Genomic DNA, 72,089 nt, shown 5'->3' with positions numbered 1-72,089 from the left:
CAAAGGCTGAACTGCAGTGCCGACTACAGGAGTTACAGCGTTTTTATTTGCAAAAACCACAAGGTTAGTTACGAAGCCTTGTTTACACAATTTGTTCCTGACACAGTACAGCATCAGTGCAGTGACCACCTTCCTATCTATGGGTTCTAGAACAGAGAGCACAGCATGCCCCGCCTGGCCAAAGCGCCAGATATGCAGCCCAGCACAAGCTGTGGCGTCGACCTGGAAGGCCTTGAGGAACTTAATTCAGAAAGTCAACCTATCAATACTTTCCATGCTGCATGAAAGTCTTACTTGAGACTTTAGAAAAACATTTAGTTTTTCAAGAGGCAATTATGCAGGTATCACTCTCCAGGCATGAGATGGCGACCATTCAGGTGGGGAACATAACATGCCACTTTTTCAGGTCTCTTGTGCTTGCTGTGCATGGCATCCATTCTAGCTTGATGACACATAATCATTTTCTTTCCCTCACTGATACTTATAGATCTCGTGTCCACTTGCTTATTGCCTGCTTGGTTGAAGATACCCTCCAAAAGTGGCCTGTGTGCATGACTGAAAAGGCCAAAGTTTTCCTTGCTTGCATGGATAGTGCTGTGGGATGCTTGCCACATGACATGTATTTTTATGCCATTAAGTCTGTATATCCTTATGCTATAAGCAAAGTACTACAATATCACAACAAAACCATAATCTCATCATTCCATACTGTCATGCATCCTGCTGTTGCTAATCTCTCAACAGAATTGTTAGACGTATCAGATCTGGCATTATCTTACCCACAAATGGTCCTAGAATTATTTTCCGTTTCTAAATGCTTCTTCTTTCCAGAGATCAGAATGGAAGAAGGAAGTAAGCAACAGTTCCACAGAATGCGACAAGAGGTCATGGACATGTCAAGATTGGAGACAGTGGGTTTGGAAGTGCTATATGTATTTAGTGCTGAATACATTAGAGGTAAAATAAAGAAGAACTCAGCGTGGCCACCTGTAACGTTTACCACAAATTGCAGCACAGTAATCCGGCAAGCATACCTCCCTGGAGTCTGGGTCAAAACAGGTCAATGGAAGTATTCAGACTTTTCCGAGGTCCAACTCGAATTCAGGGGGAACAGACTTGAATTTGAGCCTGACCTCAGTGATATCATAACTGACAAGGCTATCATAGAAAACAGGAACAAATGGACGTTCGAATATAACTGAGGCATATTACAGGAAATATCATCAAAGGCTCTGGCACATCAACAGCGAGCGGGGATTACAGAGATTAATTCTTGCACTGCTTAGTGGTGATCTCGATAATACTGAAGAGAAGGTTCAACCTTTTGTGACAGGAAACCTCAATACAGATGACTTGATAACAGTCCTGGTGCCCGGACCCATACTACCTAATTATGGACATCAAGGGCACTGGAGCCCAGGAGATCTATCTCCCACCTAGAAGTCACACGCTCAATGCAGCCACTATCGCCGCGAGAAAACCAAGCTCTGTTACAGTGTCCACCATAGGTGGCGGTATTGCCGTTGGAACCAATTTCCTGCTCATCTATACAACATTGATGGGAAACCGTTTGACCGCTATATTCATGATAATCATGGTGTGGTTGAAGGGGCAAGTGCACTGCAACCATGGGGACCCTTGACGGACCTTAGTCCATCACCAGAGCAGGTTAACTTAGTGATAAAGTGCACTTTGGCCATATTATTCCACATGATCCGTAAACCTCAACAAAGCTCAGGGACCCAGATAAGCCGCAGGTTCGGTGTTCTTTATGCTACAGTGAGACCTGGTGTTCAGCCACCTCCTGTTGAGATTGACCCAACACTAGATCCAAAAGCAACCGCTGTATGGCTTACAGAAAAGGAACTTGATGTACCAATACTTGGTGCTCTCCTAAACACAGGCATTTTGTCCTTGAGTCCGACTGCCAAGGCATTCATCTCTCAAATGAAGCTTATTTCTGGCTTCGCTGAGATGACGTCTTACCTCACCATCAAATCATTTCTTCATGAGGGGTTTACTCATGCATCAATGCTTCCAGGTGTAGGGGCTGAATTACGAGCCTTCTTGAAAGCTAAGAAGGAACTTCGTGACCAACATGGAGATGATAAGTTTCCATACCTAAAATGTCTTCGCCTTCCGAACTACGAGAAGATGCCTCCTGTTAATTACCCTAACTTGTGCAAAGTGGTGAGAGAAGTGTTGATGGGACATTTAGAGATTACAGAACAACAAAGGAGTCCATGTCTCAGTTAACTGACCAAGAGATAGAAGCTGCTCTAGCACAACCACCCGTGAAGAAGAAGGTGATGCGCAAGGAAGACGCCGAAGGGTTGAAAGAAGCATTTGGTATTACTGACGAAGATATCATGAGTGCCATGGGAGGCCCTGCACCACCTCCTCAAGCAGGCTTCAAGGACTTGGTGAAGCTCCTTACTGAGGCACTTCGTAAGGCTGAGAGGAGAGCAGCACAGCGTGACGAGTAATCATAAGCCGTCTGTAGTTGTGAGCAAGAATTGCACCACTATAGGAATAAAACCAATAAAAAACAACAACAAACAAAACAGTCCTGGTGCCCAAGGAGAAAGAGCTCGAAGTTAAAGGCAGGTACTTCTCTAAGCAATCCTGTAGCATCAGACTTTATCAGGTTTTGGCTGAATTAAACCTCAAGAAGTACATCATGCCATTACTACATATGCACTCCATGACAACATCTGCAACTCAACTATCACATATCTTTGACAAGATATCCACTCAAATTACTAGAAGAGAGGTGTTCGTAATAAACTTAGATTATGAATCATGGTGCAACGCCTTTAGGCCTGAGTTCACGCCTCTCTGTGAAGAGTTGGATAGGACGTTCCTCTCAGGATGGTTCTATCAGGTTGGATCCTGGCTGCCCGCGCTGACAACCTTCATCATGCAGGATAGATTCAACCCTCCTGCTCAAGATCAGGATGGTTTTCCAATCGAGGATGGAGAGGCCTGCCTCCAAGGTTCATTGACAATGGGCGAGGGCCTGCACCAGAAGCTCTGGACAATAATAACAGCTTGCTTGGAGCTCTTGTCCCTGGAAGAGCTTGGGCTAAAGGGCGACATCCTAGGCCAAGGAGACAACCAAACTATCATTGTCTCAGTTCCACCATATGCAATCAAGGATGAAGCAAAGGACCTCCTGTTGAGCAAACTGATATTCAAGGCACATGAGGCTAGATTGACATTAAACCTGATGAGTGTTGGGTGAGTGATGTCATTTATGAGTATGGGAAACGCCTCTACTTCAATGGAGTTCCTGTACCAAACTTTCTAAAAATATTCTCTAGACTGACTGACAGCACTGGGGAGATTTACTCTAACATTTACTCAAGGCTTACTTGCCTTAGTTCTAGTTGCCTTTCCGCATCACAAGTGGATTATACACCTTGGCCATCCGTCATAGCTGGAATTTTGGTTTACGTAATGGAAATATTTGTTTTGTTTCCAAGCCAAATTTGCTCTGATCCCCATATAGTATCTGCTCTTGCAGTAGTTGGACCTGTCCTGGGAGGTTTGTCATCTCCAGCAACATTACCATCAGTTATGTTTAGAGGACTTGCTGACCCGCTAACATTTCAGCTGTCACTCCTAAAGACCACTATAACTACAGGAATTGCACCTCTGTGCATCCATCAAGTCACAAAACTCACTGTGCCTGCTCAACCAAGTGCACTGGCTCTTTGCTCAGATCCAACTTGTTTGAACATAGTTCCAATACGAAGACCTGAGGGTATTTTGAAGATTTGGATAGAAGAATCACTATCAGAAATGACTGGATCATCATGCATTCTAAACCTAATGAAGATGGACATCTCCTCCAGAGGAGAAGTTCTTGCAATTGATTTATTCCAGATGGAGCCAAAATATCCAAGACTCATGAGCTATTTATTTACCAAGAGTAATGTTGCCTATGGATTGTCTATGCTTGACAAATTCCAAAAGTCTAGCACCATTGTTAGCCTAAGTCAAAGCATGTCTATGCGGTGCATAACAGAAGAGAGCAGACGATTCAAGAAGCTTGTGCAGAGTATCTTAATGACTAACAAACAAGGATTAAACATTCTGGACTACCTGACCCCATGTACTATGGACGGTGCAAGCTGGTTAAGAGTAGCAACCTGGGGTTGCCATTTACACGGAGTTACTATGCCCTTTATTGCAGAGCAGTTTAAACTGAGGTTAGCCATGTCAGATGAAGAGATTTCTCTATCTATTATATTTCGACCTGATACTACACTTCCACCACGAGAATGGATGAACAGAGGGAAGCGACCCCTTTATATTGGGCTGCGCACCTTCATCAAAATCAACAGGGGAGCAATTACCGGCCTGCCTGAAGGAAAGATCGGAAAGATGGCTGAGGACCTCATTTCAACCTGTGACTGGATCAGATTAAGAGGGAAAGTTGGTGAGCATTTAGCAGAGTTGTTAACCATACATCTGGCTGAGAAAGGGGTCACAATGCCTGAGCTTCCGGTGGTCATTGGAGGTACCTTGACCCATCGGCTACCAACCGTATCAGACGATCGAGCTGGCCTAGCAGGAAGCTTGAATGTCATCTCAACCCCCATAGGATTTACTACAAACTATATGACAGACTTCGCGAAGTCACAGAAGGACTTCACAATCCACTTTCAAGCAGCATTTATTCATGGCCTTAATCTTTTGTCATCACAACTCCACTATGGTACTTTACCCTTGCAGACCTACTACTTAACCCTTTCGTGTGATAACTGCACACAAGAAATTCAAGAGGACCATTTCGCTCGTTAGGACACCAGCATATCGTGGCATTGCCATGGACCATGTTGTCACACAAACCAGCCTTGGCTTAATCGGCTGGTATGGAGACCCCGCAGTGGCTGCAAGCTTTAAGCTTGGGGTAGAGATGTTTCTATCTTTATATCAAGAATCCTACAACCTCAACACCATCCTGGATTCGGGTCAGCTGCCTAGGCCCCTCAAGAGGTTCTCTCTCAGTCATCTGTCTCCGCTTCCTGGACACTTGATAATTGTGTCTTTTTGGCACACTGGAAATTCACGAAGGAGCATGGCCATATCAGTATCTGGATATCTTAAGCCTGCATCTTATATTCCATCTTTATCACCTACGTTAAGGTGGACATGTGATGTACTGTTTTCTTTGTCGGATGCTAATCAAATATTTGACTTAGCAGGCAAAGCTGGGGTATTGAACAACCTCCTGCCTATTGGTGTATCACTCAGGAGCACACTAGTTGCTAATCTTCTGCTAGCCGGATTAACTTACAAGTCTCCTGGTATCACACACATTATGAGGAGAATGAAGATTGACAAAATTGAGCAAGATGTGGTCATGTACCCTGATGCTGACTCATTAATTGGCATGTTAAGCCCTTCGTCACACCAAGGAGATGGGCCAGCAAGAAGAAAGAAACTATCTCTTATATGCCCGGACATAACTGCCAGATTCATTCAGCTGTTCATGCTATACCTTTGTCACAACACTGGCACTTGTCACAGTTACTTAAAGCGTTTATAGCTATAAACTCTGTGGAGGTAATGGTGGTATCTCCCTGTACTCCCCCGGAGGTAATAGTTGATCTTTGCCATGTGACAGAGATCATAATAAATGCTCAAGGTGATCCAATAATTCTCGAGAAGGCTGAGCTTGCCAACTTGTGTGGTGCTGTCTCAGTAAGGTTAATGGTCCAATTGTTGCTTTCTACCTTATGCTCAGCTAAGTACTATTATGACCATTCAGAAACTGTTCCTGGTGCCCTTGTGTATGGGCCTTTGGATAATATATTTGAAGTGCAGGGTCCATGTGGGGGATTTCATACCATGTGCCTCAAACAGGGTGGTAAGGCGCTCGACCTTAGTGGGGCATGCTGCAAGCCTTATGACATAGTTAATTTGTGCCCAGCTGTGGGCCCTGTTTCCGAGTTCCTGTTTAGATTAGTTGTGAAAAGTGCATGTGATTGCTTAGATGCTATCCAAGAATTTCCCTTATGGTCTACAGGCTCAAGGAGAGATGAAACAGAATGGTCACGTGAAATCGGTCACAATGTTGGGCTCGTTGAGCTTGTGAACAATCTTCATCAATTCTTAGAGCTTATCCGCAAAGCAATTAAAGTGCCTTGTAGGCCTGTTTGCCCGTATTATATGAGATAGTATTCCGAACGTGGGTATACTACTTCACTCTTCGCACCAGGTTTAAAAATCGTTGCTACGTCAGTAGCATCCACTATCATACTGGTCTACGATAAACATGTGGATATATCCCGTCTCGCCCGAGTTCTCTGAGCGCCGCTTGCTGTGATTTAAGGAAAAAAAAAAAAAGATTCATTAGGTAATCCTCATCCATTGATTTTTAGAGAGAGTGGAAGGGAAAAAGGGAGGGAAGGAGGGAGAGAAGGAGAGAGAGAGAGAGAAACACTAATGTGAGAGACACATTGGTTGGTTGCCTCCTATATGCCTCTCACCTGAGGCTGGGAATCAAATTTAAGTTAAGGTTATTTGGTTGTTCATTGTATTATTCTCCCTATTTGTCTTCATTGATGAAAAATTTCACTAAGGAAAAAGACCTATTTGAGACTGTTCTTTTCAACTTTAATATGCAAACAAATTACATGAGGAGTTTGTTAAAATGAAGATTCTGTTTCAAAAGGTCTGGGTGAAACCCAAGATTCTGCATTTCTAAGAAGCTTTTAGGCGATATTAATGCAGCTAAGGAACATGCTTTGTTTAGCAAGAAGTTAATGGGGGGGGGTTGGGGGGAGACACACCAAGCTCCCAAACAGGAAAAAAAGAAAGTTATTAACTGGGAAAGAAATTAAAAACCAGCCAGTGTGGTTCAGTCGTTGAGCATTGACCCAAGAACCAGGAGGTCTCAGGGCATATGCCCAGGTTGTGGGCTGGATCCCCAATAGGGGACATGCAGGAGGCAGCTGATGTATGATTCTCTCTCATCATTGGTGTTTCTATCTCTTCCTCATCTTAGCTCTCTCTCTGGAATAAAAAAAATTAATTTGACAAGAGGTTTCTCATGGGTAAAATTAATACAAAGAGATAGTGATGATATCTTTAAAATATTGAGGGAAAATAATTTTGAACCTAAAATGCAATACTAAGCCATATAGAAGACATTTTCAAATATTTAAGGAATCATTTTATCATCTATTCAGCAGTTTTAAAAGAACTAGAAGATTAACTCATCAGGAAAAAGATTACACACAAAAAAAGAAAGAAGAACAGAAATAAAAGAGAATAGGCAGCATAGTGCAGACAGTAAGAATAACAGTTCAGGCAGAGCCGAAATCTGGATCCATCTATTAGTTGTTTGACCTTAGGAAAATCAAATAACATTTCTTTGTCTTAGTTTGTAAGTTCTACCCCACAATGGGAATAATAATAGTATCTACTTCACAGGGCTACTGGGAGGATTAAAAAGTTAATATCAAACTTCATCTGCCACATAGTAAGCACTATATAAGTGTTTGCTACTACTATAATTATTGTGATTATTGTTACAAGAAACAATAGTGAGCAGTGAAATTTATTGCTAAATCTATAGAAGCGTTCATTGTAAAGACCTTAAAAATAATCTTAGGCTAAAATTCTAGATTATATAAACTAGTGAGGGAATATATAAAGAAGTGGGGGAAGTGACAACTTGCTATGAATTAAAGTATGTGTTTTCCAAAATTATTGGTAATCATTAGGAGAATGAGTTTCTAATTTATAATCAGGGTATGTTTTTACTGATGTTTACAGAGAGAGGAAGGGAGCGGGAGAGAGAGAGTAAGAGAAACTTCAATGTGAGAGAGAAACAGCATTGTGAGAGAGAAACATCTATCAGTTGCCTTGTGTACCCACCTTGACCAGGGATCAAACCAACAACCTGGGTATGTTCCCTAACCAGGAATCAAACCCTTGAACTTTCAGTTATAGGATGATGCTCCAACCACTGAGCAACACCAGTCAGGGTGAGTTTCTAATTTCTAAAGATTAAAGGAATAAACAAAAGTAGAACAAAGAAAATGCTGTTAATCCAGCAAAGGTAAGTGAAAAAGAATGAAATTCACATGAACATATGATATTTTGAGTTTTTTTTAAAATTGATTTTAGAGAGACATTGAGAGACAGAGAGGGAGAGGGAGAGAAACATTGACTTGTAGTTCCACTTATTTATGCATCCATTGGTTGATCACTGTATGTGCCCTGACCAGGTATTGAACCCACAACCGTAAGATGATGCTCTAATCAACTGACCTACCTGGCCAGGACCAAGAATATATAATATTTTAAATAGTGAAATAAGAAGCAGGATTAAATCCAAAATGTTCTATAATAAATTAGTTAGATGGATCTTTTTGAGACAGAGGCTAATTGATTTAAAAAATTAGCTCTGAGAGATGATAGAAACTGAGGGAGGAAAAATGGCGGCCGAATAAGATCCCCTCACCCCCCCAGCCCAAAGCCCTGTCAGAAATAAGACAATTCAGTGATTAAGATTGACAGCAGGCAGACAGGCAAAGCTGGCAGATTGGTCCTGCCTGCTTGTAGCCAAGGCTGTGGAGATAGACACAAACAGAGGAGCGGTGGGTCGCTTGGAACTTCAACACAGTGCTGACTACCTAACAGAAAACTGAGAAGTGGCAGACAGAACAGAAGAGTGGGGTCTTAAACCAGCCCCCATGGGGCACTAAAACGCAGCTGAAGCAAACACCACTTCACTTTTTTATTTAAAAAAAGAAAAAAAGAAAAATATTTTTCTTTTTTGTTTTATCTTTTATTTTTTGTATTAACTTTTCTTCATTTTATTTTTAAATTTTTACGTATTTTATTGTTATTTTATCTTTTCTTTTTCCCCACCCTTTTCTACTTCATCTCTCCCTTTTTCATTTTCTCCTGTTCCCATTTTAGTTTTTCTCTTTTCCTTCCTTTCTTTTTACCGCCTGTTAAAAGTTGATCATCTTTATCTGCTTTATTGACGTGTTATTATTATAGTCTCTGTTGACTTACTCATATATCTAATTTCCTCTCCCCTGCTCAAATAAACTCACAAAATTTTTTTACAGGTTTGAATGTTTTTACAGGCACATGTTGTAAAACAAAATTTATATGTATGAAGACCATGAGGTAAATGTTAAAAGTAGTTATCTCTGGGTGATGAGCTTACTGGTGTTGTCATTTTTTAACCTTTTAATCTCTATTTTCTGAATTTCCATTAATAAATATGTATTACTTTTGTAATAAGAAAATTCCCTTGAAAAGTAAATCCATAGAGCATGGATCTCAGAGAAAAGGCGGGGGAAGTAATCAACTAAGAGCCTTGTATACATATATGTAGGGCGCCGCTATAGGGTTAAGCCTCGTACTGATCTGTTGGCAAAGCCACAAACAAGTCCCAGCTTACAGGGCACAGTCCTCTTAGCATAATTAGGCTTGACCTTATGACGCTCCCTAGATCTTATCTGGGTAGCTAATGGCCTGAGGGAGATGCAGCAAGTGCTGCCAAAACAAGTGAAACTCACAAGAACAGTGTAACTATGATGGCCACTACCTTGTTTACCTTTGGCTATAAAATAAAGGCTCCACTTGCCTCTGGATCTCTCTCTGTGGCCTCAGCCAGGCACAGGAAGATCCACCTAGACCAGTGATGGTGAACCTTTTGAGCTCCGCGTGCCAGCATTTTGAAAAACCCTAACTTAACTCTGATGCCATGTCACATATAGAAATTTTTTGATATTTGCAACCATAGTAAAACAAAGATTTATATTTTTTATATTTATTTTATATATTTAAATGCCATTTAACAAAGAAAAATCAACCAAAAAAATGAGTTCACATGTCACCTCTGACACACGTGTCATAGGTTCGCTATCACTGACCTAGACCCAGCTTATTCTCTTTGTCTGTCATTTCTTCATCCATTCGCCACCCTTACTCAGGCTTTCGAACCCTTGGCTGAGCTGGCTCGGCACACATATATGTATGGCCCATGGCCACAGACATTGGGGCAGTGAGGGCCTGGGGGGAAGGAGGGACTGGAGGGGGTCAATGGGGGAAATCAGGGGACATCCATAATACTTTCAATGATAAAGAATTAATAAAAAAATTTTTAAAAAAAGAATGGCTATCATCAACAAATCAACAAAGGACAAGTGCTGGAGAGGATGCGGAGAAAAAGGAACCCTCCTTCACTGCTGGTGGGAATGCAGACTGGTGCAACCACTATGGAAGACAGTATGGCATTTCCTCAAAAAACCAAAAGTGGAACTGCCATTTGACCCAGTGATCCCACTTCTAGGAGTATATCCCAAGAAACCAGAAACACCAATCAGAAAGGATATATGCACCCCTGTGTTCATAGCAGCACAATTCACCATAGCTAAGATCTGGAAACAGCCTAAGTGCCCACCAGCAGATGAATGGATTAGAAAATGGTGGTACATCTACACGATGGAATACTATGCTGCTGTAAAAAAGAAGGAACTCTTACCATTTGCAACAGCATGGATGGAACTGGAGAGCATTATGCTAAGTGGAATAAGCCAGTCAATGAAAGAAAAATACATGATCTCATTCATTTATGGATAATAAAGACCATTATAAACTGATGTACAAAAATAGATACAGAGGCAGAGCAGCATGGAACAGACTGTCAAACGATGGCAGGAAGGCCAGGGAGGGTTGGGGGTGCGGTTTAAGAGACCAACCGAAGGACTTGTATGCATGCATATAAGCATAACCAATGGAAACAAGACACAGGGGGTGGGGTGAGGTGGGGTGTCAATGGGGAAAAAAGGAGACATATGTACTACTATTTGTAATACTTCCAACAATAAAATAAGATAGACTCCCTCCAAGGGAAATGGACCAATATCCGATTGCAACAGCACTGAGAATCCTTGGCGCCTTTCCCAGGACTGTGAGAAACGCCTGCAAAAAGCTCACCACCGGGTTTCTATTTCTCCTAAAAGCCCTAACTATCCATAAATGCCTTCTCCTGGGAGTTTTCTCTGTCCTTTTGCCCCGTCGGCAACGTGCTTTCTCTCGTCTTCAGAGCAGCTTCCAAAAGGAGGCCTGGGACACACGGGCCGGACGGGCCGCGGCGGCCACGGCCTCCGTTTCCCCGGGCGGACCCCGCCCCAGGGCTTCACAGGGAGCAGCTCACCACTCGGCTGGGCCCGCTTAGCCCCCCTCTGCTTGTCACCACCGAACGTCAGTCCCTTCAGCATGATAAGGTCGGGCCTCGAGTGACGCCTAACTGACCCCAACACCACCTTTCCTTGTCCACGAGGCCTTTGTCCCCGTCGCCGCAGCCCAGGGGCGCAGGCCCTGCCGAGCCTCGCGTGGCGGCCTCCTCCCCAGTGACCAGGCCCCTCTAAAGCCATCGTGCCCTTCGGCCTCCACCAACGGCTGGCGTGGAAACTGCAGAAATGGGCCCCGCTCCTGGTGTTCCCCGGGGAAGCTCGGCGTCCTGGGGTTGGAGGCTGTGGGACCGGCAGGAGACATGAGGAGAGACCCCTAGGGGTACAGCCACTACCTTTCCCAGGATGGGCTTCTCCCGAGGGGACCAGCGCAGGCGGCAGGGACACCAGCAGCGGCCAGAGAGCGGAGGAAGCGCGCAAGCAGCGTCCGCTGCTTCTCCACTGAAAGTTCTGGACGTTGGTTGGCTGGGCATGCGCAGAGCGCGCCTTGGCCCCCTTGGTTGGCTGGGCATGCGCAGAGCGCGCCTCGGCCCCCATTGGTTGGCTGGGCATGTATGCATAGCTGGAGGGACCCAAGACACTTGGTTAGGTTCGTACACAGAATTAAGGAGCCCCTTTCTCCAGCTTCCTCCTCTCCTGGATCTATACCTCCACCCACCACACGCTATGTTTCTCAAGGGCTCTTTTCTTGGTTTCTCTGGTCAGATGGGGTTTTTCTCTGAGTTTTAGCTGCCATATGCCATGCATAGGGTTTGCTTCTGGGGAAAAGCTGCAACACAACACCAATGCCTCCTCACATTTTCTTTGGAACATAGGATCTACTCCCCCAAGACTTTTAGGCCATAAAAATGGGTTTCCTGTTGTAGTTTTTGCCTTCTGTGCTGTCCTTAAATGGTGGCATGATAGGGACCTGCCTTCAAGTCAAAAATGCAAGCACAGGAGGAATTCACACCTGTAGTTTTGACCCCTCTTCACAATCTATCTGCTTTTGTTTACTTTTGAGACTTCTGGTAGTTGCTCTTTGCATTTTATCCATAGTGTTTGGTTGTGAGCAGTAGACAAAAGGTTGTAGTAAGCCTATTTCATCTTGGATGGAATTGGAAGTCATCAGAGGAGAAATCATATCTGGTTTTACCCTTGATCTACATAGTAGCTAGCACATGCAGGCACTTAATAAATATTTGTGAAATAAACCTGAATGAACTGAAAAAAAATGCCAGACACTCAAAATGACAACAAAAACAAAAACATTCTGCCAGTTTAACAAGAAAGGCATCTTTAGTAGGAGAGTAAGAGATTCTAACATCAAAAATAGGTTTTTCAAATACATTAAGAAAAAGGAAACAAATTCTAAAATGAGTAAGATCCTTAATAATTATGCTGCAGAAACATATAAAGAATCAACAGTATAACTAAAAAAAGGTTCTACTCCTACAGAATAAATATTTGAAAAGTAGAAGTTTTGAAGAGCGAGGACCTTGACTAGGATAGGTTTTTGGGTACAATTTTGGAGGAAGTTGAAGAAGAAAAAAACAGATACTTGAGTAACATAGGGATCAGAAGCAGGCAAGGCTGTAACTTTCTCCCCATTGTCCTTTCCCTCTTTTTTAATACTGGGCCTGGCTGCTTTCTTCTTCACTCTAGAGATCGCCTCATCTTTATTTTTCTTTGAACTTCTTTCCCTGGACACCTCTTTCTCTCTTATTTAATTTTTAAAATGCTTATTTTTATAATATCAATTTTACAATTTAAAATGAAGATTAAATTCAAAATGTATCTTTCTCTGAATAACTCATTTTAAGGACCCAATTTCTTGATAGGAACACATCTTATCAATAGCTCTGTGAAATTATTTGAAAACAAAAGCCTACCTGTGAAAATTAGGGATAATTGTAGTGACCCAGGTATTTAAGGGTTACAGTGACTATATCTTGTAAGGAATCCTCTTATCAGATGTCTGGATAGCTAGCATAATGAAAAGAATGAAGGCTTTAAAATCAGAAATATGCTAGTTGTAAGATCTTGGTAAATTATAATATTTCATTATCTTTTAATGGGCATAGTAACATCCATTTTTCTTACCTTGTGCTCACAGCTAGAGAAAGCAGAATCAGATTTTAAAATAGCTAACCAAATCTAAATTTACTGGAAATTGTGGCATGATTTTGTATACAGTGGGGCCTTGACTTACGAGTGTCCCGACTAACGAGTTTTTTGAGATACCAGCTGTCTCTCGGCCGATTTTTTGCATTGAGTTGACAGAGTAATTTGAGTTAATGAGCTCCTTAATGAGCTCGGTCTCGGAACGAATTAAACTCGTAAGTCAAGGCCCCACTGTACTAAAAAAAGACTTCATAGTGGTTTATATTCCAGTATCTTACATTTATGATTACATCAGTTTTTAAAATTTTTATGCTATATTTATTTCAATAGCCTCCTTGAAATCCTTTTTGGAATTGTGGAATCTTGCAATTATGGAAATAAAGTGAGATTTTTATATAGATCATAGCAAAAGCCATGGTATTCAACTAATAATTTTTATTATAAGTATGCACCATTATCATCATATGTAAGCTTTGCTTTTATTTTTTTGAAAATACATTTTTATTGATTTCAGAGAGAGGAAAGGAGAGGAGAGATAGAAACGTCAATGATGAGAGAATCATTGATTGGCTGCCTCCTGCACGCCCCCTACTGGGGATGGAGCCCCCAACTCAGGCATGTGCCCTTGACTGGAATGGAACCTGGGATCCTTCAGTCCGCAGGCGGACACTCTATCCACTGAGTCAAACCAGCTAGGGCTGTAAGCTTTGCTTTTAAAGTTGTGAAAAATTCTGCTGGATTTAGAGGTTCTATTTTCACCTTGTTTTATTAGAATGTCTCTTTGATTGCATATATTAATAAGGGATAGTGTGCTATTGTAAAAAGAGTTGGGCAAACTCTGTGCTTTTAATTTGTTATATAATGTTGAGTAAATTTCTTGTCACTTCACCTCCCTAAATCTTAATTCCAAACCTATACAATGGTGTGGGGAGGGAGGATGCCACACCAAGGCCTTTATCAGTTTTATCAATGCTTCCATTCTCTGATAGACCTACTGAAGAAACAGGGTGAGATAATATCAAAACACACTGCTTGGGAACTTCATATCTTATATAAATATTATGTAGGTACAAATGTATACCCCTTAATAGAAACAGTTCTTGTCTTTCCCTGCTGTGTGTTCTGGAACTGTATACTGTATTTAACCTCTAAATTTTAAAGGTTATCCTTTTGGAGCAAAGTTGTGGAATAGTGACATCTAGTGACTCCACCACATGTCATTCAGCAAAAATTTATGGACAGTTCTTAATCCTCTAAATTTGGATGCTTCACTTAGCTAAATATTCTAAAATCATTCTTCATACCCATACCTCCCATACACCCCTAGATTTTAGAAATAGCAATTAAAGTTAACAGTAGCATTAACAACCGGACACAAAATAATTGATATTTTCCTCAAAAAAACATAATGCATATAGAGGTAGTATAAACTATTCTAAGTGAGACTAAAACTTTTTTCCTTCCATTGAAAGTGACAGAACTGGAATATGAATTCAGTTTGTTTCAATATATACTACATGCCCTTAGACACTGTACATCATCGACACATAATAGACATTTAACATATACTTATTAATGAATGTCAGGTAAAGCTGGGGAACTGGATATAGGGCTTAAAAAATGTCCTCTCACCCTAACCGGTTTGGCTCAGGGGATAGAGCGTCGGCCTGCGCACTGAAAGGTCCCAGGTCCGATTCCGGTCAAGGGCATGTACCTTGGTTGCAGGCACATCCCCAGTAGTAGGTGTGCAGGAGGCAGCTGATCAATGTTTCTCTCTCATTGATGTTTCTACCTCTCTGTCCCTCTCCCTTCCTCTCTGTAAAAAATCAATAAAATATATATATTTTAAAAAATGTCCTCTCACCCTGGCCGGGTGCTCAGAGGTTAGAGCGTTGGCCCTCAGACTGAAGAGTCATGGGTGCAATTCAATTCAGTCAAGGGCACGTACCTTGGTTGCAGGCTGGATCCCTGGCCCTGGTTGGGGCTCGTGTGGGAGGCAAGCGATGGATGTGTCTTTCATGGATGCTTTTATCTCTCTCCCTCTCTCTCCCCCTCCCTTACACGCTCTCTAAAAATCATTGGTAGACACAGTAGCAACAAAGATGAGCTCCTCTGATTAAGTCTTTGCTGCCCACAGTTGGTGCAGAGAGAACTTCATACCCTGAGTGTCTGAGCAGGAAGGCACTCTGGGGGCCTCCGAGCATCTGTTTCCTGTACAGGTTTAGGAACTGAGGCCCAGAGAGGGGAAGGGCGGTGTCCAACGTCACACAGCACGTTTATGGTAGTCAGAACTCGAGCCCATGTCCCTGACAACAAGCCCGAGCTCTGCGCACTGCCCAGCGCAGTCCACGGGTTGGTTCAGTCGGTAAGGATTTAGCACAGGAGGAGGATGCTCACATGCACAGGAAACTGATACAGGCCAGCTGAGGTCCGCACTCTCATAAGAGGGCTCCTACCTCGCCGTGGGAGCCCTCATCAGAAAGCAGTCAATTGTGGGCTAAATCAGGGCCTGCTTCCTAGAGGAAGTGGTGATAACTGAAGCAGGCCCTGAAGACTCGGCAGGAAGGAGATGGGAGAGGGTATCCGAATAAACAGCACCCACGCTGGGATTCAGGGGCCGGGTTTGTGAGCTGTCCCAGGTCGCTGCGTGCAAACGGCAAGGTAAAGGGAGGGCGAGAGACAGGCCCAGGGGGAGCTGGGGCCTCGCGGAAAGAGGACTAGAGGTGGGAAGAGCAGCTGCCCCGCCTCGCTCTCCCGCAGAAGCCTCGGAGCCCCTGGGGCTGCCACCAACACTAAGCCGAAGGGGATGGGCACGGTCCCTGCCCCAGCCCCTTGCTGTCTGAAGGCTCCGCTAGGTGCACCTTGGCGTAAACAGCCACTGGTGACAGCCCTGGAAGGCGGCAGGGCGGGCCCGGGGTCTGGCTGTCAGGGAACCAGCCGGAGGGGTCACCATGCTCCGGATGGGAACACTGAGGCGCAGTCTGGCAGAAGCCAGGCGGGGGCACAGCCAAGGCTAATGGAGACGGTGAAGCTTTGAGGGTAGGGGCTGGAGCCGTGGTGGGGATGGAAACTCAGGGTCCATGCCTGTCCCAGCCCTGACCTCGCCCCGGGACAGCGCTGTTTCCCATCCGCCTCTGTCCCCTCCGGGTCCCAGGGCCGGGTTGAGACCTGGCTGCTGGCGTCCCTGGTGGAGCAGGGAGTTCCCACAGACCTATTTCCTAGCCCCTCCGCTCCGCGTGGGAAACCTGGTTACCCTCTCCTCACCTCGCTCAGTCCCATGGGGGGTTTATGCTGGCTGCCCTCCCTCTGTCCCGGGGCAATAAACCAAGGCGGGGTAGGGCTGCCACCATCTCTATGTCCTGGCTACAGCAGTCTTTATAATGCTCCTTGAAAAAGCCAAGGGCCTGGAAAGGAAGAGAGTGGAGGAAAATGGACCGTACCTACAACTCCTTTAGCGCCCCGCCGCCGGGAGCCTCCCCTGCGCCCAGCAATCGCGGCACACGCTGCGGGAGGCCGGAGGGTGAAAGGCTCGCTGGCCCCGGGGAGGGCGGAGGGGCGGGGCCTGGTGGCGGTGGGCGGGGCCTGGTGGCGGTGGGCGGGGCCTGAATGGGGCTGGTGGCGGCGGAGCCTTTACTGGTAAGTGGCGTTGTAGCTGCTCCCACTGTGGACACGAGATTTCCCGTATTCACCCGGACCGCCAGGTGTTTATTTCGGTCTATTCAACCCTTTTCAAATCTCGACGTCTCTTCTGAATCTTAACCTATTGGCTTGTAAAAATCCAGGCACATAGTTGACCTTACAGAACCCTGTGGCCAAATCGTAGCGCCCCCCCCCCCCCCCCCCACACACACACCGCCCTCTGCTGCACGTACCAGGAGTAACTTGTCACAAGTCAGATCTTGTTTTCCTTAAGTCAGCTTAAATACCATAAAATAGCAGTCTCTGGGGTCAATCCTGTCTGGGCCGAAAGTTCAGCACTGATAGTTTAGTTTTGAAAAATATATTTGTATTGATTTCAGAGAAGAAGGGAGAAGGAGAGAGAGATAGAAATATCAATGCTGAGGGAGAATAATTGATAGAATGCTTCCTGCATGTCTCACACCCAGGATAGAGCCTGCAACCTATCCTGGTTGCAGAATGGAACAGTGACCTCCTGGTTCATGGGTCGATGCTCACCTGCTGAGCCATGCTGGTCTGTCTTCCTGTTTATTTTCACAGCCAGATGTTATATGGGCGCCTCTTTCTGGCTCTAGTGCTCTGGGCTGGGGAGTCTGGCTTGGAGGCCTTTATGGGGAATCCCTATAGCTGAGATATTCCTCCAGAAGTTCAGCTGCCACCTATGGGTGTGGGGCCAGCCCTTTTTGCACCTCTGACCTTCCTACCAGTCTTGATGTGGTTTCTTTTCTAGATCCTTGGTTTTAAGACTCCTCTTTAGCTAGTCTTTAGTTGGTTATTCAGGTTGATTGCTCTATATTTCAGTTATAATTCCAGTTTGGTCCTGGGAGGAGGTAAGTGTTATATTCACCTACTCTACCACCATCTTTGATCTTTGAGAACACGTTTGAATCATTCATTGACTTGGATTACAGCTATTTGAACATATCCTACTTCCTTGTAAGATTCTTGAAAACAAGAATGTCTTATTTACATCTGTATTCCCAAGTTTCAAGCACCCACTAGAATTCAAGTTCCATTAAAAACAGAGCCCTTGTTCATCACGGTATTCCCCAGTAGCTAGCATAAAGCCTGGCATATAGCAAACATGCTTTTAAGTGTATTTGAATGAGTGAATGAATGAATTTTAAAACATAAGCTCCACGATGGCAAGGATTTTTATTTTATTTATTGCAAAATGAATATTAGAACAGGTGAATAAAAATTTTTGGAAGGCTTAACATTCATCATATACAATAAAAATTCATCAATATATATATCTTCACAAAACTCAAATGTATGCATTTATGTTAACTTTGGCCCAACTAATTCAATGGAGAATATATCTTTATGAAAATAACACATTCTTCAGAACTGCAAGGGTAAAATTTAAAAGAATCTGAATAAAATGGGTATTTACACTAAGAGTAGTCTCAGTTTTCTTTCTTGTACTTTCCTGTGTTCTAAATTTTCTGTAATTGAAATGTTATTTTATAATCAGAAAAAATAATCAAATATTATTTTTAAAGAATGTAATGGATGAGATTGTTTGCAAATGTATGGCTCAGGAAATTTTGAGCACACCCAAGTTCAATCAAGGTTATTTAACATTAATGCCAAAGAGAAAAACACTGAAATGTGAAAGCAGAATAAAGGTCTGAAACCTAATAATTCTATCTAAAAAAAATACTTTTCAGAGGTGATGTGAATGACACTGACTATAGGCATAGAAAGGGCACTGAAGAACAAGAATTTTCAATGTTTGTTTAGCTCCATCCTTGGAAGTATGACACCCCTGCTCTGAAGTGAACTGTGTCCTCCGCATCTCCCTGCTAATTCATATTTTGATGGTATTTAGAGTTGGGGCCTATGGGGGAATAATTAGGTTTAGATGACGACCTAAGGGTAGGGCCCTGATGATGAAATTAGTACCCTTGTAAGAAGAAACACAAGAGCATTTAGTATATGGTGTTACCACCAAGATGCACCTAACCAATGAAGTTCAATTTGAAAGATCCATCTGAACTTTGGTATAAATTCAGTCCAAATTGAAAACATACACAGTAAGGGAATACAGTAACCAAAGTCACAGAGTAATCAGAATCAGGTTGACATAAAAATGAAGCCTGTTATGACTTTATAGTATGTTAGCTGAATACAAATTAAGCTAGTTTTGAATGGAGGTGAACATCATGGGAGAAGGGGCACGGAGAGGCTGTACACAGATCACTTTGGTGGAATCAGAATATTCATAATCCACTCATTTAATACATTTATACATTTTATATATAATTCAAGGTTAGATAGAATTTTGAATTCTAGGTTAAATGGTTTGGATGGGCTATGACAAGAAGTAATAAATTATTTATGTATACAAACAACATGACAAAAGTTGCAAACAGTATTTTAGCATGATTATCCTAGCAACTAGGAGTTGACCAACAGTAATAAAGGCACTTATGGGTGATACACAAAAGCAGAGATAGTTGAGTAAGTAGGATACAGTGTGACCCATGCAGATGAATTTTTCCTCTACTATCCTCTCTGCTGGCATGTCCCAATGTCTGAAATTCCAGCCACAGAAGTCACTCTTTTAGTTAAAGAGTGAAAGCCCCTGTTAAAATGCAAGAATATGTGACCAAGTGATGGTACCTGCCAGCACAATGGCACCTCTGGCTCCCCAATCTGATCTTTCCTTCCTGGTAGGAATGTGAATGCTTCTCTGCCTCCTCACAGCTGGTGTGGTTGTCACCAATAGAATGTAGGGGAGACGTGTGTCCACCCTCCTGCCACTTCCTTAAAAACAAATTGCTTGCCTTGGACTTCCTTTTTCCCTTCGTCCTGAGGGCTAGAAAGGAGACCCATCTTTAACCTGTGTCCTGAGCAGAGCAGAGCCTCCAGACAGAGGGTGGGTCTGAGTGACCTCATGAGCAGAGGAACCCTGTCAGCATCAATCAGCCAGTCAGTTTCATGACACACAAATACATTTCTACTTGGTATTTGTTTGTTTGTTTGTTTCTTCATTATAGCAACTTATGAGGTTGGCACAGATTTGAAAATGAGTTACCTCTCACCTGAGAACAGGAAGAGCCTGAAACAAATAAGAAAGGGCTGGACAGGGCGCTCTTTAGGGGGAGGCAAACCCAGAGGCGCCACTGAAAGGGGGACTCTGTGTAGCCAGCTAGGAGTCAGGACAGGGGCTTCTGTTGTCTAGAAAGCGCAAGAGGAAGAACCAATGAAGATGCTTTGTGTACTTTAATATTTTGGCAGGACGAATCTGTTCTAATAAAAGGGGGAGAAGTGGAGGTGAGGCAGATTAACAGGGAAAGAGAGTAGAAAACAAACAAGAAAAGATGAGCAAAAAAAAAAAAAAAAAAAAAAAAAAAGAGCCAACTCAACACACAAGAAGCTAGGTGGCCACGCATCACGAAGCTGTGACTAACAGTGAGTCGGAGAAAGCAGTGAGTCGGAGAAAGCTAACAGTGAGTCGGAGAGAACAGGATTCCAAACCTGGTCTTTCCCAGGTGAATTTTAAATTGTGGTAGCACATTCAAGTGTATATGCCCCTGTACAAATTGAGATATATGATGAAGGGGTGTTTTTAAAAAATAATAAGGTAGAGAGATCAGGTTGGAGATGCAGAACATCACCATCCACATGGAAAGGGTAATGGCTAAAAATGCTGTTTAAAGAAATAGTCACACTTTTGGTTCTATTCATTTTAAGCTTACACATTACATATTTCAGGATTCATCTTGATAAAAGTAGCCTCTGTTAGCAGCTTTCTAATCCTCATATTCAGCATTCTTTCCTTTCACCTCTAAAGGTGTATAGAAGTCTCCCCTTGAACTTCCTCATCTCTGTTTTGATGGTCAGCTTTCTGGAGAAGCCTGGGGCCCAGCAAGCCAATCAGTAGGCTTCCAATTGGGGCTGTGATGAGGATGGCCAGAAACGCCACGGTCAGCACGTCCATTCCATATTCTTCTGACTGTTTATCTCCATGTGATCTTGCTGTGTCCAAAGCTACAGATCCTATTGCAGCCTATAAAAGTTTAAAGGTAAATTTGGAAACACAATAAGATAAACACATAGACAGAAGGTCAATTATTTTTAAACAAATTGCTTATTCTTTTAAAAAAATAATGAATCTTTTTTTAAAAAAATATTTTTTATTGATTTCTGAGAGGAAGGGAGGGGTAGAGAGAGATAGAAACATCAATGATGAGAGAATCATTGTTTGGCTGCCTCTTGCATGCCCCCTACTGGGGATCGAGCCCACAACCCGGATGTGCCCTTGATCAGAGTTGAACCCAGGACCCTTCAGGCCACAGGCTGACACACTATCCACTGAGCCAACCCAGCTAGGAAAATTGCTTATTCTTTTGCTCAACTAAGAAAGTTCAGTAAGTCTTCTTTCAAAGTATACTGAAGTTGGTTCTGATTGTTTGAAAACTGCCCCTGCCTTTGCATGGGGAAAGAATGATGATTCATCTATACCTCTCTGCATAAGGTAAGGTTACAAAAAATATCAGGCAAATATATTTCAAAACACAAGGTGAACACAGACTCATGATTTAGCTAATTATAACATGATTCTTTATACTAAATTTCTTCTGACTAAAGAGGAAAGTTACTGGGTATCTCAATTTTTCATCTTTAGGAATTTGGAATTAAGAAAGAACAAGATGAAAAAAATATGTAGTGATACTTACTGGAAGATGATGAAGTTTTAAATGAAAAAAAAATGTATTGTTTTAGAATCAAAACTAATTTTTAAACATCATGAAACTTGAAAGTGGTAGTACCTTCAATACTAGGTATTTGGTTAACTCTTTGGCTCAGGGTTGGTGAAATGTTTCATTTAAAGTTTATCTACTGAAAAATCTTATAAAACTTCTTGTTTTCCTCCTAGAGGCAAAATACAGTATTAGTGCATATGGGAAAACCATATATCAGTCTATCTGGTTTTCCCCTTATTCCACTGAACACGTTAGCCTCTAGGACAGTGAAGCAGAAGAGGAAATATTAGTGTGCATGAGACACAATGGCAGAGACTGCTAATTGACCACAAATATCTGAATGTCCCTTTTTTCTTCCTTATTATATAATTCCTGAGTTTTAGCTGGTCTCATTGCTGTCCATACAGACCCTTTTTTTCAGCCTTCATTGCAGCAAGATGAAGCTCTGTATCTAAGGCCACTGAGGAGTGAGTGGAAGGGATAAATGCTACTTCCGGTTGTTCCCTGAAAACAAATAGACACTCGTAGCTTATTCTTTCTCCCCCTTTCCCACTGGGTGAGAAATTATGGAAGCGGGACTCATTGAAAGGCACATGCTGAGGACAGTGGTCACCCTGCCAGCTCTGGGATGCCCTTGCAGGACTGCTGGTGAGAAAGAAAAAAGCTATCTAATGTAGTCCCTGTATTGAGGCTTCTTTGTTATTGCAGGTTACCTGGTACCATAACTAGTTCAGTGTTTCATGAATTCTTGGAAAGGACTGCACACATGATGACATATATCCAACTCTTGAACAACACGGGTTTGAACTCCGCAGGTCCACTTATACGTGAATTTTTTTCAATAAATATACAGTCAGCCCTCCATAGGTCTAGGTTTTGCAGCTGTGAATTCAATTAACCATGACTGAAAACAGCTTCCAGGGGTGGCACCCACGCCCGCAGAGTCCGCCCGAGAGTGTGGACCAAATCAGGGCTCTCCGAAGCCCAGACTTAAGGGAGGACAGGGTGGTGTGGGAGGCAGGTATGGGGGCGTTAGGGGGGGCCTTCAAGACACTTCCCCTGGGCGGAGGCAGGATTTCTCCTGCCCAGTTTGGATCCTTATCGAAAGCCCCACATGAGACTAGCAGTGAATCAGGATCGCCTACACCGAGCACCCCCACATGGCAGGCATTATCGGCTTACACTATAGGCGACCCCTGTGAAAGGGTCGTTCGACCCCCAAAGGGGTCTCGACCCACAGGTTGAGAACCGCTGCCATAGGGTCTTAAAGCAGAAAAGTGAACGGATCTGGAATTATCCAGCCGAAGAGGATGGCACAGAAAGCAAACCAACATTTGATGGTGCAGGACTCAGAAGGTGACCAGCAGTGTTCTGTTCTAAGAAGAAGTGAAAAATGAATCTTCAACTACAAAAGAGTTACATAAGCATCTTTTCCCGAATTGCATAAGCCTGGCCCCAGGGACTATAACACAAAGCTGAGAGAGAAAGCTTGTCGAGCTTGCCCATGGCTGCACTGCTCTGCGGGTCTCCCCTGAGGAGTTTGCAGTTTTATGCCCTCTGTAGTTCAGTTCTACAATGTCCCTCTCAGAGCATGCGCCACACTTGTCTGGAGCCGTCTGCCTCGCTAAACTAAAAGACCCACCAGGGCAGGAACTGAAGTTGGCTTTGGACAGTGCCCTTTGATACGCAGAAGATTTGAATTTTGACATAGTCCTGGTTATCTATTTTTCTTTTGTTCCTATATTTTTGATGTCATATCCATATCTTTGATGTCATATCCATATCTTTGATGTCATATTCAAGAAATCATCTCCAAATGCAATGTCATGAAGATTTTCCACTGTGTTTTTCCCCCCCAAAAGTGTTCTTGTTTTAGCTCTGATGTTTAGATCTTATCTGTTTTATGTTAATTTTATATATGATATTTTTTTTTAAAAAAAGGATCAACTTCTTTTGCATGTGGGGAAAAAAAAAAGAGCATTTTCCACTTGCAGTTGGGAATCTGCAGATGCAGAGGGCTGAGTGTATGCATTATTCTACCCCACTTTATATAGGGTGTCCCAAAATTCACGCAAGATTTGCAATTCAATTCAATTCAATTCAATTCAATTCAATTCAATTCAACTCAACTCAATTCAATTCCAAATCTTGCGTGAATTTTGGGACACCCTATATAAGGGACTTGAGCATCCTCAGATTTGGGTAAGCACAGGTGGGTCCTGGAACCAATCCCTCACTGATACAGAGGGACAGCTGAATTTTGGGGGAGTCAAAAGTTAAACACGAATTTTTGACCCCTGACCCCTGTGTTGCTCAAGGGTCAACTGTATATTTCTCTTTCAGTTCTCTTTTGTGTGTGTATGTGTATGTATGTATATCTTTGGGAGTGTATATGTATACTGAATTGTGATTTAAAGTATATTTTTATAGTATCATATGAACAAAAAAGTTTGAAAAACAACTAATATAGAAAAAATGTATAAAAAGTCTTGTGCTGTGGCAAAGGGAGAAAAAAGAAAATTCTATACAATACTTGTTTCACAGAACATACAGTCTTCAACACAAATATTATCTATATTCCTAGATAATATATCTTGTTTTTTAAATTTTTCTTTGATAACAGGAAGGTGCCATCTTTTAAAGTTTAATGTTTAGAAACAAATATTTCATATCAAAGCTACTAGAGGGATTCTTTTAATGTTTATTTACTAAAGTTACCAGAAGTAGTGTGGAAGCTGAAGACACTGAGGGAGAAACTATTGTATCTATTGCACTATATTAACCTCACAGTATTCTTAGCCATTATATCTCAGACATCTTTGAAAGTCTGATGGAAAGAAAAAACTTTTTTGAAATAATACTTAAGCCCACAACTGTACAACATCTGGCATGTAGTTACAGAGCATACACATCCCCCAAAATACCTAAAGTATGAACATTTGATTTTCATTTCATGAAATAGATACTTAAATAATTGAAAAACAATCAGGGATGGAGCAGTTAAATCTCATTTGCTATAATTACTCTAGAAAATATGCAATGCAGCCCTGGCCAGTGTGGCTTAGTTGGTTGGAGCATCATCTGTACGCTGAAAAGTCATGGATTCAATTCCTGATCAGGGCACATACCCAGGTTGCAGGTTGATCCCTGATGGGGTTGAGTATAGGAGGCAGCTGATGGATGTTTCTCTCTCACATGATGTTTGTTTCTCTCTCTCCCTTCCTTTTTCTCTCTAAAATAAAACAAGTGAACAAACAAAAAAACATATCCTCAGTGATAAAAAAAATATGTGATACAATTAGGAATATATTATATTTGCAGCAAATCATACTCTAAAGCAGTGGTTCTCAGCCTTGGCTGTACATTAGAATCACCAGGGAATCTTTTTAAAATCCTGATTTCTGGGCCTCATCCTCCGGAAATTCTGTTTCTTTGTAATGAGATGGGGCCACAACATTAGTAACAAAGAAACAGAATTTCCAGAGGATGAGGCCCAGAAATCAGGATTTTAAAAAGATTCCCAGGTGATTCTAATGTGCAGCCAAGGTTGAGAACCACTGATCTAAATAAATTTAAATGAGCTGTCATATTTAAGGAATCAATATACCAAAAATAAAACTTTTAAAGAATAGATGAGTAAAACTCTTTTTACAAATCAAACTTCAATTACTTATTTCCACCAAATTTGACTAAGCTCTTTTATTCAAAATTTCAAGGTATCAAATAGAAACGGGAGTTAAACTGTAAAGCCATTCTTTAGCTACCATTACCTGGACTGTGGCCTTCGGAAGCCATGCAAAAGAAATGAATATCTTTTCTTTTATGTTAAAACCAGCAAAACACACCATCAGAAATGTAGTCAAAATTCGTATCAATACTGCAATGCCCAAGGTGGCAACACAAAGGCCTGTAAGAAATACTCAATTTTTAGACATAATGAAATATTGGGGGAGAAATCAAATCTCATAGTTATTGATTCAAAATACTATCAACAGCAGTAATATAAATCTATTAAAAAATTCAAAAGACAAAAATGGTTAGGTATAATTTATCAAAATATTAATATAGGGGTCGGCAAAGGTAGGTTTACAGTTGAAAGTACATGAAACACAGCTTATTATTTATTAATTATTATTTATTTGTATTACAACTGTAAACCTACTTTTGCCCACACCTGTATTAAGGATCAATCAGACCATTTATTTAAAAGAAAGTATTTTCCCTAGAATAAAATGAAGACTTAATTAAACATATTTGATTTTCTGCAAAAGAGATTTGAGTGTTATTTCTCTTACACATTACAGCAAAAACTACACTTTCTCCCATGTGTTTATTCAACAATAATTTACTAAATGATAACAATGCATGACAGGATTTGGATTAAGTACGGGTACACAAAATCCTATCTAATAAAAGAGAAACATGGTAATTGGCGTACAACCGCTACCCTTCCCATTGGCTAATCAGCGAGATATGCAAATTAACTGCCAGCCAAGATGGCTGCCGGCAGCCAGGCAGCTTGAAACTAACATGAGGCTTGCTTGCCTCAGTGACAGAGGAAACCAACATTCCCCGCCTGCCACTGCAGGCCTCTGAGCTTCAACTCTAACCAACTATGTAACAAATATAGAAGCTAAACAAAACCCCAGAAACCTGCTTTCAGCGAGCCCGGGATCTCAGAGCTGGAGTTATACAGTGTTTTGATTATAGAACTGAAACAAACCAGATACCTTCTTTCAGCAGCAGAAGCCTCAGAGCTGGAGCCAGAGCTAAAGCTGGCCCAGAATAAAAAAGAAAAAAGAAAAAAAGGAGCAGTTGGGAACTTCAGTCAGCCTGAAAACAGCCCTCAGACCCTCACCCAGACTGGCCAGGCACCCCAGTGGGGACCCCCACCCTGAAGGGTGTGTGACCAGCTGCAAACAGCCATCATCCCCTCACCCAGGCTGGCCAGGCACCCCAGTGGGGACCCTCACCATGATCCAGGACACCTTTCAGGGCAAACCAGCCAGCCCCACCCATGCACCAGGCCTCTACCCTATATAGTAAAAGGGTAATATGCCTCCCAGCACCGGGATCAGCAGAGCCGAGAGGCCTCCCGGCACCGGGATCAGCATGACAGGGGGCAGCGCCCAAACCCCCTGATCGCCCTGTGGCTCTGTGTGTGACAGGGGGCAGGGCCACAACCTCCCTATCCGCCTGCTCTGTTCGTGACAGGGGAAGGCACCCCAACCCCCTGATCAGCCCTGCTCTGTGCCTGACAGGGTATGGAGCCCCAACCCCCTGATAGGCCCTGCTCTGTGCGTGACAGGGGGTGACGCCGCAACCTCCCCATCGACCCTGCCTTGAGTGTGACAGGGGGCGGTGCCCCAACCCCCCAATTGGCCCTACCCTGAGCGTGACTGAGGGTAGCATCGCAACCTCCCGATCCGCCCTGCTCTGTGCATGACAGGGGAAGGCGCCCCAACTCCCCAATCGGCCCTGCTCTGAGCCCGACCAAGGGCTGCACCTAGGGATTGGGCCTGCCCTCTGCCACCCAGGAGCAGGCCTAAGCCAGCAGGTCGTTATCTCCCGAGGGGTCCCAGACTGCGAGAGGGCACAGGCTGGGCTGAGGGACCGCCCCCCCCCCCCGCCCCGAGTGCACAAATTTTTGTGCACCGGGCCTCTAGTATATATATAATGTACAGACTTTGCCTCAATGTACTTCTAAGCTTGAGGAAACCAGAAGCATAAATAAACAGTTAATATACTGTAAGGTAAGTGAAGTATAAATATATTGGTAAGAGAGCAAGAAGAAGAGAAAATCAGTATTTTCATCATAATGGTTGAGAAGTCTTTACAGAGTATAAGACCAGAGGTGATATTCATAATGTTTATCAGCCCCTGTGTCTTACTGCACTTGTGTTTACACTGACTGCCCATTAGGCCTGGTTCACATGTTCAGTACTTCATTCAGTCCTTTAAATTCCTTTGCTGATAGAGATAAGTTCATCCTGATTTGCAAAATAAGGGATTGTGACAAAGGCTGCTGCAGGTTACTGGATCTGAGGAAAGCATAGCTAAGGTGACTGGTAAATAATAGGGTGGCTTATTTTATTTTTTATTTTTTTTATTAAATCTTTATTGTTCAGATGATTACATTTGTTCCTTTTTTTCCCCCCCATAACTCCCCTCCTCCCAATTCCCGCCCCACCCTCCGCCCTCACTCCCCACCCACTGTCCTCATCCATAGGTGCACGATTTTTGTCCAGTCTCTTCCCACATCTCCCACACCCCTTTCCCCCCCAAGAATAGTCAGTCCATTCCCTTTCTATGTCCCTGATTCTATTATAATCAACAGTTTATTCTGTTCATCAGATTATTTATTCACTTGATTCTTAGATTCACTTGTTGATAGATGCATATTTGTTGTTCATAATTTGTATCTTTACCTTTTTCTTCCTCTTCCTCTTCTTAAAGGATACCTTTCAGCATTTCATATAATGCTGGTTTGGTGGTGATGAACTCCTTTAGCTTTTTCTTATCAGTGAAGCTCTTTATCTGACCTTCAATTCTGAATGATAGCTTTGCTGGATAAAGTAATCTTGGTTGCAGGTTCTTGCTATTCATCACTTTGAATATTTCTTGCCACTCTCTTCAGGCCTGCATGGTTTCTGTTGAGAAATCAGCTGACAGTCGTATGGGTACTCCCTTGTAGGTAACTGAGTTTCTTTCTCTTGCTGCTTTTAAGATTCTCTCTTTGTCTTTTGCTCTTGGCATTTTAATTATGATTTGTCTTGATGTGGTCCTCTTTGGATTCCTTTTGTTTGGGGTTCTCTGCGCTTCCTGGACTTGTAAGTCTATTTTTTCACCAGGTAGGGGAAGTTTTCTGTCATTACTTCTTCAAATAGGTTTTCAATATCTTGCTCTCTCTCATCTTCTGGCACCCCTATAATTCTGATGTTGGTACGCTTGAAGCTGTCCCAGAGGCTCCTTACACTATCTTCGTATTTTCGGATTCTTTTTTCATTTTGCTTTTCCGGTTGGATGTTTTTTGCTTCTTCGCATTTCAAATATTTGCCTTGATTCTTGCGCTCCTCTGGTCTGCTGTTGGGAGCCTGTATAATATTCTTTATTTCAGTCCGTGTATGCTTAATTTCTAGTTGGTTCTTTATCACAACATCAAGGGTCTCATTAGATTTCTTGTAGATCTCAATAAGTTTATCGGCGGCTTCTAGACAGTTCTTGAGAGACCTTAAAAGTGTGGTTCTGAACTCAATATCCTCTATTGACAATTTTGTCCTGTTTCTTTGTCTCCGCATTTTTTTTGCTTTCTTGGTGCACTCCCTAGTGGTCTTTGTGCGCAGTCTTGTTGTAGTTAAGCTTTGATTGTTCGGGTGGCTTTTTTTTTAAGGGAACATTTGTTAAGTGTTTACTCTGTGCCACATTCTGTATTAAGCCCTAAGTATATTACTTTTCTTAATCCTTACAACCAGTGGGGTAATTTTTCTTATTTTACAGTTGAAACAAAAAAAAGAAATTCAAAAAGGACAAACTTTCTTAAGTTTAAAAGGCTGTAAAACACCAGATAAACATTGCTGGGGATCTATTGTGAATCTATTGTGAATATGGTTTCTTTATAGAAAAGCTATGTGGCTCTTTATTGAAGGGTACTAATATTTCTCCCATGATGGTAAATTTTCCAAAATATTTGTTGTCTGAAGTATAAGGTACAAGAAATGATACCACTCTCAAAGGGGAACATTAAAAGTTTGGGGAGAGGATGATGAGAAAGTTTTAGACACACTGAGTTTGAAATTTTGTAGGACTTATAAATGGAATATCCAATTAGCAACTGAATATATTGATTTAGAGATAAAGATTTTGGAAGTATGTAGTTCATAATCAAAACCACTGAGTGTAGGTGAGCTCAGAGATGTGATGTAGGGTAAGTAGCATAGAACCTTTGGAAAGAACTTAGATAAAGAGCAGCATTTAAGCCACATGTATGTGAGTGTAAAGGAATAATCAATAAAAAAAATCCTATCTAATAATAGACAAAGATTGAAATTAACTGTACCTCTGCTACGCTTCCCATTAGCTAATCAGTGGGATATGCAAATTAACTGCCAACAAAGATGGCAGCCGGCAGCCATGCAGCTGAAGCGAGCAGGAGGCTTGCTTGCTCCAGTGATGGAGGAAGCAAAGCTTCCTCCCTGCTGCAGCCCAGCTCTGAGCTCCACTCTAAGCAACAAAGTTGCAATTATAGAAGCTAAACAAACTGCAGATACCTGCTTTCAGCAGGCCATGGCCTCAGAGCTGGAGCGGCAACAAAGTTTCAATTATAGAAGGTAAATAAATCCCAGAATAAAAAAAAAGAAAAAAAGGAGAGGCTGGGAGCTTCAGTCGCAGGCCAGCCTGAAAACGGCCCTCAGCCCCTCATCCAGACTGGCCAGGCACCCCAGTGGGGACCCCCACCCTAAAGGGGGTGCAGGCAGCCTGGAAACAGCCATCAGCCCCTCATCCAGGCTGGCCAGGCACCCCAGTGGGGACCCCTACCCTAAAGGGGGTGCAGGCAGCCTGAAAACAGCCATCAGCCCCTCATCCAGGCTGGCCAGGCACCCCAGTGGGGACCCCTACCCTGAAGGGGGTGTGACCAGCTGCAAAGAGCAATCAGCCCCTCACCCAGGCTGGCCAGGCACCCCAGTGGGACGCCCACCCTGATCCGGGACACCCTTCAGGGCAAACCAGCCGGCACCCACCTGTGCACCAGGCCTCTATTCTATATAGTAAAAGGGTAATATGCAAACTAACCCTAACAGCAGTAAGACTGGGAATGACTGGTCACTATGACACACACTGACCACCAGGGGGCAGACACTCAATGCAGGAGCTGCCCTTTGGTGGTCAGTGCGCTCCCACATGGGGGAGCTCTGCTCAGCCACAAGCCAGGCTGATGGCTGCCAGTACAGCGGTGGTGGTGGGAGCCTCTCCTGCCTCCTCAGCAGCGCTAAGGATGTCTGACTGCAGCTTGGGTCTGCTCCCTGCTGGCAAGTGAACATCCCCGAGGGCTGCCAGGCTGCCAGAGGGATGTCTGATTGCCAGCTTAGGCCCAATCCCCCGGGGAGCAGGCCTAAGCCAGCAGGTGGTCATCCCCCGAGGGGTCCCAGACTGCAAGAGGGCACAGGCCTGGCTGAGGGACCTCCCCCCGCAAGTGCACAAATTTTTGTGCACTGGGCCTCTAGTATATATATAAAAACATTTTTTTAAAAGAAAGGAGGACTCAGAAGGCTCTGGAAAATATAATTTCAGACTTCAATGTAAAAAGTGGCTTAAAGATCTCCCAATGCTGTTGAGAGCTCAAATAAAATAAAGACCGGTACGCATTCCGTGGTCTTAGCAATATGACCTTCATCAGAGCAGGGTTGGTTGTGTGAAAGGGCAGAAGCTGGTCTAAATGTTGTTGTTTTTTAATGTATTGAATAAAAGAATAGGAGTTAAAATGGAAAAAGGGGATATGGTTACTTACCTCTTCGGAAAAGTTGAAAAAAGGAATAGAGAGGTAGATTAGTAAGTGAGGAGGGAAGTGAAATGGAGAAAGAATAAATTTTAATTGTGTTAAAATACACATAAAATTTATCATCTTAACCATTTTAAAAATATATATTTTTATTGATTTCAGAGAGGAAGGGAGAGGGAGAGATAGAAACATCAATGATGAGAGAGAGTCATTGATCAGCTGCTTCCTCCATGCTTCCTACTGGGGACCAAGCCCACAATCCAGGCATGTGCCCTTGACGGAATCGAACCAGGGACCCTTCAGTCTGCAGGCTGATGCTCTATCCACTGAGCCAAACCAGCTAGGGCCATCTTAACCATTTTTAAGTATACAGCTATGTAGTATTAAACATTCACATTTTTATGCAACTAATCACTAGAACTCTTCCCCTAAAACCCTGGCAACCTCATTTACTTTCTGTCTCTATGAATTTGACTATATTCGATACCTCATAAAAGTGAAATCATACAGCCTGTGTCTGTTTGTAACTGGCTTATTTCAAATAGTATACTGTCCTCATCTATGTCCACCCATGTTGTAGCATGTATTAGAATGAAAGAATATTATTTTAAGATAAGAGAGCTTAGACTCGGTTTAAATTCTGAAGAGGAGAAACTGACAAGTATGTACATGACAAATACATTCAAAGATGTATGACAAGAATCTATGTGTGAGATCCAGAAGAAGGTGGCAGGGATGGGATCCTTAGGATGGAGGGAGCATATTGTGATGCGAGGAAAGGAGGAAATACAGAGAATACACCGTATATGTGCAAATTAACTTCAAATACGATGCTATGAATCAAGAGAGTTTTAATATGGTGGCTTTTAAATGCTTAAATAAATTTAAAAAAATGAATGCACAAACATTTCCATTCCATGGGTACCTATTATAGAACTGACTAGTTATCTTTAAAATTCTGGCCCTTGATCAGAACAAGGCTAGATGAACACTCTTAATAGAAAAAAATATTTTAAGGCCTGCATTTTTTGAAAGTAGTAAGCAGTGTTACTTTTTTTTTTACAAGGAATAATTGTAAAGATATTTAATTTACTATCTTAGACTGATGAACATTATTTTCTTTTTATTAAACTTTACCTGAGGGTATTTTTTTCTATTGATTTTTAGAGAGAGAAACACCAATGTGAGAGAGACACCTTGTTTGGTTGCTTCCCACACATGCCCGACCAGGGTGGGGGTTTAATCCTGCAACCAAGGTACATGCCCTTGACCAGAATTGAACTTGCAATCCTGAGGGTCAGCGCTCTAACCACTGAGCACCACCTAGGGCTGATGAACATTATTTTCTAACCAACTACTTATTTATTTATTTATTTATTTATTTATTACATATGTGTCCTTATCCCCACGTTACCCCCTACAAACCAACTACTTTTAAACCATTATTAAGCATGTGACAATGGGAACTACTGAACATATACCTACTAAAGGTATTTCAACTGAATATAAAAAGTTGATTTTAGCCAAAGTACTACTTTGAAATTCTTACCTACAGTTTCTGGTCTGAGAGATGAAACAGATACCTCTGCTCCAATCAGACCAAAGAGAAGGGGCTGAAAGATGTTCCAGGCAACTGCAATAATTTTTTGAACCTCTGCCTAAGAAAACAAACATACATATGAATTTTTATTATATAAAGTTACAAGTTCTAAGAATTTTACTAATATAAAATTTGAGTCTATTTGCGCTGAGATTGGCTTTATTTCTGTGACATCTATAAATGAAGAGGTTAGCTAGAACAAAGCAAAAATTGCATATATTTATAACACAGTTATGATATGAGGTGTTTAATGTTGCTTTGCAGATAGATCTTAATTATAAATAGTCTTATAAAGTAATCTTAGGAGAACTACTTCTGAATGCATGGTATGTGTGTGTTCACATACTATAATACTTTTCTTTCATAGTTTAAAATTTTATGTTCATTTTAATTTAACAATATGATTTAGATTTCATATTAGCACATATATCCAGGTACCTCATTATTGCTACATAGGAATCTGGTATGGAAGTACCACAGTTTATTGAATTATTTCTTTATTGATGGACCTCTAACTTATTTCCAATTTTATTTTATCTTTACAAGAAAATACCTTTTAAGGACATTTCAAATTATGCACAAAAATAAAATCTACATGTAAAAGGCTGTTCCAGTTATTAATTTATTGTCCCTTGCCCCCTTTCTCTGTTGCTCTGAGGAAAATGGAGCCCCATCTTTACGCTCTTTAAAATATTTCTCCTTTGCTAGGTAGCACCATGTTAAATTTTGTCAGTAGAGGGCGCTGAAGAGATACTGCCAGAGGAAGGTGCTCTTCCTGGTTTCAGTGGCTCCTGCAGCAGAATCCTACAGCACCAGGCTCCTGCAGACCAGGTGGTTTCTCCAGGGCCAGGATCCTGCAGTGCCTGGTGGCCAGCAGCCTCCGGTGGCCAGCAGCCTCCCCCAGCCTACTCCTGGGTGACTTCATAGTCAACTCCCTTGAGCAATATACCTTCCCATGTACCCCAGACAGTGGATTTCTTAGAAATTTGGAGGGTAGACTATAGGCATAAATGAAAACTATAGGCATAAATGAAATTTTATAAAATATTTTAGTTTTTCAAAATACAAGTCAACAATATTGCTATAGAACTGTTGAGTTTACAACCGTTCCATTTCCACTTTCCCACATAATAGTCCCAACAATTCTTTAGATATTGTTATTTTCTCCATTTTACAGTTAAGAAAACTGAGTGTTAAAGAAGGAAGTGACTTTTTTGGGGGGATTTACAGGTAGAGAATAGTAGAACTGGGATTGGAATCCCAATCTCCATATTTTAAATTTCATGCTCTTTTTACTATGCAGAGCTGCTCTGGAAGTAGGTATAAAAATAATCTGGGCTATTATTTACTGAGTGCATTCTATGACTAAGCACTTTGTTTTCTAGAGATTATTTCACTTAGTCCTCCAGTGTAGGAGTTGTTGCTATTGTCCCTCCCCACTTGAGAGATACAGAAATTGAGGACTGAGGAGTAAGATTACTCGTATGTGATCATATAGGTACAAGATTGTACAGGTGAGATTAGCTCACGCAGTCAGAGTTCTTGGCCTTATGCTATATTCCAGACCAAGGGAGGAAAGAAGTCCAAAATCTGGATGCACTGGACGGGTGTCTCCAGAAGTAAGAACTCTCCTGAGTACTGAACTACAAAAGGTCTGCAGAGTGCCTGCCACATGATTGTTCAATGAAGATTTGTTTCCTTTCCTTTCTTCAGGGAATCATATTGATACACAGACACTCCTTGATTTATGATGAGATTATGTCCCAATATATCCATCGAAGTTGAAAATACATTTAATGCACTTAACTTACTAAACATCATAGCTTAGCCTAGCCTACCTTAAATGTGCTCAGGACACTTACGTTAGCCTATAGTTAAGCAATTATCTTTAGTTTCTCCTTAAGAGTAATTGTCTTTCACTTCTCACCAGAAGCAAGAGCCACAGATGGGCATTTTGTTGACAAGATGGGATACAAAAACATAACACACAATATCCAAAAAATGCTGGCAACACAGTACTCTGGCGTATTGGTGGTTTACTCATGATCCCGTGCCTGATTGGAAGCTGAGGCTCAGACTGCATATCGCTGGCCCAGGTAAAGATCAAAATTCAAAACTGCACCTAGAGTTTCTACTGAATGTGTACTGCTTCAGCACCATCATCGTAAAGTAAAAAAATCCTAAGTTGAACCACTGTGAGTCAGGGCCCCTCTGTAGTCTAAAGGTGTGTTCCCATCCTGGCTCTGCCACGTACCACCTTTGTGACCCTGGACAACCTGTCTAATATCTCTAAGCCTTCATTGTCCTCATCTGTAAAGTGGGTCGAATATATATTTGTCAAGGCTATTGGAAAAAATATTTGCGATGACATCTGTAAGATTTTACCCGCATAATAAAGAGATTTTTAAGAAAAAAAAGCTATTGAGGAAAGGTCCTAAGAGACTCATAGATCTCACTACATAAAAATGTCATTTGTATGTTAAAAATGAACTATATAAAAAGGCTAATATCATATATATGCATGTATACTAGTATATCTTAGAGATCAATAATCAATGCATTAGATTTCAGAAGAAACTGGACAAAAGATATAGCAAAGAAAAGAAAAAAATACAAGTGATTAAATATATGAAAAAGTATTCAATTTTACTGCTAATCAAAGAAACAGAAAACAAGATACCACTTTTTACCTAACAAGTATGGTACAGCCTTAATAAAAGAGTAAATTGAAACAAAAGAGAGTAAATTGATACTATCAAAATGACAGTCAATAATGTTGTAATAATCATGCACAGTGTCAGGTGGGTACAGGAAATATTGAGGGGAATACTTTGTAAAGTATATGATTATCTAATCACTATGCTGTATACCTGAAACTAGCACAAAATAACACATACTTAAATTGTAATTGAAAAGTAAAATTTAAAAAAATATCAATGTGACTCCTCTTTCATAGAGCAGTCTTATTTCTAGAAATTACCCTGTAGATTAACTCAAAGATATGTTTTGTTGATTTAAAGATACACATTTCCTCACATTTAAACATTTCTGAAATTAGGATGTCATGTCAGAGTTTAACTTTAACATTCTTTTTCTTTCTTCTTAGACTTGCTAGTGTCTTAGAGTTTATAAAATATGGTATATATATATATATATGGATTTTTTTTGTTTAGCAGAAAACAGGCAACAATCTAAATGTCTGTGAGTAGAAGACTGGTTTAATAAAGTATAGTGCAGTTATACAATGCAATACTCTGCATCCCTTACAAAGAATAAGGAAGGCATCAGGGGAATGTGACCAAGATTTATTTCAAGTTATAGACTAGTATGTAACAGGAAAAAAGAATGTGTGTGTGTACATTTGGGCATACATTTATCTCTGCATAGAAAATAGCTTTTATGCTAAAATAATTTTATTAACCTGATGTTAAGAAAGTATCTGGAAAGAAAAACTAATCTAGTCACTAAGTAGTTACAAGAAGAACAGAATGAAATGCACCTTTTTGCTGGCCCATCCCAGGCCTGCAAGGAAAGCCATGACCAATGTGCAGAGTCCTCCGGACCCAGGGAAACCCAAGTACGTGCTGCTGAACACCGCTAGCACAGAGAGCCCCAGGACAAGGAAGGCTCTCTTCCATACGAGTTTGCTCTGGAGGGGAAAAAAGGTTGATTAGCTCCATTATTTCATATTACTGATTTTTTCACCTTCAAGACTTAGTTACGTACATCATGGGCATTTTGTAAAGAATAAAGATATGACATATCTGTCATTTTTATTATAGATACACTGGGGCCTTGACTTATGAGTGTCCCGACTAACGAGTTTTTTGAGATACCAGCTGTTTCTCGGCCAATTTTTTGCATTGAGTTGACAGAGTAATTTGAGTTAACGAGCTCCTTAACGAGCTCAGTCTCCGAACGAATTAAACTCGTAAGTCAAGGCCCCACTGTATTCTCTGTTTATTCTTTAATGTGATGCTCTCTTGGTTTTTCTAAATACCAGGAAGCTTTAAGAGGCTATAGATTGTGTTGTGTTTTGTTGTTGTTGAGTTTTATTTTTGTTTATTTACTTTTGTTGTTGATTTTTAAAGTCTAAGAAATGTGTACCTCTTTCCCTTTACTTTTTGCTGTTCAGCCTTTAAACTTCTTGATAACATTAGAAGGCAGGAGGGTCTTTAAGAATGCTTGACTTGGATGCATGCAGGCTCTGGAGGTGAAATAACTAAGTTAATGCCCTACTGCACTGCAGTCTAGCTATGTGACCTTGTTCAAGTCACTTCTCCCTAAGCTTTGATTTCCTTATCAGTAAAATGGTTGTATGAATAGTACTCACATCATAGGTTACCAGTGGACTGCACTAGATCAGAGCTTCCCAATAGAACGGTCAGTGGTGATGGAAATGTCTGTATCTGCACTGTCTATGGAAGTGTCTATATCTGCCTCAGCCACATGTAGCTAGTGCCTGCCATATGGGACAGAGTGGCACTTTATTGAACTTACTATATCATTTTATGCACAATTTTACACACATTTTTATTTTGTTGTGTAATCAGAAAAATCCTGCCATTTTCTTTTTGCATTCAAAAAATTTTTTTATAAAGTTTTTATAATGGCCTGTTACAAAACAACTTTACTAGGAGTTTTGTGGAGTACAATATAAATTCAAATATAATTTTCTTACTTAAATTTCTACTTTAGTTGTTTCTAATCCCATTCAGAATACTTTGAAATCTTCAAAATGCCAATTCATATAGAAAAAAAATTTTTTAATTTATTTATCCTAAGGAACTTAGGACAGTAATCATTAAGAAATCATTGTGAACCATAAAGAACTTTGATTTCCTTGGTTCGAAATATTGGACTATATTGTAATGAAACATTAAGGTATATTTGATAGTATTAGAATCTAAAGTATTTTGATACTAAAAAGGGGGCTCCAACAGCCATTTTATACCTTAATTTAGTTGAGTATTATGAACCATAAGTAAAAACAAATAGACACAAATAGAAATAAAGTTAAAATAAATGAATTTTAAAAAATTAAAAACTTGCATATCATATTGCTTTGGAATTGTTATTTGTTTTACAGTGAAACTTAAAATGTACAGAATAAAAGTTGAGAAGAACTTTCAGGACTGCATTCAGATCTCATGCATTTAGTCCTCTTTATAAAGCTCATGGGCAGCACTGTGAGAGCAACAAGCAGTATGAAATGAAATGGGGGGCATTTTCTAAGTCCCGCCCTTCACATCAGCTTTGAAGGAAGTGCTCCGTAACGTTTTCCCAATGATACTTAGAGCATGACTTTCTTGCAGATTATTGCTTTTACCTGGTCACTGCTTGGAAAGTACTTAATGAAAAATCCAAGAAGAAATCCAGCTGCCACACCAATCAGCACCTCCAAAACTCCTCTGAAGACATTAAACAGTGTGGAGCCTTAAAAACACATACAACGGAACACTTCAGACAAAGCTCTAAATCCACAAATAAACAGATTTGATTTTAAACATCAACATAAAACATCAAATTACATCGAAGGAAGAGTTTACAGATATTTTCTGACTCTGCATTCTTAAGTACAGTGTATCCCCAAAAAATGTATACACACTTTGAATGATTATAAAGTCAGTGTTTATTAACATACAGTTCATTTTCAAAATATAAAAGAATCTATAGGAATGAATTGGTTTTTTTCCCCTCAATGTCTGTTTTCAAACTGATGACCATTCTGATCCAGGCACTGCTGATAATGCGAAGCAATGGAATCAAAAACATTAAGAATCATTTCCTTTTATTTGTGTGCCCTCAATTAGTCGACGGTTGCTGTTGTTTTTTTTAACCATAAACTTTATCTTTAATGTATTCCCATAAAAAAAAAGTCCAGTGGCACTTAGGATAAAATTTTTTTTGTTCAAATCTTAGTCTGGTTTCACCCATTATTTCAAATCAGTTTAACCCAAAAAAGAGTAAAATTTAAGTGAGTTGAAGTGTATATACATTTTGGGGGACACCCTATATATGTGACTTATAATGTCTAATAGGCCTGTCTTATAAGAAAGGTATGTATATGTAGGAGATAAATTTCAAAGCAGACATAAGCTATGACTTGTCTGCTGCCATAAAGATTTACTTAAAGAGGGGCGTTGGTGGTATAGTGGTTAGCATAGCTGCCATAAAGATTTACTTAAAGAGGCCAAGAAAACATGAAAGGTAAAATTCATGATTCAGAGATAATTTGTTCTGCTATATTATATGCATAGGCTAGGTACATAGACAGATCTAGTTTTCAAATTGCCATTTGAGAGCCTGATTTTTTAATAATAAGTGTACATTAATTTTGAGTAGCTCAGATATGTATAGAATATAGTAATTTAAGAATCTGGCAATTAAGATCAAGATTCTTTTCTTACCACAATCAGTGTAAGGGACTTACCCCTTCTCAAATGTTTATTCTAAAAATAAATCTGAAAAAAAAGTCCTGGGGATGTAAAGTACAGCACATAGAACCTATAGTCAATAGTATTGTAATAATTAGGTATGGTGTCAGCTGAGTACGTGAATTATCGGGAGGATCACTTTGCATATTATATCATTGCCTAACTACTAGGCTGTACACCTGAAACTAATATAAAGTAATATTAAATGGCCAACTGTAATTGAAAAATAAAATTAAAAAAATTATTTTTGAAATTGCCATTAGAAGTCTAGCTTCTTTGAAATATCATAATATGGAGAGGTGAGTAGAACTATATTTTCCACCATAGCATAAAAGATTTAGGCCACTTCAATGAAATAAATCTCTGTTAACGCATTGTACAAAAAAATTTATTAAAATTGCTCAACACATAAAGCCTTTCTTCAACACTATCCTCAGAATAAATGTATTAATGAGTTGTGGTGGTTTCTTGTTATTCTGCTACTTGTTATTCCCCACAATATACTATTTTGGTGTAAGGATGTTTGAGCTGAGAAGAAAGATACACGAAAAGTTCCCTATACTCCCTGTATTTGCTTCAAAGCTGGCTATAAATTTGTAAAGATGTCCCTCTCCCCTTTCTACCAGGAAGGACAGAAATTAACCACTGACAAAGCCAGGGACCCTCATCAACTCAGAGATGGCACCAGAGGAATCTATATAACAGTTTTTGCTAAGACCAACCCTCATCTACCATTAATTTTCTCATACATTTGCCTTTCCATAATTTGCTGCCCTAAAAACTCAAAAGTCCTTATCCTTTGTCTGGAAACTTTCTACAAAATTATTGTTTCTTGCTAAGGTGCCACTTAAGCCCAAGTTCTAACCACTCCTTTGAGTTACTCATCACTGAGTACTCCCTTGTATACGTAGCACAATACACATGCTAATAAACTGTTTTTCCCTTGTTAACCTGTCTTTTGTCAGTCTAATTTACAGGGCCCCAGACAAGGAACCTAAAATGGATAGAGGTAAACCAGTTTTTCTTCTCCTACAGTTTCAATCATCTCTCTTATTTAAAAATGTAATACCTTGGCCCTGACTGGTTTGGCTCAGTGGATAGAGCATTGGCCTGTGGACTGAAGGGTCCCAGGTTCAATTCCAGTCAAGGGCATGTACCTTGGTTGTGGGCCCATTCCCAGTAGGGGGCGTGCAGGAGGCAGCTGATCGAAATTTCTTTTTTTTTTTTTCCCCTTTTTATTTTTTTTAATTTATTTTATTTTTTATTTTATTTTATTTTTTTATTGCTTAAAGTATTACAAAGGGTATTACATATGTGTCCATTTTATCCCCCCGCCCTAGACAGTCCCCTAGCCTCCCCTATTCCCCAGTGTCTTATGTCCATTGGTTATGCTTATATGCATGCATACAAGTCCTTTAGTTGATCTCTTACCCCCCTACCTCCTGCCCCCCAACCCTCCCCGGCCTTCCTGCTGCAGTTTGACAATCTGTTTGAGAAGTTTCTAACTCTCTATCCCTTTCCCTTCCTCTCTGTGAAAAATTAATTTAAAAAAAAGTAATACCTTGTAGTAATTTTATTTAGTTCAGACAACTCTCTGTTAGGCAAAGTATGACTGTTAAAAGTATATAATAATAACATATGTCTCGAACCTATTACAGTAAATAATCGACTGTAAATGTGTAGAAAGTGCCAATGACTGTCAGTCTCATATAGTAAAGTTGTTTAAAAAAAAGACTTCCTGGGTCGCACCTCTGAAAATTCTGATTCAGTGGGTCTGTCAGGGCTTGGGGTCCACATTTTAAAGAGGCTCCGGGTAGTTCCCATCCAAAAGGTCTAAGGGCCCCGTCTGGGAACAGGCAGAGGGTATGCAGCATTGTCAACAAGGAAGGTTTTTAAGCTATCCACAGCCTCCGACCCCCAGATTATGAACACCCAAGGAGACCCTCCCCACTGCCCTCTCTGTCCCTGTTCTTCTTCCTCCCCAATGATTCTAATGCAAACTCTGTTACTATTGTTAACGAGAAAACTGTAGGCCCACAATGGTGTCACTCGTGCTAAAGCCCATGATATCAAACCTAGATTTAACACCTGATTTAACTGTAGTTTCAACATCTCTCAGAAATACAATCTTATTTATAGGCAATCTGCATGATAAAAATTCTTGTCTCCCACCCCACACCCCAAAAGACAGTTTGTTCTAAAAATAATCCTTTCTTTTCTTTTGTTAAATCTTTCTTTCTATGACAGTCTTCCATTTTGTACAACCCCATAGAGTGTCTTCTAGTTGCTAGATGGGATATACCTGATTCATGAATCACTTAATAAGGCCAATTAGATGTTTAAGTTTATTTGGTTGATGTATTTTTTTAACACTCTAAAGTTGTGTTTTCTATTCCCAAAGGTTTTGATTTAACTGGTCTAAGGTACGGCCCATATATGAATATTTTTTAAATTCCCCCACTCCCTATGTAATTCTAGTGTGGACAAAAAGTAACCTCATACTAAACCTGACAAACTCAGGAGAGGCCTGCATGGCGGATCTTACAAACTCAGAGACCAGAAGTAACCACATAGGATGGTTTGAATAATAAAAATTCCTAACTAAAAGTGGGTCATGGTGTTTAGTCACATCCACTCCCTGTAGCTTCCTTGGCAAATGTCAGTTTTTACCCTGATGAGCCTATTATCTTTCTCCATCTAAGATAACATACCTTTGCAACGTCAGAGTAATCTCATTTCCCAGATCCCTCAGAGCACACCTCCCACCAGATCACAGGCCCCTCACTGTTACCTTGTTCCCCACATACCATCTCTGTGCGCTGTAAATGTGAATAGTTAACTCTCCTATGTCCACCAATGAAAAAGAAGTATGTCTTATTCTTTCTCCAATCTCGGAGATTTCACTGTTTTGCTTTCTCCTGCCTCCCTAATCAACCACCAATGAATTTTATGTAGCACCCCCTCCCCCACTTACAGCTCCTCCTTTGATTCTAATGTATAAAATAAGCTGTAAAACCGCTATTCTTTGGAGCATTGCCTCAATATGTTGAAATTTCGCTTCCAGGCACTTGTAGTTAGTTTGGCCCAAATAAATGCATAAAAATTCTCTGCAGGTTTGGATGTTTCTTACACTGACATGTGTGCAGCTGAGGCTGAGAACCATTAGATTTGATTTAATAGGTAATAGGGAATCTTCATTGGTCCTTGAACAAGAAAGTAACATCATGAAAACCATATTCTGATGAGATTAATTTACTAGTGAGAAATGACAGGGACTGGGTGTAAGGCAACTGGGGCAATGGGAAGAGGTGAGGCTCTAGGTAATCAGTGTAAATCATATATAACCATAAGTGGTTAAGATAACTACTGGGGGCTGGAGAGAGAATACATAACTTCCTAAGGTGTGCTCCTCTTTTATTACTACTTAAACCAAAATACATCCATATCAACAATTATCAAGTATTAATAGGCTATTTATTAAAATCATTGTTGTTATTACTCATAAAATGTTAAAGATGAGAAAACAGAAATTGTTCCTTCCACTTGGAATGTTCTCTGTCCTTTGGGCTCATTGAAAAACCTACTCGCCGAAACCGGTTTGGCTCAGTGGATAGAGCATCAGCTTGCGGACTGAAAGGTCCCAGGTTCGATTCCAGTCAAGGGCATGTACCTGGGTTGCGGGCACATCCCCAGTAGGAGATGTGCAGGAGGCAGCTGGTCGATGTTTCTCTCTCATCGATGTTTCTAACTATCTCTCTCCCTTCCTCTCTGTAAAAAATCAATAAAATATATTTTTAAAAAAAATCTCCAAAAGCAACCATGTTTATAAAAAAAAAAAAGAAAAAAGAAAAGAAAAACCTACTCATCCCTTGTGTGAAGTCTCCATACAGAAGCTGTTCTCCTTTAAACTTTGCTACTGTGCATCCTCCTTTGTGCACCTCCCATGCTACTTGAGCAGTCTGGGTTAAGGGAGTAAAGCTAGAAAGCTACTGGTCCCCGCTTAGGTAAGGACCTGACTCTTGCAGTTGCTTCCTCTATTTCAATTTGCCTTAATCAATCATCAAGCAAATATGCCATGCTTATGTCATCACAATCTGTCTCTCGAGCTCAGAGAACAGCATATTGGGAGCTGATCAATTTACCTGTGGAAAAGGCCATGCCTAAGCACGTGTTGAAGCCAGTGATGGCCAGAATGTCATCGAAGCTGCCAGCTGCCATGAGTAAGGTTGGGACACCTTTTTCAACACCATAACCTCCTTCCTGCAAAAGGAGCATTGAAGGCACCACGACAGCTGGAGAGACAGCACCTACAACAAAACTAAGCAGGCAGTGCTTAAACATTTATGGTAGTGCCTCACTCATCATCATTGTTATGAAATTACAATAACCTCTGCTCTTTTAGAGCACACATGTTAGAGAGTCTTTTGAATGGCAGTGATGCATCAAACCAGAAACGCATACACACATACAAGTTCTACAGAACACTTGACAAACTGTGGCCATGCACCACCTGCACTGTAAGCACTTTGGTTGCCTAATATATATCTGCATTTATGGGCGGTCTAGAAGACCTAATGAGGTTAGGCTCCGGGAAACTGCCATTTTAAAAAGATGGCCATGGATCTGTGGATTGGAACCCAGTGATCTCGGGCCTTCTACCGGGCCTTGGCATGTAAAATCAGACAACAGACTAGGAAGGGGAAGGCCACCCTGACAGCGACAGTGACACTAAGAACAGCAGCAGTCGTAACAGAAGGAGCATGTTACAGTGCTTACCTGTGCCAAACCCCATTTTAAGCAGTTTGCATATATTAAATAATTTAATCCTCACAACAACCCTATGAAGTAGCTACAATCATTCTGTTCATTTTGCAAATGAAGACATTGAGGCACAGAGAGATTAGGTAACTTGCCAGAGATCACACACTGGAAAGTTACAGAGCTGGGACCTGAGCCCAGGGAGAATATAGCTGCAGAGTCTTACTCATGAGAAGCAATAACTAACTTCTCACCTACTTATTACCCTACAATTTTACTAAGCAATTTATATTTATTTACCTTTCCTGGCCCTCAGCCGTTGGAAATAGTAACTGACAGTGCAAGGAAGAGGCAGCAGAATCCCCTAATCACAATAGTCTAGAGCAGTGGTTCTCAACCTGTGGGTCGCGACCCCTTTGGTGGTCAAACGACCCTTTCACAGGGGTCGTCTAAGACCATCCTGCATATCAGATATTTACATTATGATTCATAACAGTAGCAGCATTACAGTTATGAAGTAGCAACGAAAATAATTTTATGGTTGGGTCACAACACGAGGAACTGTATTTAAAGGGCCAGAAGGTTGAGAACCACTGGCCTAGAGGAAAACGGTACCGGGTGATCACTGCTGATGTCTCAGTGATCCTTTGTGCCGACTCTGGAGTGAGATCCAATAGCTCTCTCAGCAGCATGGAGTCAGATGTAGGTAAAAAGTCTATTACTTCCTCAATCATATAAATTATTATAACCACTGTAAAAGTTAGCACCAGCAAAGATGTGTACTCTATTTTTAAGTTATAATATTTACATGTTGGAATATTAATACTTAAATATCGTGCTGAAATATCCATTTTGTATTTTCTGATGTCCTTAAGAAAATGCTATTAAGCATTCTCTTGTATTGAATTAGAGAAAGTTCTAAATATCCATGCATATTTTCATACGACAAGGAAAAATCATTACCCCAGTATAAATGCCCATTGCCATGGTAAACCCATTAGGAAGTGGGCAAGAAGAGCGGACGTGCATGCCTCCACAAGACAAGGACCGACGGATAATCGCATACAAACACCCTTCAACTTCTGCAGGGCCTGAAATATAAAAACAGACATTCTAAAGCAATCTGCTAAAGACACACAGGGAAAATGACATGAATTGCTTTTTCTTCAGTATTGAGACCATGTCTGGATCATCATGAAGTTTCCAGGTGATGCGTTTTATTCCACAAACATTTCAGTGGAATGTTCTAAGTGTTTTAGAGATAGCTTATTTAGTCCTCATAGTAACCCTATGATACACGTAATATTATTACCACGGTGTTTTAGATGTGTTCATCTGAAAAGGCACAAGTTCAAGTGATTTGCCCAACATCATGAAATTGGTGAGTGGTGGAGTTAGGTTTGAATCCAGGAAGGCAGCTCATAATCTCCACACCCGTTTAACCTTCTCAGTGTTGGCTTTATGTATAACCTGTGGCCCCAGCATGAACCCAGGTTAAAGACTCATCCCCAAGAATATTCATTTTATATTCAAAGACATACATGAATAAAAGCATTTTAGAAAAGCATACTTGAGACTCATTCTATATCCCAGGCAGTTTCCTAAGCCAGTATAGTTAGTCCTGAACACCTCATTTGTATAGGGTTTTATGCATCAAAAATAAGTTTCTCTCTGCTCATTACTTATAACTATGGCCTATATCTCTGTCAGAGAAAGGGAGGGGCTTTATTCTTGGTGCTGTCCCCAAACAGGCAGTAACTCCACCTTCTCCAAGAAAGAGTATGGGGACATCTTCTGGGGACAGTCCTGCATGAAATAAATTGTGTTGTCTTTTTGAGAATGCCATGCAGAGAGTCCACATCCATTTCCTAAAGGTCAGGGATTCTAAATACTTGTGACATTGGAAGAATAAAATTCCTAGTCAACAGTTAGACATTTACAACTTCAGTACCTTTGAATCAAGCCCAAGGCCAGCACGAACCAATATGATAGACAGGGCTATGCTTCTCAAAGCAGAGGACCACTTGTGCTTGATCTGTACATTATCATTGATGACAGGGATATTTTTTATGAGAAACCCAGCAAGCAGCATGCCTGGAATGGAGAAGTCAAACAACCCTTTAGATAGTTTGCAAATACAGAAAACACTTTTTGGCACCGTGGATGTGAGAGAGACTACTCTGTAATCTCAGGGACCACTTCCTTTATGCTTAGCCCTCAGATAAAATTACATTAAACTTTAATTTAATATTAATATAATACAGGAGCAAAGAAAAAGCTTTAATATGCAAATTGAAAGGACAGATTAGAATAATTATTAGAATAACTGAAATTGAAAGAGAGAAATAGGAGGCAGTATTAGAAAGTGTGATCAAATATTAAATGTTTTAATAAAATGCCTAATTCAGTTATCTCTTTATGTGCAACTAGCAAATAGCTCCTAAAATTATTTGCTAAGTCAGATTACCTGAAATAAATATAAGCAGGTATATGGGCTCTATTTTGCCTTCAAACCAGATAATTTAATTAAAAAAAAACCCCATAACCTGCTTTACAAAGGCTTAAAAGTGGGTTGTGGTGAATTGGATATTGCTCTATCATGTCAGCTGGTGCCTCCTTTCTTTCAGTCATTAAACACATACCACTGCCTTCAGTATCTGAGACACTATAGTACAAGCATGTCAAACTCATGGCCCGCGGGCTGCATGCGGCCCAGCCAATATAACAGTATGTAAGAAACGTTTTAATAAAAATTTCGTAACTTAAATTTCACAATGTCCTGTTATACATGATTATTAATAATGAACTACAATGTTCACTAATGACTGATTACTATAATCGTGTTGCATTCATTTCCCTTATGCACCTTACATGCAGGCGCACCATTTCACTCCACTAATACTAGCAGCGAATATTTCAGCAGCTGATTGCCACATCATTAGTCTTGGACTGACTTGTTTGGTGTGCACAACAGGAAATATTTTGCTTTCAGAGAACAAGAAAAATAGGTTTATTTGTGTTACGCTTATTAATTTGTGCAGCTATTCAGTGTCTGGTAAGTTAACGTTCAAGAAAAAAATTAATTTTTATTAAAATGTTCTATTATTTTGTTAACAATTATTCATTTATTTCAACCCTTTGTCTCTATTGAAATAAACCTATGTTTCTGTGAAAATTGAAGCTTTTGTTTTTTTGCAGCCCACATAAACTTAAACCTTGTTTATTTGGCCCGTGTTAGCCTTTGAGTTTGACATGCTTGCTGTAGTAGGTATTTGAGATAATGAGCAAGGACTCAGTACTGCTTTCAGCCAGTAGGGGAGCAAGATATACTGACATCTCAATGTTAAGGGAGCATCACTATGAACTGAGACAGGAGATATGAGTCCCAGAGATCCAAAGAAGGGGAAGGGGAGAAAGGCAGGGTTAGGAGAGCTGAGTTTTTAATGATTTCAGAGAGGAAGGGAGAGGGAGAAAGAGATAGAAACATCAATGATGAGAGAGAATCATTGATTGGCTGCCTCCTGCATGCCCCACACTGGGAATTGAGTCCACAACCCAGGCATGTGCCCTTGACCAGAATTGAACCCGGGACCCTCAGTCTGCAGGCCAATGAGCCAAACCAGCTAGGGCAATCAATACCAGCTAGGGCAATCATTATAGTGATTAAGGCATATAACTACCTGAAATCAAAAGGAATAATAATCTTATAAAAATTCAAAAACATCTTATGGAAGGAGGACTTTGTATTCTCCAAGTGAATGTGAAAACAATTTCCCTGGGACCGCGTTTCCTTTGCCAGAGATCTGGGTTGATGGGGCCACCTGCTTGCGATATGGCAGATGTCCCCTTCTTGCCTCTAAGCATACAGGAAACTCTGCCTTGGTTGTAGAGGAAAGAACACCTTCTTTGATAAGGTGTATTCTTTTTTCCCCTTAATTTGTTATTATAGAAAGTTTTTTTTAATATACAAGAATTATCAACAAAAGGCCAATTTTACTTCAAATACTCCCAAGTTATTTAGAAGCAAATCCTTATTGAAATAAATTAGCAAAGAAGTTGCTCACATCACCGATGAGTGAGTACTAGCTAGCATCACCAGAAATATTGGTTGATATTTTTGTTTGTTTATATAAATGAATGAGAAAATATGTGTTGGAACCTCACTTGTTTGTCAAAAATGTGAGTGACTTACAAGATATCAAGTCTTGATGTGTAGCATATGCTGCTTTCTGCCTTATAAATACTTCCATCCTGGCCCATGTTAAGCTGTGAACATGATGTCACCGAATGTGTAGTTGAAAGAAATGGGCAGTAAGTATTTATAATTTAATTTTTTGAAATGACCATTTTTCACTACGGGCTCATAAAATTCCTCAAAATTTAATTTTCAGTGTTTAGCTCTAGGACAGAAAATACAGAAATAGTTTATTCCTTTATTTCCAAACTACTATTCTTAAACAGGATTTACACTGAAGAAGACAGGAAGTGTTTAGCACTTACCAAGAAGAGGAGGCAGTGGAGGCAACGTAGGTAACTTGATGAACCCAAAAAGTTTGCCTCCGATGACGGCACAATAGAAAAGGATTATAATACCAAACAGGTTTCCTCCAGGAAGACATTCACTGCCAGTGATTGACCAAACTACAGCCCACAGGAGAACAACCATGGTAACTGAAAGAAACCAGGAAAACGAGTTTTTATCAGTAAGTTGTTATATGCAGGTTTAAATATAACCGAAATTAAAAAAAACCACATTGAATACGTACACAAATACTTATAACCATGTGTAAGTTTGAGAACATAATTACTATGAACAATCAGGTAATAACCCACATCTGAGGAAACAGACTGTTACGCCTGGCCTTGAATCCACCTAAGTGCCCCCCTTCTAGCTCCATCCCCAGTTCCTCTCGCCCTGCCAGAAGGAACTGCTATCTTGAATTTTTTTTTTGCCATTTTCTTATTTTTCTTTATAATTTTACCAGAAGTATCTCAGTAGTTAATATTAAAAAGAGAATCACTATCTCTACCCTCTTCACAGGAACATGAGACTACTTGAACAATCACATGCCAGTATTTTAGTTCTGCATTGAAGTAGACATTATTATTTCTTTTCTACAGTCACTGTTTAGAATTACCCACATACTTACCTATTTTTTAAAATATATTTTTATTGATATCAGAGAGGAAGGGAGAGGGAGATAGAGATGGAAACATCAAAGATGAGAGAGAATCACTGATTGGCTGCTTCTTGCATGGCCCCCACTGGAGATCGAGCCCACAACCCAGGCATGTGTCCTGACTGAGAATCGGACCGTGATCTTCTGGTTTATAGGTCAGCGCTCAACCATTGAGCCACACTGGCCGGGCCTTACCTATTTTTTTTTTAAACATCATTCACTATGGCATCTCACACCTTTCACCTGATACAACAGTTGCCTGAAGTATTCCCTTTAGTAGAGGCATTTCTTAGAATGTGAAATACTTTTCCCTGTTTGAAAATCTTGTGTTCTACAAAACTATACACTGAAAATAGAAAGGCTCATGGGAAAACAGAGTTGGCCAGACCACTCTAAACTCAAAACTTATGACCAAAGCACTAACAAAAATAATAACCATCCTGAAAAAAAGTGCCAACACAGTTAAATCTCCACTGACACGTGTCTCTCCCTCCTTCAGTCTCTTCTTTGCCGACTATAACCCTGGAACCACACTTCCTATTTCAAGATGGAGAATCTTGAGGGCTTTGCCTTAAATAGAGAGGAGTTCCATCTAAATCTGCAGTCTTTTCCATCAATCAAATGTTGTAATGTTTGGTTTTATTAACTGAGTGAAAAGTGTTGGCAGCTTCTTCATCTGTACTGTCAGCTTCGTCACTATCAAATGGTTTCATTAGGCAGCGTAATGTAGAAAGTTAATGGTCTTATGAAATTCCTACACCAGCAACCAACTGCCTGAAAAGAAGGCACTTCCACAGAGAGCTCAGCTTTTTAAAAGGTCCTTATATTAGCAAGGCTTTAATCTTTTTTTTAAAAAACTTTTAAAATATTTTTGTTGATTTCAGAGAAGAAAGGAGAGGGAGAGAGAGAGAGAGAAACATCAATGATGAAAAAGAATCATTGATTGGCTGCCTCCTCCCCGCCCCTTACTGGGGATCAAGCCCACAACCTGGACATGTGCCATTGACTGGATTTAAGTCTGGGACCCTTCAGTCCGCAGGCTGACGCTCTATCCACTGAGCCAAATCTGCTAGGGCAAGGTCTATAATCTTTAATTATAAGAAAGCATATACCAGATTTCTTTTTGTTTGTTTTCAATTCACTTCTATTGCTTGATGAGGCAAAGTATTAATGTGCCAGGAAAAATTATGTACAAAAATGCAAATTTCATATTACACTGACATGGTTCCCTATTTACCATTTCAAATGAGCTGAGTGGTACAGGAACACTTGGCAGTGAAGTATGCTATGTTTCTCATTAGGATCTGTTGGTAGTCCATTCTGTTCTATTTGTCTAGAATTACCTTCATTTTCATTTTTAATAGATAGTTGTTCTGGGTATACAATCCTAGGTTGAGACTTTCTCAGGTCCTTGAAAATATTATTACTGTTTTCTGGCTTTTGCTGTTGTTAATTTCATTTTAAGTTTAATTTCAGTTCTTTTAGGTAATTTTTCTTTGGCTGTTTTTAATTATGTTATGTTTAGGGTGGATTCCTTTTGCTTTGCTTAGTTTTTGGTGTTCATCAATTTTGGAAAATTCTGTCTTCATTTCTTCAAGTATTTCTTCGCCATTCTTCCTATTCTCCTTTTCTGGAACTATGACTGGATAGTTACACATATGTTGCTAACTCTCGTTTTCATATTATCTTTTTTTGTCTGTGTGTACTACATTCTCGATACTCTCTTCAGACCTATTTGCTAGTTTATCAACTCCCTTTTTATTACTTTGTTGCCTAATCTAACTACTAAGTTTTCTATTTCAATTATTATACCCTATATTTCATTTCTAGAAATTCAATTTGTTTCTTAATAGAATATCTTTGTTCATTTTAAAAATAGTTACTTTGCACTCATAATTATCATCTCAAATTCTTTATAGATACCAAAAATATTTTATATTAAATTTTCATATAATGCAAAATTTTGAAATCTGTTTCCTTATTCACGTTGTGATATTTTTTAGTTTGTTTTGCAATAGTAACCACTTCCTTGGAACTTTATCTTTGAGAGTTGTTGGAGCCTCAGGTTGAATGTGAGCTTTGCCAGATAGGCTCTGAATTTGCTTCTGTCATGCACTCAGAAGCTAATAATTCAGGACCACTTTTAGACATATTTTCAGCTTGATTTTCTTCACTGACTTTGGAACACAAATCAGCATGAAGTTACACATTTTTAGTGGATACTCTCCCACAGATAGGGTTAGCTGCTGGCCCCATCTTTAGGGCAGATTTACCTCAAATTCACCATGACACTGGGTTCCAGCTGTGTATGGGTAAGGGAGAATGATTTCTCCTATTACACGTCTCCCAACCTAGGCTCTAGTGTAGCCTCCTATACTCTTAGTTCTTAAAATATATCTCAAGTTCATTGCTGTTTTTGCAGAAGCCTTCAGGGTGAAAGCTAAATTGAGGGCTTATTTCTCTCTCTTATACTTTAGTTTGGTGTCCTGATGATTTCCTGTTTCCTTGGTAGATAAAAAATACATTAAAAAAGACTTAAAAAATTTTTTTCAGATATTTTCATTGGTAAAAGTAAAATTGTTCATTGAGTCTTATCTACCATATTGCTAGAGATCACATCCAACATTCCATTTTTTTTAAAATATATTTTATTGATTTTTTACAGAGAGGAAGGGAGAGAGATAGAGAGTTAGAAACATCGATGAGAGAGAAACATCGATCAGCTGCCTCCTGCACATCGCCCACTGGGGATATGCCCGCAACCCAGGTACATGCCCTTGACCGGAATCGAACCTGGGACCTTTCAGTCCGCAGGCAGACGCTCTATCCACTGAGCCAAACCGGTTTCGGCCAACATTCCATTTTTTAAACCCTCATGGAATTGTTCCAGATTTTCTAGGCTTATGATGCTATTACAGTTAAATAACTAAGGGGACTTTGGTATTTTTCAACAGCTATGGGGGCTGAAATTTCTATGCAGTATTAGAGGTGTAATGGGGAAGCAGAATTGCCAGCTACTAAATTTTACTTTCTCACAGCATAAACCCATTTTTTATACTAAATTCAGCCAGGTAGAATTATGAGTTTTCCACTTTAATGGAACTTTATTATCTCATAATGAGATCTGGTTATCCACTTATTGATGAGAACAAATAATTACTGTGTTAATAAGTATATATTGGCAATACACTGGCCAATAAATATACATTGATAATATAAATTATTTATTGATGGAAATAAACACTGTGTTAATAATTTTAAATTTTTTTCCTACTTTAAGACCACTTTTTTAAACCTTGAATTTTCTTTTCATTCCCCATATTCAAAATGCAGTTCTAAATACATACCAAATGTACATTTATAAGATTTCCATAAATCACATTTAATTCAGTTAATAATTTACTTCTCATTTATGATTTTGGGAATTTGCATATTCACATGTAACGTTTACTTCTTAAGAAGAATACTTATTTATTCTGAATGGGCACAGGAAGTAGTATAGGAAAAAAGCAGTCTGGTAAGCCTTAGAAATAGAAGAACAGGAAACAAGCAAAGAGATATTTATATACTGAGTCACATTTCTCTGGCACCTGGATGGACAATGACTATAGAATTTTTAAAAAATTAGTCTCAAAATCACATCACTAATTTATACCCTATCTTTATCTGTTTTACTGCAAATGTTTTAACTAGAAATGTGCCATAACTTAATGGTGCAAGTTAAAAAAAAATACAAAGGACAGAAAAGGTATTAAATTATCTGTAGCCATATTGACTATATGGCTATATTTTGGAACATGGTTTTTTCTATGTGTTTTAAATGAAGTTTGAGGTTTCTTTTTCTCATGGTAGTTTAGAAACAGACCTAATTTCATTGAAAACATGTCTAGGCCCTAAAGTATACCTAATGTATTATACTTGGCATCCATTGCCCCAGTTGAGAATGATAAAAATGTCGTTCAGAGCTCCCAAATGAAATACAACTACAAAGAAGTGAGTCTGATTTTTCAATAAACATAATTTCTAGATCAAATGTGTTACATTTTCCAACATATTTTCTTTGGGAGGCAATATATTTATTTTGATGATGCTGTCATTCCTCAATACAATTTGTGAAATTGTTTTTAAATTTGCCTTTACAGGCAATTTTCAAACTCCTCCCCCTTTTTCCTATTATACTACACATCCTCCAATGTACATAACACACACATAAACACAAACGCATGCATGCACTTCCTTTCTTGAACAAAACCCAGCATTACTCAGTTTGAACATCCACTTATTCATCAAATTGGTATCAGAATAATGTGTGGCTGCCTCCAAAAACCAAATCCATGCCTAAAAGACAGATAGATCTCAACCCTAACAATATTCAAAACCATGTTGAAATAAATTCCCCAAAGAAAAATCCCCCAAATATTTTAAGTAATAACACCTTTATTGGAATAAGTTGAATTGCAAACCAAGACCTTTACTTATAAAATGACACGATTCATTTGGAAGTATAAACTGAACTGTGTTCCCTCGAACATTGGTTGCATTAACTCACAGTAATAACAACCAACACTTATGTAGTGCTTTTCTGTTTACAAGCAATTTCTCAATCACTTTTCTTATTGGAGCCCTAACATAATCCTGTGAAATAACTCAGATACAGAAAAGGAAAAGGTCCTTGATCCCTGCTCTTTGCCTCTCCGGGTATCTGGAATGGTGATGACCACAGCGCTCTTAGAAGCCTGGTGTGAAACATGGTGGAGCCCTTCAGCCTGGGCCCCTGAATGACTGTGTGGAGCAGAGCAACTTACCATTGTGAATTTTTCACCTAGTAGTTTTTTTGTGAGAGAGAAGTAACTTCTTTTTGTCCTTTGAGCCATATTATTTAGAATCTCCCATTATATAACAACTTTGTATTTTACCCTCTGTTTCTGAATTTATCCTTACCATTTACATACCATTTGTTATTACTTTATCCAGTAAGCCATGTGGAGGGCAAGCAAATGTTTGCCTTAGTCTTTGCAAATGATTTGATTCAGTTGATGTTTCTTGTAGTCTTTTCTCACTGCTGGTCATACCACTACTTCCTTCAGTTGATTCACTTTCATCTAATCTTATTTGGTTTGTAACAGGTTCCTCCTGCGTTTAAAGAAATTTTTAGAAAAAAATTCTTAAAATTGTATATTTGTTATACATTTTTTTAAGTTACTGAGCCATCACATCACAAATCAAACTCCCATTGCTAGAATCAAGGCTAGTACTGGGAAATGGATGGCTTTATTATTAATCAGCTAATAGTTGGAACAAGAACTATATTGGGTATATTTGCCATTGAGTCATTATTTGTCTCATTATAAATGTTTGAGTCACATAAAATTTCATTATGTTTTATAATCCTGGGTTTAAAAATGAGCCTATTTAAGATATGATTCAAGCCCTGGCTCAGTGACTCTGTTGGTTGGAGAGTTGTCTCACATACCAAAAGGTTGCATGTTCACTTCCTGATCAGGGCACATACCTAGGTTGTGGGTTCATCCTTGGTCAAGGTGCGTATGGGAGGCAACCATCATGTTTCTCTCTCCCATGATGTTTCTCTTTCTCTTTCTCTCTCCCCGCTTCTTTCTCTAAAAAGTCAATAAAACATATCCTCAGGTGAGGATTAAAAACAAACAAATAAAAAGATATGATTTAAGGCAATAGTTGGTAAATATTTAAAAGTAATCCAGAAGAAAATAACTATCTTTGGTGAAAATCAATTCTCACTTATTCATCTGCTTGAATTTAAGCAATAAAAAAACTACTAGATATAGTAAGGGTTTGGCTGGGAACATAAAGAATTTCACAGGTTCTTATTTTTCTAGCCCTATGTTGGGCCAGCTGCTAATGACTATCTGGGAAAACTGGTAGTCACACCTACCCTGGACTATATGAGTTTGGGGATTAAGAACAGAAATAATTACTCAGATGGTGTGGCTCAGTGTTTGAGCTTCAACCTACAAATCAGGAGGTCACAGTTGGATTCCCAGTCAGGACACATGCCAGGGTTGTGGGCTGGATCCCTAGTAGGAGGCGTGCAGGAGGCAGCCAATCAATGATTCTCTCTCATCATTGATGTTTCTATCTTTCTCTCCCTCTCCCTTCCTCCTGAAATCAATAAAAACATAATAAAAAATTAAAGAACAGGGAGAATTGTTAACTGAGTGATATAATGAAAAGGAAACAATTCTATCATAGATTTGGAAACATATAGTCCTTTCCTTAAGGAAATAGTTGGGATGAACGTCATGTGATTGCAGATTTACCTGTGTTTGTTGATACGCAGAGGCTGTGTGATTCACCCCTGTGGATGGTTCCAAATCTTCATGTTTAACTGTTTTATCCTCATCCCCCATGATTTATAACTAAGAATAAGATGACAGAGGGGCAACAAACAGGATCTGTTCTGAAAGAGAAATAGGATAGATAGAGAATGGCAATCTGAGATTTATTTATTTATTTTCCCTATTTTGGCAATCTGAGATTTAAACAAATAAATTAAACAGCAATTTGAGCAATTTAAACTAATGACTTGTACTTATTTTTTTCCCTTAGAACTCTGAACATCTAAAATATTTTAAATTAGACTATTCTTAGTTTTCAATCGTTAATCTTTTCTTTGATTACAATATCTTATTCTAATTCTTATCTTTTTACCTCTCTTGAAAAAGCCCTTGTTGACCATCATACTTTTCTATGATTTCTTTCCACCTTGTTTTTGTGATTTATACTTCAAATATTCCAAGTAATACTACCTTCAATTGTCTTCTCTGCTTCGATGAAGCAGAAAACCTCCAGGTAATTTTCCAACGTTGATATGAGGAAATGGCTCACCAGAGAGAAATCTATGGATTCCATCATTTTCAGAGAAACTAGTGTCACTAATTCTTGCATGGTTGTTATTTCTAAATTAAAGTTAAAAAAAACCCCACCACCAACAACATTGATTTGAGTAGCCACAATGTCTTAGATATTGTAATAAGTGCTATGGTAGTCACTTGCCCATTAGTGTAGGCAATTCAGATATGAAAACATATTCTTTGTTCTCCATAGGTTCACAGTATCCCAGAAAAAATAAACTTACACAAAATAACTAAAAAACCTGTAAGGCAGACCTCCATAAGCACCCACTTCAATCCCTTCTCCCTAGGCTTTCTATGCTGTGTAGTCTGAGAGCCAAGTACTCTAATTCTTAGCCACTTTGCAGCTAGAGGTGACCATGGGTCACAGTTTTTTGTAATGAGATATAAGTGGGAGTCTTTCGGGGGAATTTCATTCCCAAACAATGTGGCAAGGCTTTCAAGGATCATAATGTTTACTCTTTACCCCCTAATATTTCCCTTTCTTCTTGTAGGTACACAAGCTGGAGGGCCAGCACCCATCTTTCAACCATGAGATTAAAAGGTCCTATACCACAGATAGTACATAAGTATAACAGGAGGAGCAGAGCTGGTTCCTTGGGGACATCCTTGAGTTGCTACATCGGTCTTGGGCTGCCAAGCCTTGAGGAAATTGTTTATACCACTATTAGAGGTCTGCTGGCTTTGGAGTTGGACAAACCTGGGCCTGAAGTTCAGTTCCATCATCCACCAAATGGTAACTAATTCCTCTTCTATACAATGGAGGCTAGAGTTGTTCCAACCATACATATGGTAAGTGTTCAATAGTGTTGGTTATTAGCCACTCATATGCCTTCTTTCGAATAATCATAATTCTCTAAGAATCTTTTTGCTTTTCCTATTAAGCATGACAAGGTATCACCAGTCTTGAAGAATTTACTACTCAATCCCATTGATTTTCTTTATCATGCTTTTTACCTCTTTCTTTCAAGCTGACTTCTTTTTTTTAAAAAAAAATATATATATTTTTATTGATTTTTTACAAAGAGGAAGGGAGAGAGATAGAGAGTTAGAAACATCGATGAGAGAGAAACATCGACCACCTGCCTCCTGCACACCTCCTACTGGAGATGTGCCCACAACCAAGGTACATGCCCTTGACTGAAATCGAACCCGGGACCTTTCAGTCCGCAGGCCAACGCTCTATCCACCGAGCCAAACCGGTTTTGGCCCAAGGCTGACTTCTTTTTTTTTTTTTTTTAAATATATTTTATTGATTTTTTACAGAGAGGAAGAGAGAGGGATAGAGAGTTAGAAACATCGATGAGAGAGAAACATCGATCAGCTGCCTCCTGCACACCCCCTACTGGAAATGTGCCTGCAACCAAGGTACATGCCCTTGACTGGAATCGAACCTGGGACCCTTCAGTCCGCAGGCTGACGCTCTATCCACTGAGCCAAACCGGTTAGGGCGATGACTTCTTGATTAGATGGATATAATAACACTCACCACTGTCATTTCTTCACCTCTCTCATTAGAAGAATTACATAGACACTCTGGAGCAGTGTCACTAGAATAACCTCCTTTATGAAATTCCCCAAATCAGCCAATTCCACCACTTATGAAGAATATTTTAAAATAGCCAACAAGTACAAATGATTATTTACAGTAGATATAAACTACTGGCTAAAATGAAGCTTTAAAATTTTTATTTTATTAATATTGTGGTTCTTTTTAACATAATCAAAACTTGGAATGTTGCACAGTATATGCTATCTGTGGGTGTTAACACAGTTTCGTGTTCTAAAAATTATTTTTTTCTGTCTCCCTATACCAGGGGTGGGCAAACTTTTTGACTCAAGGCCCACAATGGGTTCTTAAACTGGACCGGAGGGCCGGAACAAAAGCATGGATGGAGTGTTTGTGTGAACTAATATAAATTCAAAGTAAACATCATTACATAAAAGGGTATGGTCTTTTTTTTTTTTAGTTTTATTCATTTCAAACGGGCTGGATCAGGCCCGTGGGCCGTAGTTTGCCCATGGCTGCCCTATACTCTCCACCATAGAAGCCAAAGTACTTATTTGAGATCAGAGAGGTATTGCAGGGAGAAAGGTAAAATAAAGTACCAGTATTTTAATAAGTCCAGGAAAGCAACTTATAACTAATTGGTCAGCTCTTTTTATTTTGTTATGGTTCCATTTTCAAAAGAACACATACCACCTGCCTCACTTCAGAAAACCACTTAAATTTAGAAAAATTACAAAATTGTAACCTTTACTTAAAGCAACCATGTCCATGGCATTTACTGTTCATAGTCCTTGGTTCTTGAAATTACAATGTTATATGCTCTATTAAGAAGGCAGTTTTGCAAATAAATAAATAAATATCAGAAAATATGCAAAAAATGCCCTTTAAAGGGTCATAAGAAATATCATGAAATCCATTAAAAAGTAAAAAGTGTATACTCCTTACTCATAAAGAGACACTTGAGGCCTCACCTCTGGGCCCATTAGCTCTTATTTTGAAAACAATTCTAATGACTTTGCCCCTCTAATCTCTAAACCTTTGGAAGATATTATAAGTTAAATGTAGGAAGAGATTGTGATAGAGGCAAACTGACAGCAGCATGAGTAACAGCTGACAGCGAGAGACCAAAAAGATAGCAATCTAAGGCTACAAAATGTGGGGATAAATATCTTTTCCATAAGGGATATTTGAAGCTTTGGCCTGACAAGCATTTCCCACCTGCCCCATCCCTTTTTTGGGGTCACAGGACACTCATTTTCTTTTGTGGAATCCCCATCTCCTCTGTTCCCCATCCATGTGGTTCATGAGAGACTGTCATCCTCACCTCCCCAGACTCCATGCTTCACCAATGTTCCAGAGACAGGACAGGCCTGGCCAATGGGGGAACTCCCTCCCAATCACATTGATTGTTTCAGCCATGAGCATGTGGCCCATGCCTCACCAAAGGGGGTGACATGTAAGGTATTTACTAGAACCACTGGAAAAGAGCTTTTTTGCTAAGCTCCAGACTGTTGACAATTCTTGTGATATACAAGGCAAGCCTTCTAGAGAACAAAATGACCACAGAACAAAATAAATAAATAAACCATGGTGGGGAAAAGACTTGATCTGACATGTGGGTGTCCGGGATAGAAAAATTAAAAAGTGAGACTATATGACCCAAGTGTGGCTGACAAGATGTACTTTCAAATGCCGCTGCTCCGGGATGCCAGTGGGTCCCTTCCCCCTCCCAGGGATAAGTCATGATTGGTCAGTATCAATCTTTGGAACACCATTCCTTTTTGCCAGCTGTTGGTTTAGGGCTAAGCATGATTCATTTCTTGCCAGTGAAATTTGTGCACAAGGCTATTGAGGCCACTGGGTAAGATTTTCCTTCCTAATAAAAAGAGGCAAGGAGAAAATTCTCTTTTTGTCTTCAAAGGCCCTTGTGTTTGTGTGGGGGGGAAGGTGGGGGGGGCACACAGAGATGGGGACTGTGTTTCTTGGAACTCTAACAGCCATCATTTACCCATAAAAAAAGTCAAAATTAGCTCATAGAAAGCAACCTAGATCCTGCTATCATTGGGCTACTGAACAAACCCTGTATCTACTTACTTTCAAACATCTTGTTGTATGAGAAAAGTAAACTTATATATTTTTAAGGCAATTTTGGCCAAATATCCTGTTACTTGCCGCCAAAAGCAGCCTAACCCATGTAACAGATGACTCTGATGCAGAGCCAACTCTGCGAAGCTATGATAAGGAGTTACAATGAGCAAGGAACCTTTGGCTTACGCAGGCTCCCTAGATTTTTGACATGGTGAAGAAAAAAAAAAAAATGAATGATCACAACAAAGAAGATGAATGATCACAACACTGCCTTTGTATTGATAATTCTCAAAAATTTTCAGAAAATAACATTTTAGCGCCAAGGGTTTTAGGATCATTCTTTCAGTCAACAGAGATTATATAGATTGTAAGGTTATATAATTTCTCTCCCCAACTCTTACAACTTGAAGTGAATTTGTAATGTTTGAACACTGAATAAAAAAAAATAGCTGAATGGATGGAACTGGAGAGCATTATGCTAATTGAAATAAGCTAGTCAATGAAGGAAAAATACCACATGATCTCACTCATTTCTGGATAATAAAGACCATTATAAACTTATGAACAAAAATAGATACAGAGGCAGAGCTGCCTCGAACAGACTGTCAAACTACAGCAGGAAGGCCGGGGAGGGTGGGAGGGCAGGAGAGGGGTGGGTAAGAGATCAACCAAAGGACTTGTATGCATGCATATAAGCATAACCAATGGACATAAGACACTGGGGGGTAGGGGAGGCCAGGGGATTGTCAAGGGCGGGGGAAGAAAAGAAAGGAGACATATGTAATACTCTTTGTAATACTTTAAGCAAAAAAAAAAAAAAAGAAAGAAAAAAGAATAAAATACAGTGATGGAAAAATAATGAAAAAAGAAATAGAAAATAAAGCAACAAACAAAAACAGGAAAACAAAGAAAAAAGACGAAAAAAGATAACAAAATGATAATAAAAATAAAAAAAATAAAAATAAAAATAAAAAAAAATAGCTGAACTTACCAGCATTTGATTGTTTTCTAAATTTCTACTCAAGTAACAAGCAAGGCAACAACAGAACACCATTATCATTGCTGCCTATAACTTCTTTTTTTTTTTTTTGCTTTCTCTACTTGGCAAAATTCTACTAGTTACTCAAGATCTAATTTAAAAGTCACCCCAATTAGTATTTCCCAAGTCCATGTAAACTAACTCTGTCCTTTTTATTTCCTGAGGACTCATTCATTCATTTACTCATTCATTTAACAAACATCTATTAAGCTCTTGCCAAGTTCTATCCCTTTTGCTGGAATTCAAAAGTGAACAGGCTGTAATCTAGTCATCAAGTAATAGCTCATTTTTTAAGCAACCATAATGAAGTGTGGTAACTTTCAATTTTAGGCACATCACTTAGGCACACAATTTTAGCAACCTCACCCCTTTACAATCTGTGAAGTTCATCAGACTTTTCCTGGGTGTCTATGGTGTGTAAGGCACCAAAAGCTACAAAGGCGACTGAGATGCTGTCTCTCTTCTTTAAGAGAGTGATAGAAACTAATATGTCTTCACCAAACTAGTTTGTCCCTGCTGCCTGGGCATTTAGATAGTTGACATTTCCCATCCTCCCTGCAGGTCAGTGTGCATGTGACTGAGGTCTAGCCGATGGGATGTGGGAATAAATAATGCCTGCTGAAGGCCAGGGAGGGTTGGGGGGCAGGAGGGAGGGGAGTAAGAGATCAACTGAAGGACTTGTATGCATGCATATAAGCATAACCAATGGACATAAGACACCGGGGGGTAGGGGAGGCCAGGGGATTGTCAAGGGTGGAGGAAAAAAAAAGGACACATATGTAATACCTTTTGTAATACTTTAAGCAATAAAACAATAAAAAAAAATAATGCCTGCCACTTCCATTCCTCACCTGTAAGAAACATATCATGCAATCCTCCACATACCTACTCTCTCTTTTCCTGACCATTGCATGGAAACCGAAGTCTTAGGGGATGGCAGAGCCCTAATATACAAAGAGTTGGGTTCCTGCATCACTGAATCGAAGGCCACAGCTAAATACCATTACATGAGTGAAAAATAGGCTTTACCTGAGAAAGAGAGAAGCTTCCATTGCATTGTTACTGAGATTCTGGATTTCACCTGTTACAGCAGTTGGCGTTACCTTTAGGTAATCTTATATAATAAAGAGCTAATATGCTAATTAGACCGGACTACAGAACAACCTTCTGGAACAACCAGTGGGCAGGGCTGAGAGGCAGCTGGGGCTGCCAGGGCTGAGCCCCTTGCACGAATTTCGTGCATCAGGCCTCTAGTATAATCATAATGTGAGAAGTGTAGGCATAGAGTTAAGCAGGGAAGAGGGAGTATTGCCTTGCTTGGCTGGGGTCAAGTGATACTTGAATAAAGCCTTGAATGATGACTTAGTCTTATAAATAAAATCAGGACCATTACAGGCTGAGGAACTACATGATTAAAGGATGAGAGGTGGGAAGGAAAGTTCATATAGGGAACTCTATGTATGGCTGTATTAATTAGAGCATCATGTTCAAAATGTGGAGTGGTCAGAGGAATATGGAGATGAAAAGCCTGAGTGTAAATCCTGTGAACTGCCTCCTACTTGGGCCATTTTGGGCAAGTGAACCAGTCTGGATATGTTTCTTCTCCTGTGAAATGGTGATCATGCCTATGTCACAAAATCTTAAAGCAGTATGAGGCACATGTTAGAGTCCCCATGCAGTGCTCCCAATGCTTTGTCTTTCTTTTATAAGATTTTCCCTGAGAATGCATAGACTGTACTGAAGAGCACAGATAAGGGACGCTGGTAGATTCAGGCCTTCCAGTCCTTCATATAAACCACAGAAAAATAAATTTTAAAAAATGGGTTTTGAAAAAGGCAAAGAGCTTTTAGTATATGGACAAGGTATACTTAATTACTTTATAAGGCTGTTAGAAACCTCTAGAACTTATCACAAGTGTGCTTTCCTTAACAGATACTACCCATGACTACACAATACTGAGACACCCTCTCGTCACACAAGTGCATACATTGGTAGCCCCATTTCCCCCTACACGATGCTCCTAGCCTTTCTCTTAAACAGATGTAAGACCTTTCCCACAGAGGAAAACTCTGTTTTATCACTGGGGTGGGTGTGCTGACCAAAGAGTCAGTGGCCTACTGATTATCACTGGTAAATAACTGGTCATGAACCAGATGTTCAACAATCTCTATAAATGCTTTAAACAGAGAAATGTTTTACATTATACTTGTAGAGCAAGAGACTTCAGAGATAGTCCAGTCGATAGGTAACACACTCAAATGCCTTCAGGGCCAATCTCAAACCTGGGGTCTGAGGCCATTGGAGAAGGCACAGGCCCACTGAAGACATTGAAATCACTGCCAGCCTCTAGATCTAACCTCAGGGCTTCATATCTCATCTAAGGAAACTGAAGCGCTTAGGTGTAGGTGACCCCTAGAGGCTCTATAGCAAACGCATTAATCAGAGGCAGGGAGAACAGAAAACCGAAACCACTCCAGGTATTTTAAGCAGAAAGAAATTTCATACAGGGAATCAAGTGAACTGTCAAAAGGGCTAGAAGTACAGGATCTAGGCTGGGCCTCCAGGAATGACTTCTAGAATATTAGTAACTGAACAACTGAACAGTGTACTATTTTTCCACAATTAGGAAAGCCAACAGGGACTGTGGAGTTCAAGAACACCACTTGTAGCCGTGACCCCAAGAAGCTGGGATCTGGAAGCTGCCTGGAGAGGGAGCACCGACTGTGCTGTTCACCACCTTCCTCGACTGCCTCTTGATGGCTACAGAGCAGGTGAGTCAACACAACAGTGCTGAGTCTGGCCCGCACGGGCTGTAAGTCCTTGCCAACACCCGCAGTTCTGGAGGCTGGACCCTGACGTCTGCAGGACCTTCCTTGCCAACAGAAAACAGCCCAAATAGCAGGGAGAGGGCCTCTGCCTCACCCCTGCCTTCGAAATCTCAGGCAGGTCATCTATTTGCCTGTCCTTAATTTTGCATCCAGAACTCTAGCTGGAAGGCAGTGCGGGGAGTGTTCTCAGCTCTCCAGTTTCTCCTGGACAGGAAGGCACATCGGAAGCGGGAGGAATGGATTTGAGCGCCCAACTTCCATCACCAGCACAGCAACTTCTAGTGTAGGCTCCCGGACTCTGACCTACATTACGGACCTTTTCCCACTTATTCTATAAGGCCTCCTATGCAAACCCTAAAGAATAAAACAGCAACAACAAAGGGCATAAACCTTAAAGGGTATAATTCTAAAGATCTTAAGAGGCTGGAAAATACATTGTGTGAATAAGTTACTTTGCTCAGATCATTAGTATAGCATGAATCACACTCCCTAACGACTTGTTAGATACACTAGGACCCTTTGGATTTGGAACTACTGAAAGGCAGGAGCTGTATTTGATTTCTATTTGTATCTCCTATCCCCAGGCCTGCTTGGCCCAGAGAACACACACAGGTGTCTGCTGAATTGAGATGTTTCACTCTGGACTTGGAGAGAAACAGCCAGATTTCATGAGTACTAATAGCTGCAATGTCAGGCGAGGTCCCCTTACAGAGGAATGGGAAAAGGGGTGTTAGCCTTTCAGTGAAAACAGGGGTTGACCCGGCTAAGAAAGGTCCCGGTGCTGTCCATTTCTCGATGGGAGGCTTAAGGAAATGGCACTTTCCTGCTATTAACCTTTTAGGACCACAAATCTCACCTAGGGTGAGATGACAAGCGGATGCCTGATCAGTAAAAGAAGCCACAGGCACACTCGGCGGGCCGATCTGAGCAGGTGGTTCTCGTCTCCCGTCGGGATTCTGGTTCTTAGCACCTCGGGGTGCTAACCTCGCCCACGGCAGCAACAAACAAGAGCAACCCGGCGGCGCCACAACAACACAGCAGGGAGCACAGCCGGAAACGCTGGGCGCAGCTGCAGGTCTCTGGCCCCGCAATGCCGACTAGGTTCCCGCCGCAGACGCCGATTCTCCGGACCCTCCGTGTTCTGCGGGGACACTCACCTCGCGTTTCCAGCGCTGGCACCGGGCTCTGCCCCGCGACTGGGAAAGGAGCCGAAGAGGTCTGCCAGGGAGCCCCGTGGCTGCGGCCCCGCCTTCTCTGCACGCGCAGGGCGGCCCCGCCGAGGGACCCTGGCGCCGGGCCAGCGCGTCCCTCCCCCCGGGAAGCTCCCAGGGCAGGTCGCGGGGGAGCGAAGCCCCGGGCTCGGCGTGATGCGGGGCAAGGCCAGGCCCTGGGCCGGGGCGCAGCGCGGGCCCTGCAGGAGCCCGGAGTGCAGGTCGTGCAGCCGTGGCTGGTTCATCGGTCCCTAAGCCTCTATATTCCGGACTTAAACGCCACCGTTCAGTTGTACTTTAGGAGTCTTCTGTGCAAGGGAAGATCAAGGTTCATTCTTCTGGTGACCCAGTAAGTGGGTCAAAATCTTGTTCTTCCCCCTTGTGTCGCTTCTTTAGCACGTGCCCTTCTTGTTCTTGTTTTAGGTTTAACCTTTCCATCAGCAGTTTATTTTTTTTATTATTTATTAAATCTTTATTGTTCAGATTATTACATTTGTTCCTCTTTTTCCCCCCCATAACTCCCCTCCACCCAGTTCCCACCCCACCCTCCTCCCTCACGCCCCACCCACTGTCCTCATCATAGGTGCACGATTTTTTGTCCAGTCTCTTCCCGCAACCCCCACACCCCTTTCCCCCCCAAGAATAGTCAGTCCACTCCCTTTCTATGCCCCTGATTCGATTATAATCACCAGTTCATTCTGTTCATCAGATTATTCACTTGATTTTCAGATTCACTTGTTGATAGATGTGTATTTGTTGTTCAAAATTTGTATCTTTACCTTTTTCTTCTTCCTCCTCTTCTTAAAGAATACCTTTCAGCATTTCCTATAATACTGGTTTGGTGTTGATGAACTCTTTTAGCTTTTTCTTATCAGTGAAGCTCTTTATCTGACCTTCAATTCTGAATGATAGCTTTGCTGGATAAAGTAATCTTGGTTGTAGGTCCTTGCTATTCATCACTTTGAATATTTTTTGCCACTCCCTTCTGGCCTGCAAAGTTTCTGTTGAGAAATCAGCTGACAGTCGTATGCGTACTCCCTTGTAGGTAACTGACTTTCTTTCTCTTGCTGCTTTTAAGATTCTCTCTTTGTCTTTTGCTCTTGGCATTTTAATTATGATGTGTCTTGGTGTGATCCTTTTTGGATTCCTTTTGTTTGGGGTTCTCTGCGCTTCCTGGACCTGTAAGTCTATTTCTTTCACCAGGTGGGGGAAGTTTTCTGTCATTATTTCTTCAAATAGGTTTTCAATATCTTGCTCTCTCTCATCTTCTGGCACCCCTATAATTCTGATGTTGGTACGCTTGAAGCTGTCCCAGAGGCTCCTTACACTATCTTTGTATTTTTGGATTCTTTTTTCATTTTGCTTTTCTGGTTGGGTGTTTTTTGCTTCTTCGTATTTCAAATCGTTGACTTGATTCTTGCAATCCTCTAGTCTGCTGTTGGGAGTCTGAATAATATTCTTTATTTCAGTCAGTGTATGTTTAATTTCTAGTTGGTTCTTTATCACAACATCAAGGGTCTCATTAGATTTCTTGTAGGTCTCATTAAGTTTATCGGCAGTTTCTAGAAAATTATTGAAAGACCTTAAAAGTGTGGTTTTGAACTCTATATCCAGTAGTTTGCTTTCCTCCATTTCTGTCATTTGTGTCCTTTTTCTTTGTCTCTGCATTTTTTATGCTTCCCTGTGTTGATACAGTGGTTTTCTGTGCTAAGTGTCCACTAGGGCCCAGTGGCTCAGCCTCCCCAATTACCTGAGGAGGACACTCTTGGTGTACCCCCTGTGGTCTTTGTTGTAGTTAAGCCTTGATTGTTGTAGGTATCACTGGGAGGAATTGGCCTCCAGGCCAATTGGCTGTGAGAATCAGCTGTGTCTGCAGTGGGAGAACTTCTGTGCTGGAGACACCCTTCAGGGGCAAGACTTGCTTCAGTGGGGCTTTGGTGCTCACTGAGTCTGCCCCCTGAGTGTGTCCTTTATGTTTCCACGGAGCTGCAAACTGGATGGTCCCACTCTGACCTCTGGGTTTCCTGGCTCCTGGATCTCTAGGGAGGTGCTAATCTAGCCTTTGCCTGAGGCTATCCAGCAAAAGCCTCCCTGCAGGGCTTGGGTGGGGAGGGTCCCACGGGGTCAACAGGGCGGGGCTAGCAGTTATGGCTGCTCTCAGTCCTGCCCTCAGAGGCTTTGCTTCCCAATGTCCTGGTAATCGCTGCAAGCCCCTCCAAGAGAAAGCTGCTCTTGAGTACAGACCCCTGCCAGACAGTCCCGCTTCTCCTGTATGAGTCTGGGTCCCTGGAGACTCGCCCGGAACTGGAGCTCAGAGCCTGAGACTCCCTCCCAATTGAAAATGACAACTGCGCCCTCAGCCGCCAGCCCGCTCCGCACACACCTCTGTACCTTAGTATTTTACTTCCGCACTGCACCTCCTCTGAGTCTCGGTATGCTTTTCTCTTTCCTTCTAGTTGTAGAATTTCCACTCAGCCAGCGTTCCTGTGGTTCTGAGTCATGTCCGTTCCGTCTTTTAGTTGTATTTTTGAAGTGGTTGTGCGAGGCAGCAATCTCCGGTGTTTACCTATGCCGCCATCTTGGTTTCCCCTCCAGTTTGATTATTTTACCTTTAAAACTACCTTCCCTTGTCTGCCTTTCCTCTGTATTTTGACCCACTAACTAAGTGTGTGCATATGCCCGCACATCCCTTTTGGGGTATTTTACATTTTCTTCTGAGATAGCCTTAACCAGTTTGGCTCAGTGGATAGAGCATCGTCCTGCGGACTGAAAGGTCCCAGGTTCCCTTCCAGTCAAGGGCATGTATCTTGGTTGTGGGCACATCCCCAGTTGTGGGTGTGCAGGAGGCAGCTGATCAATGTTTCTCTCTCATTGATGTTTCTAACTCTCTATCTCTCCCTTCCTCTCTGTAGAAAATCAATAAATTATATTTAAAAAATGTGTTACCTGTTTTTCACTCCTTTAAGCAAGTGCCAATTTTAATCACCTCTTTCCAGGCAAGAGGGACAATGCTGAGTAAATGCCTCCAGCAGACAGAAAGCACTCATTCTTGTCTCTGGGGTCCTTCTTTGTGGAAAGAATGGATGAACCTAAGTTCCGCCCAGGAAGCTTTTTCAGAGCATCTAACACTATTATTTCCTAAACTGGCCCCTTCCTCTTCTAAAGCTTGGCCAAGTTTCTAGTTACATCCAGCCTCCTCTGACCACAGGAATGAAACACATTTTCCCTTTTCTTTCAGTCATATGGTCTTCATTGATACATCGCCCAATTTCATTAGCATGACTTTGGAGAACTGAACTATTGAGCTAAATTTTACTTTGGTTTTTATTGTGTATAATGTTTTATAGTTTACAGTTAGCTCTGAGAGAAATAACTATGAGGGAGCATGTGTTAAAGTTAGAATGCATTTTGTAGAATCGAGTTTATTTAGAATTCATTTGTTCATAGCTCTACATATACATGTGTGTGCGCTCACAGCGTGAAGTACTTCAGAACAAACTTATAAACTTTAGTGTTCCATACTTCACTTGATAAAAAGTTACAGCATTTGGGTTATGGTGCACCTAAAAGAAATGCAAGTCATTTGGCCCAACTTCCTAATTTCACAAAACAGAAAACTAAAATCCAAGATAAACTGGGCAACGTGGTCTAGGTCACAAACCAAGCTCTCTGTGATCCCGTAGAGCAGCGGTTCTCAACCTATGGGTCGTGACCCCTTTGGCGGTCGAACGACCCTTTCACAGGGGTCGCCTAAGACCATCCTGCATATCAGATATTTACATTACGATTCATAACAGTAGCAACATTACAGTTATGAAGTAGCAACGAAAATAATGTTATGGTTGGGTCACAACATGAGGAACTGTATTTAAAGGGCCAGAAGGTTGAGAACCACTGCCATAGAGGAACACCTGGCCCAGACCCTCACAGTGAATCTTATAATCAATGGACTCTTTGGGAATGCTAGTCAAAATATCCTTTGCTGTCAGTTTAACTCACTTTTATCAACTGCAAAATATTCTTCCTCCTAACATGTTATTCGTTCATTGTCCATTTCAATATTTTCCTTGTTACTATTAAGGTTCTAAGAGAAAAGGCTATCACTGTTTATTATCTACTCTATATGTGCATCATACCATTTGCTCTTTTGAAGTAGCAAAAAATAAAAATAAAACCCTGTAGCTAAATGAACAAGAAAAGGCTCTTTCTAATCATCTTATAGAATTATCACCTGTGAATTTACTTAAATGTTTTCTTGAAAAATTTATTTTCTTCTTTATGTATTCCTGATACATGATTCATTTATATTCATTTATCCAGAGACTAGTTCTAAATTTCACGTATGTCCTCTTGCCTGTTATCCTAGAATTTGGTGAAAAAAAATCTATACTTAATCTAAGAAATATTCCCCACACTGACAATACTGCCAAGTTAGTTAACTACATTATTTTAGGCCCATGTTATATCATTGTTTATTTTAATAAATATTTTTTAGTTAGACTAAGAAGTTAAGCATTAAGAAAATAGTACTTAATTGTAAGTGATGGCATCCATTAAGTATAAATGCCTGATTATATTTCTTTTATGTAACAGATTAGCAATATAGTTCTGATTAAACTCCTTTAAGTATAAATTATTGAGCCAAACTGTAATAAACGCCCCAGAGCTTAGGAACAATAGTAGCTTACAGTTAAATTAGGTCATCGCAGTCTCTGGCTCTGCTGCAAAGGTCACAGCTTCCTCTTCACATTTTTTACAGCCAAAAAGAGCACGTCACTGTATAGCCAGGGGTGACGGGTTCCAGGAACCTAACCTTTCAAAGGGAAGAGTCTATATCCTTGTTGAGAAATGGAGCAATGAACTTTGTGTGTGTTTGGTCAACTGTTTTGTGGTTTTTGTGAATAAAAGTTTACTTCTATATCTGGTCAGGGCTGTGGTTTCGGTCCTCGCTTCAGTGGGGTACTGGCACTGCAGACGCTGGCCAGCTGAATAAAGGCTCCTAAATTCTACCCTTTGGCTCTAGTGGTCATCTCTTACGGGTTGCCCCATAATGTTATGGGTTCACTCAGCGAGATAGACCACAGACTCAGAATTTAAATTTAAGAGCCTTTATTAAGCTGGCCAGCTGACTACAGCGCGTCCCTCCCCCTCTGGGAGCCTCGCAGCTTGTAGTGCAGACCAAGGGTCCCGCAAGGCTTTTTTTTTGTTTTGTTTTTTGTGTTTGTTTGTTTGTTTATTTAATTAATTAATTAATTTTATTGCTTAAAGTATGACAAAGGGTATTACATATGTCTCCTTTTTCCCCCCGCCCTTGACAATCCCCTGGCCTCCCCTACCCCCCAGTGTCTTATGTCCATTGGTTATGCTTATATGCATGCATATAAGTCCTTCGGTTGATCTCTTACCCCCCCTCCCCTTCTGCCCCCCTACCCTCCCCGGCCTTCCCGCTGCAGTTTGACAGTCTGTTTGAGGCAGCTCTGCCTCTGTATCTATTTTTGTTCATAAGTTTATAATGGTCTTTATTATCCATGAATGAGTGAGATCATGTGGTATTTTTTTTTCATTGACTAGCTTATTTCACTTAGCATAATGCTCTCCAGTTCCATTCATGCCATTGCAAATGGTAAGAGTTCCTTCTTTTTTACAGCAGCATAGTATTCCATCATGTAGATGTACCACAGGTTTCTAAAGAAACCGTCAACAAAACAAGAAAACCCACTGCGTGGGAAAACATATTTGCCAATGTCATATCTGATAAGGGCCTAATCTCCAAAATTTATAGGGAACTCATACAACTTAACAAAAGGAAGATAAACAATCCAATCAAAAAATGGGCAAAGGATCTAAATAAACACCTTTCAAAAGAGGACATTCAGAGAAACTAAGATGGCGGCATAGATAAACACTGGGAAATTGCCGCCTCCCACAACAATTGAAAAATACGGCAAAGGACAGAGCGGACATCATCCAGAACAACAGGAAGGCTGGCTGAGTGTAAATTCTACAACTAGAAGGAAAGAAAAGCACACTGAGAACCAGAGGAGCTGCGGAGGTGAAGTGCAGAGGTATAGCAGCTCGCTCCCGTGCGCGGAAAGCGGGTGGCACCTGAGGACGCGGCTGTCTTTTTGAATCACAAGCTCCCGACTGCTCTGAACTCCGGTTCCGGGAAGTCTCTGGGGACCCAGGACTCATACGGGGAGAAGCTGCACTGTCGGGCAGCGGGCGAACTTGAGGGCGGCTTTCCCTCAGAGGTGCTTGCAGTAATTATTGGGTCACTGAGACGCGGGACTCCTTAGGGCTGGGCGGAGAATCAGCCATAGCTGCTTCCTCCACCCTTTGATTCCCTGAGACCTCGCCCCACCCAGGCCGAGGCAGAGGCTTTTGCATGTGAATGTACCTAACTGCAGCCGAGCCAGGCAGACCCGGAACTTCCAAGAGAAGGCCCAAGGCCCCGCAGCGGCTTGCATTGCTTCACAGCTGAGCCTCTTCGTGGCTCCTGCTGTGTGGCCTCAGGCAGAGGCTGAATTAGCACCTCCTTAGATCCAGGAGCCACTGCACCCAGTGGTCAGAGGGGGACCACCCAGATTGCAACTCCTCAGATCCATAAGGGACACACTCAGGGAGCAGACTTAGTGAGCACCAAAGCCCCACTGAAGCAAGTCTTGCCCCAGAAGGTTGTCTTCAGCACAGAAGTTCTCCCACTTCAGACACAGCTGATTCTCACAGCCAATTGGCCTGGAGGTCAATTCCTCCCAGTGATCCTACAACAACCAAGGCACCAAGAGTGCACCAAGCGTGTCCACCTCAGGTAACTGGGGAGGCTGAGCCACTGGGCCCTACAGGACACCTGGCGCGCAGGGCCACTCTATCAACACAGGGAAGCAGCCAAAATGCGGAGACAAAGAAACAGGTCACAAATGGCAGAAAGGGAGGAAAGCAAATGACTGGATATAGAGTTCAAGGCCACGTTTATAAGGTTTTTTAAGAATTTTATGGAAACCGCCGATAAATTTAATGAATCCCTCAATAAGTATAGTGAGACCATGGAGGACATGAAAAAGGACCAACTAGAAATTAAGCATACACTGACTGAAATAAAGAATAATTTACAGAGATCCAACAGCAGACAAGAGGATCCCAAGAATCAAGTCAAAGATTTGAAATACAAAGAAACAAAAAATACCCAACCAAAAAAGAAAAAAGAAAAGAGATTCCAAAAATATGAAGATAGTATAAGGAACCTCTGGGACAACTTCAAGCGTACCAACATCAGAATTATAGGGGTACCAGAAGGAGAGAGAGGGCAAGATATTGAAAACCTT

At 40.8% G+C, this 72,089-nt stretch overlaps 1 protein-coding gene across 2 annotated transcripts; it reads right to left on the bottom strand.

The window, feature by feature from the left end:
- Positions 1–20,487: 20,487 nt before the first annotated feature.
- SLC9B2 (solute carrier family 9 member B2) lies at positions 20,488–65,218 on the bottom strand. 2 transcript variants are annotated; one of them, XM_059664164.1, is made up of 12 exons: positions 64,714–65,218; positions 55,498–55,637; positions 54,154–54,334; positions 48,522–48,692; positions 45,973–46,115; positions 44,985–45,112; positions 43,406–43,581; positions 38,156–38,262; positions 36,326–36,475; positions 32,776–32,884; positions 25,501–25,637; positions 20,488–21,033 (listed from the first exon to the last, which is right to left on the bottom strand). In XM_059664164.1, exons 2-12 carry the CDS (start codon positions 55,585–55,587, stop codon positions 20,812–20,814), a joined length of 1,614 nt encoding a protein of 537 aa, XP_059520147.1. In that variant the 5' UTR covers positions 55,588–55,637; positions 64,714–65,218; the 3' UTR covers positions 20,488–20,811. The 2 variants fall into 2 exon arrangements, with proteins under 2 accessions (XP_059520147.1, XP_059520154.1); XM_059664171.1 differs by lacking the exon at positions 25,501–25,637 and having other exon boundaries at positions 20,841–21,033.
- Between the last annotated feature and the right edge of the window lie 6,871 nt (positions 65,219–72,089).

Source organism: Myotis daubentonii, chromosome 1, assembly GCF_963259705.1.
Source record: "Myotis daubentonii chromosome 1, mMyoDau2.1, whole genome shotgun sequence".
Classification (NCBI taxonomy): domain Eukaryota; kingdom Metazoa; phylum Chordata; class Mammalia; order Chiroptera; family Vespertilionidae; genus Myotis; species Myotis daubentonii.
The sequence above is the reverse complement of the archived record's forward strand: the minus strand, read 5'-3'. Positions and strand labels throughout refer to the sequence as shown.

Bases quoted from the DNA above. Each gene is read 5' to 3' on its own strand.
- SLC9B2 (XM_059664164.1), bottom strand. From the start codon at position 55,587: ATGGGGGATGAGGATAAAACAGTTAAACATGAAGATTTGGAACCATCC. The intron at 48,693-54,153 runs GTATGTAAATGG...GGTTTCTTTCAG, and splicing joins GGATAAAGTAATAACAAATG to TTACCATGGTTGTTCTCCTG. The intron at 38,263-43,405 runs GTAAATTGATCA...TGTGTTTTTAAG, and splicing joins AGGCATGGCCTTTTCCACAG to GCTCCACACTGTTTAATGTC.